This window comes from Ranitomeya variabilis, chromosome 4, assembly GCF_051348905.1.
Source record: "Ranitomeya variabilis isolate aRanVar5 chromosome 4, aRanVar5.hap1, whole genome shotgun sequence".
Classification (NCBI taxonomy): Eukaryota; Metazoa; Chordata; class Amphibia; order Anura; family Dendrobatidae; genus Ranitomeya; species Ranitomeya variabilis.
Genome location: NC_135235.1, coordinates 626,712,773 through 626,784,861, shown reverse-complemented (window position 1 = coordinate 626,784,861; position 72,089 = coordinate 626,712,773). Strand labels below are relative to the sequence as shown.

General features: G+C 45.9%; 1 long non-coding RNA gene across 1 annotated transcript; it reads left to right on the top strand.

Annotated features, from left to right (window-relative positions):
* The first annotated feature begins 39,947 nt into the window (after positions 1-39,947).
* LOC143769270 (uncharacterized) lies at positions 39,948-64,441 on the top strand. Its single transcript, XR_013214317.1, has 3 exons — positions 39,948-39,961; positions 40,062-40,211; positions 64,382-64,441. It is a non-coding gene; the product is annotated as an uncharacterized LOC143769270 (long non-coding RNA).
* Positions 64,442-72,089: the final 7,648 nt, after the last annotated feature.

The window sequence follows — 72,089 nt, the reverse complement described above, 5'->3', positions numbered from 1 at the left end:
TCCTTTGACAGCTCTTTGGTCTTCACCATAGTGGAGTTTGGAGTCAGACTGTTTGAGGGTGTGCACAGGTGTTTTTTTATACTGATAACAAGTTTAAACAGGTGCCATTACTACAGGTAATGAGTGGAGGAAAGAGGAGACTCTTAAAGAAGAAGTTACAGGTCTGTGAGAGCCAGAAATCTTGATTGTTTGTTTCTGACCAAATACTTATTTTCCACCATAATATGCAAATAAAATGATAAAAAAACAGACAATGTGATTTTCTGTATTTTTTTTTCTCAGTTTGTCTCCCATAGTTGAGGTCTACCTATGATGTAAATTACAGACGCCTCTCATCTTTTTAAGTGGTGGAACTTGCACTATTGCTGACTGACTAAATACTTTTTTGCCCCACTGTATACACTAGATTCCTTGATAGGGCGTTGATCCAGGGAACTAGTCTGATTGCCGTATGTGGAGTCGGGAAGGAAATTTTTTTCCCCAATGTGGAGTTACTCTTTGCCACATGGGTTTTTTTTTGCCTTCCTCTGGATCAACATGTTAGGGCATGTTAGGTTAGGCTATGGGCTGAACTAGATGGACTTAAAGTCTTCCTTCAACCTTAATAACTATGTAAGGGATAACATTCAGTGATGGAAATATCTTTATTAACTGCAGCAATCATTCGATGATGTAGTTTAACCCTCATTCCCACAATGAGGATTTAATGACTTTTTGTTTATGCTAATTTTCTGCACCAATTAGATAAATTAGGTTGCTTGTTTTTTTTTTACGTGTTTTTTTTTTCACTTTTGTTTTCGTTGCTACATATTTCCTAAAAATTGAACAAAAATAGAACAAAGTCGGAGAAAATGGCGACACAAACCACATGTTTTAAAGTTTTAATTGTTTTAAAAGCAGCAAAATATAAAGAAAACACAATGGCCGCCAATTTATTAAAGCAAGAATATTGGCATCATTCGTTTTGAAAAGGAATTGCACAATTCCGAGTTTTTGGAGTTTTCACTCCAGTTTCTTCTAGCTCCTATCTAGTCGTCTTGTAGAAAATAAGCCCTGATAAGTGAGGCCGTACTGGGCCACAGGCCATAAAAGGGAGGACCACATGACAGGGTTGAGGGTGATTGAAGAAGCTGAAGTTATGGCAGCAGGGAAGTACTGTATGGGTTAATTTATGATAGTGAATGGCCCGGGCCTAGCTTAGGGCGTAGGGCGAGGTCCGAGGTGGGGTTATGGCTAGTAATATAAATAAGGGGAGCCATCTTAGTGGGGCAAACATTTTAGGTTCCCCTTCACATTAACAAGAATCTCCGGGGTCTGTGTAGGGTACCTGTCAGGATGGATGTCGAGTCCATGATTCAAATGCTGAGGGATGCCGTGGGTTCATGGGGCAGAGGTTGGCTGCAAGCTTTGGTTCAGGGCTTGCTTCAAGGGGTGGTGGCACAGCCCCCTCAGGCTCAGGAAGGACGTCGGCCACAGAGATCCAGGCCTCTGGTTCGCCTCAGTCCGGAGGCCATCCCCCGGGTCCGGCGCCGTATCAGGAGCCCCTCTAGGGCCATCTGGCTCAAGGCACGAGCTGCAGGCCAGGAGCTCGTGGGCCAAGAGCTGAGAGAAATCCAGCCAGGTGGCGGGGCCTAGAACATGGGGAGAAGTCGACCTCCCACTCTACAGCAGCGACGATGGGGACGCAGGATCCAGGCACAGGTATGGCGGATGTCCACCCCTGAACGGGCCCCACTCGCCGTGGTCAGGGAGAGGCAGCAGGCTGACGGGGGCCCGATGCAGGCTTCGCTACGGAGAAAGAACAGCGAACGGAGGGGAAGTAGCTCCGCCCACCGACCGGAGGTACAGAGGAGTCCATGGAATAGGAGCGGTGGGTGGCCGGATCATTTCTCTACCTGCTCGGCGGCATGGAGGAGGGGTGAGCCAACAGGGGCCTGCGGTGCAGGTGTCTCTGCAGAGAGCGCTTGGTGAGCAGCGGCAGGATAGCTCCGCCCATTCACAGGACATGTTAGGGAGCTATAGTGATGGCGGGCAGCATTCAGCTGGCCTGGGGTCAGGGAGGGACGTTTACAACAGCGCAGGTACAAGCGAAGGAGGATTACAGCACTGCAGGCAGCTACCAGCTGGCCTGGAAATAAGAACTGATGACGCAAGGATGTCAACACAAAGGGGCATGGTGCAGTTGGCCAACACAGGGGTTGGTAGTGGCCAGCTGTGCAGTGCCTTGGAGACCCCATGTCACGAGAACGTGTAGGAGTCAAGCGTCGACGGGTCGCAACAGGATTCCGGATCTTCGGCTGCTGGGATCGCAGCACCAAGGCAGCCAGATGAGACTGATGATTTCTTCCTTATTAACCCTTCAATAATTTCTTTTGAGGGTAGGGGTAGGAATGTGTTTTCTGGAGCGGTTAGTGGAGGGATGGGGTTATTATTACATGGTCTTTGTGATTTGGTTAGATTGTGGGATTCTGGGAATTCTCAGGGTGAGGTATCACCTTCGGCAGCATGGCTTATCGGGCTCAGACTCAGGGGTATTTACGGGCCTTTCATCAAATAACTCGGGGGTACTGGTTGAAGAAGGGGGGTTAACTGGTCCAGGAGCATCATCCATTGATGGGGGGATAAGGAGAAGGAAGATCCAGTGCACTTGGATGATTCTGCCAAGAGTGAGGTATACGTTTGTTTTGAGGGGCCCTAGGGGGCACATTTAAAACAGGATGTTAGGGAAAGGATTTGGAAAGGGGAGTATGTTGAGCTATTTTCTCTGCTTCCTTTGGAGCGCTTCAATTTAGATAGAGGAAGGAGGGATGATTCCAAGAAGGAAGACGAGGAGAGGAGGAGGTTTCGTTTGATACCTAGAACCTTTGCAAATTGGTTGCAGGCGTTTGCTATTCTAGTCAGCGTGATAGGTGAGAATGCCCCAGAGAATTGTTCAGGCCTGTTTAGTTACATGGATGCAATTGGGGAAGTATACAGAGTTTATGGGGGCAGGGGTGGCTTAGATATGATGAGCAGTTCCGGCAGAGAAAGACAGTGCGGCCAAACATTCATTGGGAACATAAAGATATAGCTCTATGGAAGGGCATAACTGCTCCAGGTAGATTGGGACAAGGTAATCAGTTGTTTCCACGGGGCACCGGGGGATCAGGACAGTCAGGACACTCGGTGGCAATGCAGAAAGGGCTGTGTTTCTCCTTCAATGAGGGTTCCTGCTGATTTTGGGGTAAATGTAAATTCAAGCGCGAGTGTTCATCATGCGGAGGTAGTCATGGGGCCACAAGATGTTTTAAGGGAGGAAAGCAAAAGGGGTCAAATGGTTTTGAAAAAAGGAATGACACCTGTGTGGTTAATAGAGATGGATCGCTTTCTAAATAAGTATACCAACAGGACAGCAGCAACATTACTGAGGGAAGGTTTTAGGGATGGGTTTAAAATTCCTTTTGTTGACGATAAGGTGGGGCTATCAACTAAGAATCTAAAGTCAACACTACAGTTTCCAGTGGTTACTGAAAAATTGAATAAAGAGGTTGCGTTGGCCAGGATGGCAGGGCCTTTTGAGTCAGCTCCCATTGGTAAATTGAGGGTGTCACCACTGGGTGTAGTGCCAAAGAAGGAGCTTAATACATTTAGGCTGATTCATCACCTTTCGTTTCCAAAAGGTCTGTCGGTGAATGACAGGATTGATCCGCAGCTTTGTTCGGTGATATACACTTCTTTTGATGCTGCCATGGATTGGGTACGTTTGTGTGGAAGAGGGGCTTTGTTGGCAAAAACGGACATCGAGGCGGCATTCCGTCTATTACCTGTTCATCCAGATAGTATGCATTTGTTGCGATGTTTTTGGGACGGGGTTTTTACGTTGATCATTGCCTACCCATGGGGTGTTCACTGTCATGCGCGTATTTTGAGACGTTCAGTACATTCTTGGCATGTACTGTTAAGGAGGTGTTCGGTTTGAATTCTTGTATTTATTATTTTGATAACTTTTTGTTCATTGGTCCAGCTCAAAGTAATGATTGCTCCTTGTTGTTGCGTACAATGGAAAGTGTAGGCATGAAATTTGGTATACCGTTAGCAGCTGAAAAGACTGTAGGCCCAGTCATCTCGCTGAGTTTTTTGGGCATTGAAATTGATTCCATCGCAATGGAATGCAGGTTACCGGTGGACATGAGGACAAAAGTTAATCGGGTTACCGGATTGAAAAAGGTGACGTTACAAGAAGTTCAGTCTTTGTTAGGTAAATTGAATTTTGCATGTCGTATTATGCCTATGGGCAGGGCATTTTGCAGGCGGTTGTCATTGGCAACGGTGGGAATCAAGTCTCCCTGGCATTTTATCAGGCTTAAGAAAGATTTATGTGACAATTAGTGTTGAGCATTCCGATACTGCAAGTATCGGGTATCGGCCGATATTTGCTGTATCGGAATTTCCGATACCGAGATTCGATACTTTTGTGGTATCGGGTATCGGGTATCGCAACAACATTAATGTAATAATGTGTAAAAGAGAGAATTAAAATAAAAAATATTGCTATACTCACCTCTCCGACGCAGCCTGGACCTCAGCGAGGGAACCGGCAGCGTTGTTTGTTTAAATTTCGCGCTTTTACTTGGTTACGTGAAGTCCCGGCTTGTGATTGGTCAGGGTGGCCATGTTGCCGGGACGCGGACCAATCACAGCAAGCCGTGACGAAATTACGTCACGGCTTGCTGTGATTGGTCCGCGTCCCGGCAACATGGCCGCCATTAACCAATCACAAGCCGTGACGTCACGGGAGGCTGGACATGCGCGTATTTTAAAAAGCGCGCGTGTCCAGCCTCCAGTGACGTCCCGGCTTATGATTGGTCACGGCGCCATGTTGCCGGGACGCGGACCAATCACAGCAAGCCGTGACGAAATTACATCACGGCTTGCTGTGATTGGTCCGCGTCCCGGCAACATGGCCGCCATTAACCAATCACAAGCCGTGACGTCACGGGAGGCTGGACATGCGCGTATTTTAAAAAGCGCGCGTGTCCAGCCTCCAGTGACGTCCCGGCTTATGATTGGTCACGGCGCCATGTTGCCGGGACGCGGACCAATCACAGCAAGCCGTGACGAAATTACGTCACGGCTTGCTGTGATTGGTCCGCGTCCCGGCAACATGGCCGCCATTAACCAATCACAAGCCGTGACGTCACGGGAGGCTGGACATGCACGTATTTTAAAAAGCGCGCGTGTCCAGCCTCCCGTGACGTCACGGCTTGTGATTGGTTAATGGCGGCCATGTTGCCGGGACGCGGACCAATCACAGCAAGCCGTGACGTAATTTCGTCACGGCTTGCTGTGATTGGTCCGCGTCCCGGCAACATGGCCGCCCTGACCAATCACAAGCCGGGACTTCACGTAACCAAGTAAAAGCGCGAATTTTAAACAAACAACGCTGCCGGTTCCCTCGCTGAGGTCCAGGCTGCGTCGGACAGGTGAGTATAGCAATATTTTTTATTTTAATTCTTTATTTTACACATTTATATGGATCCCAGGGTCTGAAGGAGAGTTTCCTCTCCTTCAGACCCTGGGAACCATCAGGAATACCGTCCGATACTTGAGTCCCATTGACTTGTATTGGTATCGGGTATCGGTATCGGATTGGATCCGATACTTTGCCGGTATCGGCCGATACTTTCCGATACCGATACTTTCAAGTATCGGACGGTATCGCTCAACACTAGTGACAATTTGAAGGTACGGACAGTTTTCTTGGATTCATACAACAGCAGATCTATTTGGATTGCTCCGGTGGTAGCGGCAGAGGATTTGAGCCTCTTGGTTGGTCTAGTTGGTTCGCACGGTTTCTGTTTATTTTTTCTAGGAGAATGGTTACTGGGGTTGTGGCCTCAAGTTTGCAAAAAAAATGGCTTGGTAGCTAATCAAGCTATACGGGAGGTGTTTCCCACAATTGTGACATTGTCTTTGTGGGGCGGGAAAGTGCAGAACAGGAAGATTTGTTTTTCTTGAGAGTCAGGGATGGTGGTGAGGGCCATAAACTCATTATCTTCACCTGATTATGCTGTATTGAGAGTTCTACAACAATTAGTTTGGATAGGTTTAAGTTACAACTTGTGAATCGTGGCGGAGGTGAGGTCTGATATGAATTACCCCTTTCTCCAAACTTTTTCTTGTTCTCAGTGGGATTGCCTTCGGGAGTTGGCACCTCCAAGCAGATTCAACAGGCTGGCATGTCCAGTGGAGTTATGGAACCTTCCTTTGGGGTGGTAAGGGAATGATTATCCAGGTCATTGGTGTCAGGAACCTGGGCACATTACAAGAAAGCATGGAACGTTTGGGAGGATGGAAAGCGCTGTTAGGTGAGGAGGTGGATGATGAAAGTAAGTTGCTAATGTTGGTCGGTCATTATTTGGAATTGGGATGGTCAGTCCCAAAATTAAATAATTTGATGGCGGGTTTAGCCTTCAACTTTAAGTTTAGGGTGATTTAACACAGTCCTTTTTTGGTCCTTCAAGCTATGAAGGGCTGTAAAAAGGGATGGAGAGTGTCGCATGGAAAGCGCCCGGTATCTTATGAGGTTTTGCTGGTTTTGAGCAATCAATTAATGGATATTTGTTCTTCTCACTGGGAATTAGCTCTTTTTAAGTTAGCCTTTTCGTTGGCTTTTTTTGGGGCTTTCCGTTTGGGGGAATTAGTCAGTCCATCCAAGTTTAAAAAAGGTGGGCTTATGAGACAGGACGTAGATGTTCGTGAGGACAGAGTTGTGATATTTATATGTGCTTCAAAAACAGATGTGGAGGGTAAGGGTTGAAAGATACTACTATTTAAGGTGCAAGGTTCTCCGGTGTGTCTGGTAAAGTGTATGAAGGAATTTTGGAGGAACAGGGGACTGGTGGATTTCCCACTGCTGGTTCATGAAGACGGGTCCTTTCTATCCCATTTTCAGTTCATGGCTATATTTAAAAAATGCTTAGAGAGGGCATTCCAGCCAAAAATTATTGTGGCCATTCTTTTAGGATCGGGGCAGCTTCGGAAGCAGCAAAGAGAGGTCTAGGGGAGGATGTGATTCGGAGGATTGGCTGTTGGGAGTCAGTAAGATTTCATTCCTATGTTCGCCCGGCTTTAGTTTAAGTAGTAATTTCAATGATGCTATAGAGGTTTTTATTTGGTTGTTGTAATTTGTTCTTTGTTTCAGAACACAGACAACTGCTCGGTTGGATCATGGGTCACTCATTTGTCTTTTGTGGGGCATTGAGGGCAGCGGTTCGTACAGAAGGGAGACAATTAGGTGTGCCACCGACGAGGTAGTCTTGAGTTGGATAGGAAAGCGGGGTATAGTATGGAAACAATTGCTTCCTGAGTTTCATAGATTCGTTAGATTGGATCAGGCTCCGGAAGTGTTGTTGATTCATCTGGGAGGTAATGATTTGGGGAAGCGTCCATGCCGGGAGCTGATTAATGATATAAAGTTTGATATGTTACGGTTGTGGTCCATGTTCCCAAAAGTGATGGTGGTCTGGTCGGAAATTATTCTGAGAAAAGTTTGGAATGGTGCCAGATTAGTGCAAGGGGTGAATAGGGCGAGGATCAAGGTGAACAGGGCAGTGTCTCGTTTTATGACGAGGAACGGAGCGATTGTTGTGCGCCACATGGACTTGGAATCGGGGGAAGGGGGATTTTGTAGGAAGGATGGAATTTATCTGAATGCGGTGGGGTTGGACATGTGGTGTTTGGCGGTGCAGGAGGGCGTTGAAAAAGGTTTGAAGGTGTGGAGGGACATAAATATTTGAGGGGGTCAGAACATTTATGTTGGTGGTCCTCGAAGTTGGTGAGGCTGGCGGCTCTGTGGGGGGGGGGGGGATCGCACGAGGTCCTGGACTCCCCGGGGTGGATTCATGTGGACTGGTATTTAGTTATCCTGCGGAAGGTATTAAAGGGGACCCGGTTTCAATGGTAAGTGATGCTGGCCAGGCGGGTTGTTTTGGTGTCTCTGAGCTGGTGCTTAGCGGCTGGAGGCAAGGCTCGGCCTGGGGCCAAGCTGGGTGTTTATTTATACTAATGGGTTCTGGTTGGGGCTTCACCCCTCCAGGGTTGGTATTAAAAATTGAAATGTTTTGTTATGTGTTAAATAAACGTCTGCTGTGGCCAATTTATCCAAACGTGTGGAATGTCTTTATTTGGGTCACAGTACGAACAAGGGTTGGGGATCAAGAAAGAGGGGGTTAATTGTTTAAAATGGAAGGAAAGGTAGAAGCGCTGACGAATCTCGGATACCCCGTTGTCATGTCTATGTTAATGTAAGGGCGCATTCAGACACCAGTGCAAATCAGTCTGAGAGAGAAAGAGGAGGAAGAGGGAGAGAAAGAAGAGAGAAAGAAAGAAAAAAGAGAGAAAAAGAAAGGAGAGATGAAGAGAGAAGTAAGAAAGAAAGGGAAGAAAAAGAGAGATAAGAAAAAGATATAAAAGAGAAGAAGAAAGAAAGAAGAAAAAGAGAGAGAGGAGAGAAAGAATTTTAAAAAAAGTGAGAGAGATGAGAATGAAGACAGGAAAAAGAGAGCAGAGAATGAAGAAGAAAGAGAGAGAGAAGAAAGACAGAAAAAGTAAAAAAACAAGAAAAAGATAGAGAAAAAAGAAATAGAAGAAAAGAGAGAAAGAAAAGAGAGAACGTAAGAAGAAAAAAGAGAGAATAAAGAAAGTGAGTGAGAAGAGAAAGAGGAGAGAGGAAAAAGAGAGAAATAATGAAACAAAGAGAAAGAAAGAAAAAGAAAGAGAAGAAAAAGAGAGAGAAAAAAAATGAGAGAAAAGAGAGAATAGAGAATGTGAGTGAGAAGAGAAAGAGGAGAGAAGAAAAAGATAGAGAGAGAAGAGAAATACGAGAGATGAGAAAGAGAAGAGAAAGGAGAGAGAAGTGAAAGAGAGAAGAGAGGAAGAGAAAAAAAAAGAAAGAAGAGAGAGAAGAAAGAAAGAGAAGAGAAGAAATAAAGGAGAGAAGAAAGAAAATAACAAAAGAGAAAATAACAAAGAAAGAAAAGAGATAAAGAGATTTAAGAATGAGAGAAGAGAGAAAGAAGAGATAGAGAAATATGAAGCTGTCACGCTGAGGGACAAACGGCCAGTACGTGCATTGCAGTCAGATCTTGGGTTGATTTGCACCGATCTCTGAATGCTTCCTATGGTATAAAAAAGTGATGGTTCTTGTAAGGCCACATTCACATGTTCAGTATTTGGTCAGTATTTTACCTCAGTATTTATAAGCCAAAACCAGAAAGGAACAATCAGAGGGAAAGTATAATAGAAACAGGTCACCACTTCTGCATTTATCACCAACTCCTGGTTTTGGCTTACAAATACTGAGGCAAAATACTGACCAAATACTGACCGTGTGAATGAGGCCTAAAAAGGAGAATCAAAAAACTGAAGCACTCGCACTGTAGCGGCTTCCAGGACAAGGTCTGGACTGGTTTTCATCTTGTCACTGACAGCATGCAGAGGTCTTGAAATGTAACTGTGGAAACTGAATCAAAATATATTAGAAGGTTATAAAATGTTTCCGAAATATGACATTTTAATCCTCCAGATCTCATTACCCCCCGGCTACTTTTATGGTAAGAGATGAATTGTCGGACTGGGAGGTGATAAGAAAGCCCTCCGGTTACACAAGCTGCTGGTGTTGAATTGTATCCCCGGTCACACTCTGATAACTGTGTAGCGGGCACAAAGGGACAATTTAGGAGCAGTAGAAAGCGATCCCTGGTGGGCACGGAGCGGGACGTAATTATAACTTTTTCACTCTGTCCGGGTCACACGCTCAGGTTCCAGCATCAGAGCGCTACAACACCTGTTACCTAAGCTTAGTACCTCAGAAGGCCAAGGGACACGGGCCGGACGGGCATTGTTGGTCTGTAAGCACTTGGCACAGACCTGGGAACATCTGGGAGATAGCGGGCACATGAATTAGTAAATGAAGGAAACGGGAGATGCCAGGGAGCTTGAACTAATAGTATAAAAGAGCGGTCATACAATATGCTCCAAGCAGGGGATGAGAACACCATTTTTTTTTTAATCCTACTGGAAAATAAATGTTAAAGAACTACTCAAAAATGAAAGGTTATCATTTACTATTCTACTATGTGCGACCACATTGGGCACACAGCCACACTGAGACAGCTGCTTTCTCTGCAGTCACATTCATATCTGTAGTCACATGACACAAGTCTGCCGATTGTTCCCTCCCCCGAGGAGCACCTCTGTAACCGTCTCCCACTCGCTGCCAATGCTTTAAGGCGCATCTACTAAAACTTCTAATTTTTCACTTTCTTATTGTAAACTGATTCTCAGTTAGAGAGGTGTATTCAAAATTTTTCAGGCTTCAGAGCAAAAATCACCAACCTTTATTCTTCAGTGTTTGCACACATCTTGCTCTGGCGGTGTGTTTTTTATATTGACTTTTGGGATTGCTACTTCCAAAAGGTGGCGCTGGAGTTCTTATCAACTTCTTCTCTGAAGAAGCTACAGTATTCTTCTTTTATAAAGTGGTATCTTCACCATAGGTCAGGGGTCAGCAACCAGCAGTACTCCACCTATTGTGATATTTCCAGTCCGAGTTGTAGTTTCATAACAACTGTTCCGTAAATTGCTGATTCCACACTAGGTGCTGTACTGTCTTATCATGAAAGAAGAACTAACTGCCCCTTTATTATAAAGGTGTTTTTTGTCAACAAGCTTGCTGACTGTTTCCATGAACAACCAGTATAAGGCTGTGTGCACACGTTCCGGATTTTTCACTGTTTTTTCGCGATAAAACTGCGAAAAAAGCACTCATTTTAAGCATCCTATTAATAGAATGAAATCCGCATTTTGCATGCACATGCTGCGCTTTTTTCCGGAGCGGAGAGGCATTCCGGAAAAAACGCAGCATGTTCATTAATTTGCGGAATCGGGGGATTCCGCACACATAGGAATGCATTGATCCACTTACTTCCCGCATGGGGTTGTGCCCAACATATGGGAAGTAAGCGGATCATGTGCGGATGGTACCCAGGGTGGAGGAGGGGAGACTCTCCTCCACGGACTGGGCACCATATACTTGTTAAAAAAAAATAATTAAAATAAAAAATAGTGATATACTCACCTTCTGATGGCCCCTGGAGTCCTCCTGCCTCTCAGCGGTGCACGCGACGGCTTCCGTTCCCAGGGATGCTTTCTGCGAAGGGCCTGGGATGATGTATATATCACCTTCTGATGGCCCCCGGAGTCCTCCTGCCTCTCAGCGGTGCACGCGGTGGCTTCCGTTCCCTTGGATGCTTTCTGCAAAGGACCTGGGATGACGTCACGGTGACCGTGCACCGCTGAGGAGATCGGAGGCCGTCGGAAGGTGAGAATAACCATTTTTTTTATAATTTTTAACATTAGATTTTTTTACTATTGATGCTGCAAAGGCAGCATCAATAGTAAAAAGTTGGTCACACTTGTCAAACACTATGTTTGACAAGTGTGACCAACCTCTCAATCAGTTTTCCAAGAGATGCTACAGATCGCTTGGAAAACGCTAGCATTCTGCAAGCTAATTACGCTTGCAAAATACTAGTGTTTAGCGGGAATATGCATGCCAATTCCGCATGCAATATACCTGCAGCAGGAGTTGCGGAATTGCCGCGAAAATTTCCGCGGCAATTCTGCAACGTGTGAACTTAGCCTAAATTGTCCAACTTTATTTATTAGTCATAGTGAAGAGAAGCTGCAAATAATGTCTCTTGTTCTAGTACATCTATACGCCACTGACATAAAGTTTGACTGGTGTGTGTGTGGGAGACATCATACCGTGTGTGTGTGACTATGGGGTATCATACTGTGTTTAATGAGCACTGTGAGGGCACAATAATGTGTGATGGTTACTGTAGGGGTAATAAAGCATGTGTGGGCATTATGGGGGTAGACTGTAGAGGCATTATATGGTGCAAGAAGCCTGCGAGAGCATTATGCTGTGTGAGGGAACTGTGGTGGTATCATACTGTGTGGGAGGCTATGGATCATCGTACGCTGTGTGGGGGGGGACTGTGGAGCATGATACTGTGTGGGAGAACTATGGGGCACCATGCTGTGTAGAAGGACTATGGGACATTATACTGTCATGACTCTAGACGGGATGATCCAGCTTCCATCCTGGTCAGTTCAGGGTTAAGGCTAGTTGCCTCTCTCTGGTTCTGGGGAGGCTATTTAAAGCTGGTGGTTCCTGCGTCTGGTGTTGGTGATACTTCCGTGTACTCCGTTAGTGTTTGCTGACCCAGGTTACTCATCTGTAATCCTTGTGCCTCTGTGCGTGTGAGCTTTGTTGTTTATGACCCGGTTTTGTCCCCTAACTTCTGCCTCTGTTTTCTGCTCAGTACTTATCTGTCCTTCCTCGTTCTCTGACCCCTTGGCTCGTCTCGGTTTATTCTTCTGTCTTGTCCCTGGTACTTCGCTCTCATCTGGCTTTTGACCCCTGTCTCCCGCTGACGTTATTGTTCTCACCCCATGTGTCGGTGCTCTCAGCTTATTCCCTATCCTCTAGCGCGGTGGCTCTACCCCTCTGCGGTCACGTGACTGTGTAGTGTCAGGTCCTGTGTATACTGCGTGCCATGTTCCTTATACTCCCGGCTCTCGGTCCCATACCCCCTTTTTGCGCCATCTAGGCTTTCCACAGTTACCCTGTCAGTGTCATTACATTATCACCGACCTTTACATTTTTGGGTGGTCTTGTGACTCATTGTGTGTTATGGACCCGCTGCGTGCGCTGTCAGATCAGGTGGCTAACCTGACCAAGATGATGCAGAACTTGTCTGTTGAGCAAAAAGCGTTGGTCGTGTGGCGCCCCAGGGTCCTGGTCATCACAGTAGTATTGCTTTCCTCACGGGGAGAGTGATGTTAAGTTTGGAGGTAAGAAAGGATAACTGTCACCAGGTAAACACAAGCATGCAACACATTCACACTCCAGGCCACCAGGGGGAGCTTTTGATCCTATTTACTAGGTGACTCCCCATATATATGGTAGTTTGTAGGGAAAGTTAGACAGTTCTTGCCAGGAAACAGACTGGAGCAGTCTGAGGCAGAAGAAGGTGTACGGAGCTGTGTAGCCGCAGTGCTGCAGCTCCTGGAAAGAGACATACAGAAAGCCGAATATATTGCAGTGAGCGTATAGGAGAGCGAAGCACAGGAGAGGAACACCAGTGGGAGACCAGCCACGAGAAGGCTGCCTCCTTCTGAGGCGCAGAGGCCGGTAGCTGGAACACCAAGGTTGTAAGGGCCTCTACGACTTACATCAGAGACTGGTAGGACAGCTGAATTCCAAGTTACCTGTCCGCCTTAATACCCAGGAGGCACGGTGACACCCATAGAGCCTGGGGCATGCTAGAGTTTCTATAAACAGGCTCAAGTCACCAGTCATGGGGGTTATGTCCTATCCTTCATGGGGGACAGAGAGAACATCTGTGAGGACCTTATCTGAAGCCATAGGCAGTAAGGGACTACAACACCACAGCGCTAGAGGAAGGCTTTGATTTCCACCTGGATAAGGGGACTCCTAACTTGCCTCCAAGCTGGCCGGACCCTGCTTGCCCTGTGATCTGGCGACTGTGGCTGCCTGAATTCTTCAGTAAACAAGGTAAAGAGACTGCAAACCTGTGTCCTCATTCCTTACTGCTCCATTTACAATCTTCCATGTACACATCGGGAGCCCTGGGGATATATTTCACCTGTGGGAAGTTATAACATCTAGCTACCATAACATCACCCCAGGGTACCCCTTAACCCCTTTCTGACATCAGACGTACTATCCCGTCGAGGTGGGGTGGGCCCGTATGACCACCGACGGGATAGTACGTCATACGCGATCGGCCGCGCTCACGGGGGGAGCGCGGCCGATTGCTGCCGGGTGTCAGCTGCATATCGCAGCTGACATCTGGCACTATGTGCCAGGAGCGGTCACGGACCGCCCCCGGCACATTAACCCCCGGCACACCGCGATCAAACATGATCGCGGTGTACCGGCGGTATAGGGAAGCATCGCGCAGGGAGGGGGCTCCCTGCGGGCTTCCCTGAGACCCCCGGAGCAACGCGATGTGATCGCGTTGCTCCGAGGGTCTCCTACCTCCCTCCTCGCCGCAGGTCCCGGATCCAAGATGGCCGCGGCATCCGGGTCCTGCAGGGAGGGAGGTGGCTTACCGAGTGTCTGCTCAGAGCAGACACTTGGTAAGCCTGCAGCCCTGCACAGCAGATCGTCGATCTGACAGAGTGCTGTGCACACTGTCAGATCAATGATCTGTAATGTCCCCCCCTGGGACAAAGTAAAAAAGTTTAAAAAAAATTCCCCACATGTGTGTATAAAAAAAAAAATATATATATATCCTAAATAAAGAAAAAAAAAAATATTATTCCCATAAATACATTTCTTTAGCTAAATAAAATTAAAAAACAATAAAAGTACACATATTTAGTATCGCCGCGTCCGTAACGACCCAACCTATAAAACTGCCCCACTAGTTAACCCCTTCAGTAAACACCGTAAGAAAAAAAAAAAAAAAACGAGGCAAAAAACAACGCTTTATTATCATACCGCCGAACAAAAAGTGGAATAACACGCGATCAAAAAGACGGATATAAATAACCATGGTACCGCTGAAAACGTCATCTTGTCCCGCAAAAAACGAGCTGCCATCCAGCATAATCAGCAAAAAAATAAAAAAGTTATAGTCCTGAGAATAAAGCGATACCAAAATAATTATTTTTTCTATAAAATAGTTTTTATCGTATAAAAGCGCCAAAACATAAAAAAATGATATAAATGAGATATCGCTGTAATCGTACTGACCCGACGAATAAAACTGCTTTATCAATTTTACCAAACGCGGAACGGTATAAACGCCTCCCCCAAAAGAAATTCATGAATAGCTGGTTTTTGATCACTCTGCCTCACAAAAATCGGAATAAAAAGCGATCAAAAAATGTCACGTGTCCGAAAATGTTACCAATAAAAACGTCAACTCGTCCCACAAAAAACAAGATCTCACATGACTCTGTGGACTCAAATATGGAAAAATTACAGCTCTCAAAATGTGGTAACGCAAAAAATATTTTTTGCAATGAAAAGCGTCTTTCAGTGTGTGACGGCTGCCAATCATAAAAATCCGCTAAAAAACCCGCTATAAAAGTAAATCAAACCCCCCTTCATCACCCCCTTAGTTAGGGAAAAATAAAAAAATTAAAAAATGTATTTATTTCCATTTTCCCATTAGGGTTAGGGTTAGGGTTAGGGCTAGAGTTAGGGTTAGGGCTAGAGTTAGGACTAGAGTTAGGGCTAGGGTTAGGGTTAGGGCAAGGGTTAGGGCAAGGGTTAGGGCTAGGGTTAGGGCTAGGGTTAGGGCTAGGGTTGGGGCTAGGGTTAGGGTTAGGGCTAGGGTTAGGGCTAGGGTTAGGGCTAGGGTTAGGGCTAGGGTTGGGGCTAGGGTTAGGGTTAGGGCTAGGGTTGGGGCTAGGGTTAGGGCTAGGGTTAAGGCTAGGGTTACGGCTAGTGTTAGGGCTAGTGATAGGGCTAGGGTTATTGCTAGGGTTAGGGCTAGGGTTAGGGCTAGGGTTGGGGCTAGGGTTGGGGCTACAGTTAGGGTTGGGGCTAAAGATAGGGTTAGGGTTTGGATTACATTTACGGTTAGGAATAGGGTTGGGTGTGTCTGGGTTAGAGGAGTGGTTAGGGTTACTGTTGGGATTAGGGTAAGGGGTGTGTTTGGATTAGGGTTTCAGTTATAATTGGGGGGTTTCCACTGTTTAGGCACATCAGGGGCTCTCCAAACGGGACATGGCATCCGATCTGAATTCCAGCCAATTCTGCGTTGAAAAAGTAAAACAGTGCTCCTTCCCTTCAGAGCTCTCCCGTGTACCCAAACAGGGGTTTACCCCAACATATGGGGTATCAGCGTACTCAGGACAAATTGGACATCATCTTTTGGGGTCCAATTTCTCCTGCTACCCTTGGGAAAATACAAAACTGGGGGCCAAAAAATAAGTTTTGTGGGAAAATAAAGATTTTTTATTTTCACGGCTCTGCGTTGTAAACTGTAGTGAAACACTTGGGGGTTCAAAGTTCTCACAACACATCTAGATAAGTTCCTTGGGGGGTCTAGTTTCCGATATGGGGTCACTTGTGGGGGGTTTGTACTGTTTGGGTACATCAGGGGCTCTGCAAATGCAACGTGACGCCTGCAGACCAATCCATTTAAGTCTGCATTCCAAATGGCGCTCCTTCCCTTCCGAGCTCTGTCATGCGCCCAAACAGTGGTTCCCCCCCACATATGGGGTATCAGCGTACTCAGGACAAATTGGACAACAACGTTTGGGGTCCAATTTATCCTGATACCCTTGTGAAAATACAAAACTGGGGGCTAAAAAATCATTTTTGTGGGAAAAAAAAAGAATTTTTATTTTCACGGCTCTGCGTTATAAACTGTAGTGAAACACTTGGGGGTTCAAAGCTCTCAAAACACATCTAGATAAGTTCCTTAGGGGGTCTACTTTCCAAAATGGTGTCACTTGTGGGGTTTTTTAATGTTTAGGCACATCAGGGGCTCTCCAAACGCAACATGGCATCCCATCTTAATTCCATTCAATTTTGCATTGAAAAGTAAAATAGCGCTCCTTCCCTTCCGAGCTCTGCTATGCGCCCAAACAGTGGTTTACCCCCACATATGGGGTATCGTCGTACTCAGGACAAATTGCACAACAACTTTTGTGGTCTAATTTCTTCTCTTACCCTTGGGGAAATAAAAAAATGGGGGTGAAAAGATCATTTTTGTGAAAAAATATGATTTTTTATTTTTACGGCTCTGCATTATAAACTTTTGTGAAGCACTTGTTGGGTCAAAGTGCTCAACACACATCTAGATAAGTTCCTTAGGGGGTCTACTTTCCAAAATGGTGTCACTTGTGGGGGGTTTCAATGTTTAGGCACATCAGGGGCTCTCCAAATGCAACATGGCGTTCCATCTCAATTCCAGTCAATTTTGCATTGAAAAGTCAAATGGCACTCCTTCCCTTCCGAGCTCTTCCCTGCGCCCAAACAATGGTTTACACCCACATATGGGGTATCAGCGTACTCAAGACAAATTGCACAACAATTTTTGGGGTCCAATTTCTTCTCTTACCCTTGGGAAAATAAAAAATTGATTGGGGGCGAAAAGATCATTTTTGTGAAAAAATATGATTTTTTATTTTTACGGCTCTGCATTATAAACTTCTGTGAAGCACTTGTTGGGTCAAAGTGCTCACCACACATCTAGATAAGATCCTTAGGGGGTCTACTTTCCAAAATGGTGTTACTTGTGGGGGGTTTCAATGTTCAGACACATCAGGGTCTCTCCAAATGCAACATGGCGTCCTGTTGTGAACTGTGTTTCTGGGCTCCCTCTGGTGGTCACTAACGGTATTGTATTAGGCATGTCTTGTTGCAGGCCTGAGCTCCAGCTGTGTCGTTAAGCAGCGGGTGTTCCCTATTTAAGTCTCCTCCGGACTCAGTCTCTTGCCTGGCATCGTTGTATCCAGACCTACAGGTCCTTCTCAAAAAATTAGCATGTAGTGTTAAATTTCATTATTTACCATAATGTAATGATTACAATTAAACTTTCATATATTATAGATTCATTATCCACCAACTGAAATTTGTCAGGTCTTTTATTGTTTTAATACTGATGATTTTGGCATACAACTCCTGATAACCCAAAAAACCTGTCTCAATAAATTAGCATATCAAGAAAAGGTTCTCTAAACGACCTATTACCCTAATCTTCTGAATCAACTAATTAACTCTAAACACATGCAAAAGATACCTGAGGCTTTTAAAAACTCCCTGGCTGGTTCATTACTCAAAACCCCCATCATGGGTAAGACTAGCGACCTGACAGATGTCAAGAAGGCCATCATTGACACCCTCAAGCAAGAGGGTAAGACCCAGAAAGAAATTTCTCAACAAATCGGCTGTTCCCAGAGTGCTGTATCAAGGCACCTCAATGGTAAGTCTGTTGGAAGGAAACAATGTGGCAGAAAACGCTGTACAACGAGAAGAGGTGACCGGACCCTGAGGAAGATTGTGGACTGAGTCTGGTGTGGAAACATCCAGAGCCACCGTGCACAGGTGTGTGCAGGAAATGGGCTACAGGTGCCGCATTCCCCAGGTAAAGCCACTTTTGAACCATAAACAGCGGCAGAAGCGCCTGACCTGGGCTACAGAGAAGCAGCACTGGACTGTTGCTAAGTGGTCCCAAGTACTTTTTTCTGATGAAAGCAAATTTTGCATGTCATTCGGAAATCAAGGTGCCAGAGTCTGGAGGAAGACTGGGGAGAAGGAAATGCCAAAATGCCTGAAGTCCAGTGTCAAGTACCCACAGTCAGTGATGGTGTGGGGTGCCATGTCAGCTGCTGGTGTTGGTCCACTGTGTTTCATCAAGGGCAGGGTCAATGCAGCTAGCTATCAGGAGATTTTGGAGCACTTCATGCTTCCATCGGCTGAAATGCTTTATGGAGATGAAGATTTCATTTTTCAGTACGACCTGGCACCTGCTCACAGTGCCAAAACCACTGGTAAATGGTTTACTGACCATGGTATTACTGTGCTCAATTGGCCTGCCAACTCTCCTGACCTGAACCCCATAGAGAATCTGTGGGATATTGTGAAGAGAAAGTTGAGAGACGCAAGACCCAACACTCTGGATGAGCTTAAGGCCGCTATTGAAGCATCCTGGGCCTCCATAACATCTCAGCAGTGTCACAGGCTGATTGCCTCCATGCCACACCGCATTGAAGCAGTCATTTCTGCCAAAGGATTCCCGACCAAGTATTGAGTGCATAACTGAACATTATTATTTGATGGTTTTTTTGTTTGTTATTAAAAAACACTTTTATTTGATTGGACGGGTGAAATATGCTAATTTATTGAGACAGGTTTTTTGGGTTATCAGGAGTTGTATGCCAAAATCATCAGTATTAAAACAATAAAAGACCTGACAAATTTCAGTTGGTGGATAATGAATCTATAATATATGAAAGTTTAATTGTAATCATTACATTATGGTAAATAATGAAATTTAACACTATATGCTAATTTTTTGAGAAGGACCTGTATATGGTCTCCTCCAGATTCCTTTCAGTCTGTCTCATGCAAGAAAAGCTAAGTCCGTTTTGTATAATTTGGATCGTTTGCATTTTTCAGTGTCTTTGTCCAGCTTGCTTAATATTTGATTTTCTGGCTCGCTGGAAGCTCTAGGGGGCTGATATTCTCCCTCCACACCGTCAGTCGGTGTGGGGGTTCTTGAATGTTCAGCATGGATGTTTTTGTAGGGTTTTCTGCTGACCGCATAGTCCACTATCTATTTTCTGTCTATCTAGACTAGTGGGCCTCACTTTGCTGAATCTAGTTCATCTCTACGTTTGTGTTTTCCTCTTGCCTCACCGTTATTATTTGTTGGGGGCTTTCTATATCTTTGGGGTTCAATTTCTCTGGAGACAAGTGAGGTCTTATTTTCCCTCTAGGGGTAGTCAGTTCTCCGGCTGGCTCGAGACGTCTAGAACCAACATAGGCACGTTCACCGGCTGCTTCTAGTTGTGTGTGTTAGGATCAGGTATGCGGTTAGCCCAGTTTCCAACTCCCTAGAGCAGTATTTATGTTTTTGCTATCTTGCCGGAATATCAGAGATCCTCTACCACTGGGATCATAACAGTATGCCAGGCCGAAAGAAAATGTTTATTGCATCGCAGAAGCGGGATTAAAAAGAAGTTCTGAGTTTTTTGGGTTTTTTTGTTGCTGCAGTTTGCCTAGCTTCTTCCATCCCCTTTTTCTCTGAGTGGCTGGAACTCTGCTGCAGATATGAATGTCCAGACTCTGACTTCTAGTGTGGATCAGCTTACTGCTAGGGTGCAAAGCATTCAGGATTTTGTTATCCATAGCCCTATGTCTGAACCAAAAATACCTATTCCTGAGCCGTTTTTTGGAGATAGATCTAAGTTCCTGAATTTTAGGAATGATTGCAAATTGTTTCTGTCTCTGAAACCTCGTTCCTCTGGTGATTCCGCTCAGCAAGTTAAGATTGTTATTTCCTTCTTGCGCGGCGACCCTCAAGATTGGGCCTTCTCTCTGGCGCCAGGAGATCCTGCATTGGTGAATGTTGATGCGTTTTTCCTGACACTTGGTTTGCTTTATGAGGAGCCTAATCTTGAAAATCAGGCTGAAAAGATGTTGCTGGCTATCTCTCAGGGTCAGGACGAAGCTGAGGTATATTGTCAAAAATTTCGGAAATGGTCCGTGCTTACTCAATGGAATGAGTGTGCACTGGCCGCAAATTTCAGAAATGGTCTTTCTGAAGCCATTAAAGATGTGATGGTGGGGTTTCCTATCCCTACAGGTCTGAATGATTCAATGGCTCTGGCCATTCAAATTGATCGACGTTTGCGGGAGCGCAAATCTGTTAATCCTTCGGCGGTGCTGTCTGAACGGTCACCTGATTCTATGCAATGTGACAGAATTCTGACCAGAGTCGAGCGACAAAATCATAGACGTCAAAATGGGTTGTGTTTCTACTGTGGTGATTCAACACATGTTATCTCAGCATGCTCTAAACGCTTAAAAAAAATTGTTAATCCTGTCGCCATTGGTACTTTTCAGCCTAAGTTTATTTTGTCTGTGACTTTAATTTGTTCATTATCTTCTTACTCAGTTATGGCTTTTGTGGATTCTGGTGATGCTTTAAGTCTGATGGATTTGTCGTTTGCCAAGCGCTGCGGTTTTGTCCTGAAGCCTTTGGAAAATCCTATTCCTCTTAGAGGAATTGATTCTACGCCATTGGCAGAGAATAAACCTCAGTATTGGACGCAAGTGACCATGTGCATGACTCCTGTACATCAGGAGGTGATTCGTTTTCTGGTACTGCATAAAATGCATGATGTTGTCGTTTTGGGTCTGCCATGGTTACAGGCCCATAATCCAGTTTTAGATTGGAAAGCTATGACTGTGTCTAGTTGGGGGTGTCAGGGGATTCATGGCGATTCTCCATTGGTGTCTATTGCTTCTTCTACTCCTTCTGAGATCCCTGAGTTTTTGTCAGACTTTCAGGATGTATTTAATGAGCCCAGGTCCAGTGCCCTTCCTCCTCATAGGGACTGTGATTGTGCTATAGATTTGATTCCTGGTAGTAAGTTTCCTAAGGGACGACTCTTTAATTTATCTGTGCCAGAGCATGCCGCGATGCGGAGTTATATAAAGGAGTCTTTGGAGAAGGGACATATTCGCCCATCCTCTTCTCCTCTTGGTGCAGAATTCTTTTTTGTGGGCAAGAAAGACGGGTCTTTGAGACCTTGTATAGATTATCGTCTTCTGAATAAGATCACGGTTAAATTTCAGTATCCTTTGCCATTGTTGTCTGATTTGTTTGCTCGGATTAAGGGATCCAGTTGGTTCACCAAGATAGATCTTCGTGGTGCGTATAACCTTGTGTGCATAAAGCAGGGAGATGAATGGAAAACGGCATTTAATACGCCTGAGGGTCATTTTGAGTACCTGGTGATGCCTTTTGGATTATCGAATGCCCCTTCTGTGTTTCAGTCCTTCATGCATGACATCTTCCGGAAATATCTGGATAAATTTATGATTATTTATCTGGATGATATTTTGTTTTTTTCTGATGATTGGGAGTCCCATGTGAACCAGGTCAGGATGGTGTTTCAGGTTCTGCGGGAGAATGCTCTATTTGTGAAGGGCTCAAAATGTATCTTTGGGGTACAGAAGGTTTCCTTTTTGGGTTTTATTTTTTCCCCTTCTACTGTGGAGATGGACCCAGTCAAGGTCCGTGCCATTCATGACTGGACTCAGCCCACGTCTGTTAAGAGCCTGCAGAAGTTCTTGGGCTTTGCTAATTTTTACCGTCGTTTTATCGCTAATTTTTCCAGCGTGGTTAAACCTTTGACGGATATGACCAAGAAGGGTTCTGATGTTGCTAATTGGTCTCCTGCGGCCGTGGAGGCCTTTCGGGAGCTGAAGCATCGGTTTACTTCAGCGCCAGTCTTGTGCCAGCCGGATGTCTCTCTTCCCTTCCAGGTTGAAGTTGATGCTTCTGAGATTGGTGCAGGGGCTGTTTTGTCGCAAAAAAGTTCTGATGGCTCCGTGATGAAGCCATGTGCCTTCTTTTCAAGAAAATTTTCGCCTGCTGAGTGGAACTATGATGTTGGTAATCGGGAGTTGTTGGCTATGAAGTGGGCATTTGAGGAGTGGCGACATTGGCTCGAGGGAGCTAGACATCGTGTGGTGGTCTTGACTGATCATAAAAATCTGATTTACCTCGAGTCTGCCAAGCGCCTGAATCCTAGACAGGCTCGTTGGTCGTTATTTTTCTCCCGTTTTGACTTAGTGATCTCGTACCTGCCTGGTTTGAAGAACGTGAAGGCTGATGCACTTTCTAGGAGTTTTGTGCCTGACTCTCCGGGAGTCTCGGAGCCGGCTGGTATTCTCAGAGAGGGAGTGATTTTGTCTGCCATTTCCCCAGATTTGCGACGAGTGCTGCAGAAATTTCAGGCTGATAGGCCTGATCGTTGCCCACCAGAGAGACTGTTTGTCCCTGACAGATGGACCAGCAGAGTTATTTCTGAGTTTCATTCTTCAGTGTTGGCGGGACATCCTGGGATTTTCGGTACCAGAGATTTGGTGGCTAGGTCCTTTTGGTGGCCTTCCTTGTCGCGGGATGTGCGTTCTTTTGTGCAGTCCTGTGGGATTTGTGCTCGGGCTAAGCCTTGCTGTTCTCGTGCCAGCGGGTTGCTTTTGCCCTTGCCTATCCCGAAGAGGCCTTGGACGCACATTTCCATGGATTTCATTTCGGATCTTCCGGTATCTCGGAAGATGTCTGTCATCTGGGTGGTGTGCGATCGTTTTTCTAAAATGGTCCATTTGGTGCCCTTGCCTAAGTTGCCTTCCTCCTCTGATTTGGTCCCTTTGTTCTTTCAGAATGTGGTTCGTTTGCACGGCATCCCTGAGAATATTGTGTCTGACAGAGGATCCCAGTTTGTGTCCAGATTCTGGCGATCCTTTTGTGCTAAGATGGGCATTGATTTGTCTTTTTCGTCGGCTTTTCATCCTCAGACTAATGGCCAGACCGAGCGAACTAATCAGACGTTGGAGACTTATTTGAGATGTTTTGTTTCTGCTGATCAGGACGACTGGGTTACCTTTTTGCCACTGGCTGAGTTTGCCCTTAATAATCGGGCTAGTTCTGCCACTTTGGTTTCACCCTTTTTCTGCAACTCTGGTTTTCATCCTCGTTTCTCCTCGGGCCAGGTTGAACCTTCTGACTGTCCTGGGGTTGATTCTGTGGTGGATAGGTTGCAGCGGATTTGGAACCATGTGGTGGACAATTTGAAATTGTCACAAGACAAGGCCCATCGTTTTGCCAACCGCCGCCGCGGTGTGGGTCCCCGACTTCGTGTTGGGGATTTGGTTTGGTTGTCTTCTCGGCATGTTCCTTTGAAAGTCTCCTCTCCTAAGTTCAAGCCTCGCTTTATCGGTCCTTATAAGATTTTGGAAATCCTTAACCCAGTGTCTTTTCGCTTGGACCTTCCAGCGTCATTTGCTATTCATAATGTGTTCCATAGGTCCTTGTTGCGGCGGTACGTGGTGCCTATGGTTCCTGCTGTTGAGCCTCCTGCCCCGGTTTTGGTTGAGGGCGAGTTGGAGTACGTGGTGGAGAAGATTCTGGATTCTCGTATCTCTAGACGGAAACTCCAGTATTTAGTTAAGTGGAAAGGCTATGGTCAGGAGGATAATTCCTGGGTTGTCGCCTCTGATGTTCATGCGGCTGATTTGGTTCATGCCTTTCACGCTGCTCATCCTGATCGCCCTGGGGGTCTTGGTGAGGGTTCGGTGACCCCTCCTCAAGGGGGGGGTACTGTTGTGAACTGTGTTTCTGGGCTCCCTCTGGTGGTCACTAACGGTATTGTGTTAGGCATGTCTTGTTGCAGGCCTGAGCTCCAGCTGTGTCGTTAAGCAGCGGGTGTTCCCTATTTAAGTCTCCTCCGGACTCAGTCTCTTGCCTGGCATCGTTGTATCCAGACCTATATGGTCTCCTCCGGATTCCTTTCAGTCTGTCTCATGCAAGAAAAGCTAAGTCCGTTTTGTATAATTTGGATCGTTTGCATTTTTCAGTGTCTTTGTCCAGCTTGCTTAATATTTGATTTTCTGGCTCGCTGGAAGCTCTAGGGGGCTGATATTCTCCCTCCGCACCGTCAGTCGGTGTGGGGGTTCTTGAATGTTCAGCGTGGATGTTTTTGTAGGGTTTTCTGCTGACCGCATAGTCCACTATCTATTTTCTGTCTATCTAGACTAGTGGGCCTCACTTTGCTGAATCTAGTTCATCTCTACGTTTGTGTTTTCCTCTTGCCTCACCGTTATTATTTGTTGGGGGCTTTCTATATCTTTGGGGTTCAATTTCTCTGGAGGCAAGTGAGGTCTTATTTTCCCTCTAGGGGTAGTCAGTTCTCCGGCTGGCTCGAGACGTCTAGAACCAACGTAGGCACGTTCACCGGCTGCTTCTAGTTGTGTGTGTTAGGATCAGGTATGCGGTTAGCCCAGTTTCCACCTCCCTAGAGCAGTATTTATGTTTTTGCTATCTTGCCGGAATATCAGAGATCCTCTACTACTGGGATCATAACAGCGTCCCATCTCAATTCCAGTCAATTTTGCATTGAAAAGTCAAATGGCGCTCCTTTCTTCCGAGCTCTGCCATGCGCCCAAACAGTGGTTTACCCCCACATATGGGGTATCAGCGTACCCAGGACAAATTGTACAACAAATTTTGCAGTCTATTTTCTCCTGTTACCCTTGGTAAAATAAAACAAATTGGAGCTGAAATAAATTTTGTGTGAAAAAAAGTTAAATGTTTATTTTTATTTAAACATTCCAAAAATTCCTGTTAAACACCTGAAGGGTTAATGAACTTCTTGAAAGTGGTTTTGAGTACCTTGAGGGGTGCAGTTTTTAGAATGGTGTCACACTTGGGTATTTTCTATCATATAGACCCCTCAAAATGACTTCAAATGAGATGTGGTCTCTAAAAAAAAATGGTGTTGTAAAAATGAGAAATTGCTGGTCAACTTTTAACCCTTATAACTCCGTCACAAAAAAGAATTTTGGTTCCAAAATTGTGCTGATGTAAAGTAGACATGTGGGAAATGTTACTTATTAAGTATTTTGCGTGACATATGTCTGTGATTTAAGGGCATAAAAATTCAAAGTTGGAAATTTGCGAAATTTTCAAAATTTTCGCCAAATATTCGTTTTTTTCACAAATAAACGCAAGTTATATCGAAGAAATTTTACCACTATCATGAAGTACAATATATCACGAGAAAACAGTGTCAGAATCGCCAAGATCCATTGAAGCGTTCCAGAGTTATAACCTCATAAAGGGACAGTGGTCAGAATTGTAAAAATTGGCCCGGTCATTAACGTGCAAACCACCCTTGGGGGTGAAGGGGTTAAAGCAGCATCGGCCCCCACTGACTGGATACCACAGGTGGCGCCACAAACATAAACTTTATTCCCTTTAAAGACCTTTCCCTTTTACATGGGCGCCAAGGGCCACGGACCGGGTCGCCACCGTAACATCCCCCTGTGGACACCGGACCCGGTACCGGCGGGAGTCTCAGTCGCTTCTCACCAACAGGTACAAAGGGAGTTGGCAGATACGTTAACACTGTTTGGGGTACCTCCTCTCCGTCTGGTAATGTGGAGGGTACTGTGTCTGATATCTTCCTTTCATCTCCTGAACCCTCGGTCAAACTGCCAGATACCTTTTCTGGGGATAAAAAAGAATTCCGGGTGTTTAGGGAGTGTTGCAAATTACTTTTTTCCCTGCGTCCTTGGTCCTCGGGTGATGAGAGTCAAAGGTAGGGATAGCTATTTCCCTGTTACGTGAGTGGTCGCAGTCCTGGGCTTTCTCCCTACCCCCTACCTCCCCTGAGAGATTGTCCGTTGATCAGTTCTTTGAGACCTTGGGTCTGATTTACGATGAACCCGATCAAGTGCGATTGGCTGAGGACACGATTATGGGTCTCACCCAAGGAAAGCCTTCTGCGGAGTGGTACTGTTCCGAGTTTAGGCGATGGACACCTGAAGTATCCTGGAATGACTTGGCTCTCAGAGGGCTGTTCTGAAGGGGTCTCTCTGAACATTTAAAGGATGCCTTGGCCCTGCACCCACCGACAGATTCTCTGGAGGAGGCCATGACCTAGGCCGTCCGCATGGACCACAGGCTGCATATGAGAGGAGTGGTGCAATGTGAGGCTCCTCTGTTGCCAATTAAACCGGATCCTTCTTTATCTGTGGAACCCATGGAGGTGGGGGCTGTCTAAATGAAGGAAAAAGAGAGGAGACATCGTAGAGAGAATAAACTCTGCTTATATTGTGGTGCTCCGGGCCATTGGAAAAAGGACTGTCCCTCCTGTCCCCTGGGTTTTGGGAAATTAGTAGGTCTGGGTAGCTGCCGAGGAGGCTTCCCAGACCCACAGGTACTTTTTTCCTCAGTCTTTAAACTGTTGTTGAAAGTGGAAATTGGTGTGAACAATTGTTTTTTCCCTCTAATGCTTTTGTGGATTGCGGGTCTTCAGTAAATCTGATTGACTCGAGACTAGTAGCCCATCGTGAAATATGGACAGTTAGATTGCGGAAACCCATGAGTGTGGTGGCTATTGACTCAACCCCTTTTTCCAAGGATGGGATCCATTCCATTACTAAAAAATTTGTCCTTATGGCGGGCCCTGTGCATCTCGATCATATAGCCTGTTTCGTTCTGGACAACCTCCCTGCCGGGGTGGTTTTGGGGTTTCCTTGGCTTCAATGTCATAATCCAGTTATTGATTGGGAGGCTCGGGAGATTGTTAAATGGGGACCCAATTGTGAAAACAAATGTCTAAATTCTGCATCTATATCGTTCGTCGGTCTGGAGGGTATCCTGGAGTACCTGAAGGACTTTGAGGATGTGTTCTCCGAAAGTCAGGCCGAGGGGTTACCACCGCACCGCCTTTTTGATTGTGCCATTGACCTGATTCCTGGGGCTAAATTGCCCAAGGCCCGATTGTTTAACCTTTCTGGACCTGATCGGGCCGCAATGAAGGAGTACATATCTGAGAGTCTTCGCAAAGAACACATCCGCCCTTCAGTGTCTCCTGTTGCCGCAGGATTCTTTTTTACAAAAAGAAAAGACGGTGGTCTCTGCCCATGCCTCGACTTTCGGGAGCTTAACAAAATGACTGTAAGAAACACATATCCCCTTCCACTCATTCCCGATTTGTGTAGCCAATTGTCCAGGGTCACATGGTTTTCTAAGTTAGACTTGCGGGGGGGCATATAACCTGATCCGGGTACAGGAGGGGGATGAGTGGAAGTCGGTGTTTCCCACCTCTGAAGGGTTGTTAGAAAACTTAGTTATGCTGTTTGACCAATGCTCATGCGGTCTTTCAAAACTTTATCAATCATGTGTTCTCTGATTTCATTGGACGGTTTGTGGTTATTAGTGTTGAGCATTCCGATACTGCAAATATCGGGTATCGGCCGATATTCGCTGTATCGGAATTCCGATACCGAGTTCCGATATTTTTGTGATATCGGAAATCGGAATCGGAAGTTCCGATAAGTTCCAAGGCGTGTGCGGTGCGTATGGTTCCCAGGGTCTGGAGGAGAGGAGACTCTCCTTCAGGCCCTGGGATCCATATTCATGTAAAAAATAAAGAATAAAAATAAAAAATATGGATATACTCACCCCTCCGACGGACCCTGGACCTCACCGGTGCAAGCGTCTGCCTCCGTTCCTAAGAATGCAGTGAGTGTAGGACCTGCGATGACGTCGCGGTCTTGTGATTGGTCTCGTGACCACTCATGTGACCGCTCACGTGACCACGACGTCATCGAAGGTCCTTCACTCTCTGCATTCTTAGGAATGGAGGCAGACGCTTGCAGCGGTAACAGCCAGGGCTCGTCCGAGGGTGAGTATATCCATATTTTTTATTTTTATTCTTTATTTTTTACATGAATATGGATCCCAGGGCCTGAAGGAGAGTTTCCTCTCCTTCAGACCCTGGGAACCATCAAGGATAGCTTCCGATATTTGTGTCCCATTGACTTGTATTGGTATCGGGTATCGGTATCGGCGATATCCGATATTTTTTGGATATCGGCCGATCCAATCCGATACCGATACTTTCAAATATCGGACGGTATCGCTCAACACTAGTGGTTATATACCTAGATTACATTCTGGTTTATTCATTTGATAAGCAGACCAATGTTGGTAATCTTCGGGCAGTTCTCCAAAGACTCAGGGATAATCAGCTTTACACTAAGTTGGGGAAATGCTCATTTTTTTGTCCAGGAACTGTCTTTCTTGGGGTTTATTTTCTCTAGCGAGGGGTTCCGCATGGATCTAAAGAAGGTTCAGGCCATTGCGGATTGGGTGCAGCCCTGGGACCTTAAAGATCTTCAGCGCTACTTGGGATTCGCCAATTACTACCGGATGTTTATTAAAGGGTTCACACAGGTGGTCAAGCCCCTCAGCAACTTGACACAGAAGGGGGCTGATGTGAAGAACTGTTCTGCCTCAGCGGTAGCAGCGTTTCTGACTCTAAAAAATTGCTTTATGACTGCCCCAGTTCTGGTCCAACCACATCCATCTAAACCTTTTGTGGTGGAGGTGGATGCCTCGGAGGTGGGAGTGGGGGTGGTGTTGTCCCAGGGGCCTGCTACCTTGACCAATCTAAGACCATGCGCCTTTTTCTCCAAGAAGTTCTCTCCGGCAAAAAGAAATTATGACGTGGGTAATCGGGAACTTCTGTCGGTTTAGTTGGCCTTTGAAGAACGGAGGCATTTTTTGGAGGGGGCGTCTCATCCTATTACTGTGATAACTGATCACAAGAATCTGGCGTATATTGAGTCTGCTAAAAGGTTGACCCATAGGCAGGCTAGATGGTCACTTTTTTTTCCCAGTTCCAGTTCTCGATCACTTTTCGTCCGGAATCCAAGAATATGAAGGCCGATGCCTTGTCCCGGAGTCTGGATCTAGTTTCTCCCCCGAGCCTCCATCCTCCATTCTTCAATCTGGGGTGGTGGTGGCATCAGGCTTGGAACGGGAGATTTGGGAAGCTCAGTCTCTGGCTCGACCATCCAAGCCAGCTGATAAATTGTTTGTTCCTGTTCAGTTTCGACTCAGCGTTCTCCAGGAGTTCCATGACTCGGCTCTGAGTGGACATCTGAGGATTTCAGGCTACTCATGGGGTCATCACAAGGGTTTTTTGGTGGTTCTCGCTTAGGGCTGATGTAAAGAAGTTTGTGCCCGCGCTAAGAGCTCTCATAACCAGCCGGCCGGGGAATTGGTACCTTTGCCACTTCCTGATAGACCATGGACACATTTGTCCATGGATTTTATCACCAATCTTCCTCCTTCCAAGGGTAATACTGTCATTTGGGTGGTGGTGGACAGGTTTACAAAGCATAAGGATGAATGACCTCGGGGAGATCAAAACATCCAACACCGCGGAGACACCATTACGTGTTTCTCAACGCAGTGCTCTAGAGCACTGCCCCCATCGTGATAATGTCTCTGCGGTGTTGGATGTTTTGATCTCCCCGAGGTCATTCATCCTTATGTTTATAGTCTTTTCACTAGGCACTGCTCCTAATAGCCAGTTTCCTACTCCACACTGATGAGGGGCAAGTACCCCGAAACAGCTGTCTGTGGATGGATACCATGTTTTGGCATAGGTGGTTTTCCTTTATTGGATGCTGCCCTTCCCAAGGTTTACAAAGCAGGCACACTTTGTACCCTTGGGGGCGTTGCTGTCTGCGGAGACCTTGTCTAGGTTGTTTGTTCAGCATGTGGTTCGATTGCATGGTGTGCCCTTGAGTGTGGTCTCTGACCGTGGAGTGCAGTTCGTGTCCAGGTTTTGGAGGGTGTTTTGTAAGAGGTTGGGTATTGCGTTGTCCTTTTCGTCTGCGTACCATCCAGAGACCAATGGTCAGACCGAATGGACCAACCAGTCCTTGGAGCAAATTTTACGCTGTCTTTCCACTTCCAGTCAGGATGACTGGTCCGATGCCTTGCTTTTAGCAGAGTTTGTGTTCAATAACCGTGTTAACCACTCTACAGGTACCTCCCCTTTCTTTTGTAATTACAGGTTTAATCCACACTTCAGGGAGTTTTCTCGGTTGGACTCCGGTTATCCCGGGGCTGATATAGCTGTACAGCAGTTGGGAAATTTGTGGCGGGAGGTCCAGAAGAATATTAGGGAAGCTCAGAGGAAGTTTAAGGTCTTTATGGACAGGACACTGACTGTGGGACCTACCCTTTGGGTTGGGGATAAAGTGTGGCTGTCTTCTAGGAACATTAAGCTTAGGGTTCCTTTGGAGAAATTGGGGCCTAAGGTTATTGGTCCTTATGACATCACGGAAGTGGTTAACCCAGTTGCATTTTATTTGCATCTTCCATTGTCTTTTAAGATCCCCAATGTGTTCCATAGGGCCCTGCTGAAACCATTGGGGGCTGGGGAAGAAGCGTTGTTGGGTCCCTCACCACCTGTATTGGTAAATAGTCAGGAGGAGTACGAGGTTGAGCGCATCATGGATTCCCGCTTAGTCCAACGTTCCCTCTAGTATCTTGTTCACTGGAAGGGGTATGGTCCGGAGGACCGATCCTGGGTTCCTGCTTGATCGGTTCACGCCGATCGTCTGGTGCGGTCCTTTCATGCCCAATTTCCTGGGAAACCTGGGGGTTCGGTGGCCCTCTGTTGAGAGGGGGGTACTGTCATGACTCTGGATGGGATGATCCATCCTCTGCCCTGGTCAGGTCAGGGTTAAAGCTAGTTGCCTCTCCCTGGTTCTGGGGTGGCTACCGTATTTAATGCTCGTGGTTCCTGGGTCAGGTGTCAGTGATATTTCTGTGTACTCGGTTAGTGGTTGCTGATCCAGGTTACTCATCTCTAATCGTTGAGCCTGTGTGCGTGAGAGCTTTGTTGTTTATGACCCGGTTCTGTCCCCTAACTTCTGCCTTTTCTGCTCGGTACTTATCTGTCCTTCCTGGTTCTCTGACCCCTTGTCTCGTCTCGGTTTTATTCTTCTGTATTGTCCATGGTACCTCGCTCTCGCCTGGCTTTTCACTCCCGGCTCCCCACTGACTACGTTATTGTTCTCTGCCCTGTGCACCACGCACTCAGTTTATTCTCCGTCCTCTCGCACGGTGGCTCCGCCCCTCTGCGGTCACGTGACTGGGTAGTGTCAGGTACTGTGCATACTGCGTGCCTTAGTGTCAGGTCCTGTGCGCACTGCGTGACCTGTTGCTTACACTCCCGGCTCTTAGTCCCATGCCTCCTGCTTGCGCCATCTAGGCTTTCCACAGTGACACTGTCAGTGTAATTACAGTTAATATGTGGGCAGATGCAGTTGCGACATTGTACAGTGTGCTGGGGAGAAATTTGGGGCATCAAACTATGTGGAGGGACTCTGGCCATCATAATGTGTGGTGTGTGGGAAGACTGCGGGCAACATAAAGTATGTGGTGGGGACTGTGCATATCAGAATATGTGTGTAGGTGACTGTGGGTAGCATCATGTTGTGCGTGGGAACACTGGGTAATCATACTGTGAGTGGGGATACGCATACCTCCCAACTTTTGAGAAAGGGAAAGAGGGACAAAGTCAGCGGCGTGCTATGCGCGCCGCGGCAAATTTTAGGCCACACCTCTGACCACACCCATTTCACAACTAGTCACACCCCAACCACACCCATTTAGCACTTCTGATCACAATGTTTCGTAAACAATAATTATTAACAAAAAAATATGGCCACACATGACGCTCCATACTGTATAATGGCCGCACATGATGCCCCATACTGTATAATGGCCGCACATGACGCTCCATACTGTATAATTGCCACACATGACACTCCATACTGTATAATGGCCCCAAATGATGCTGCGAACAGTGTACTGGCCCCACGTGATGCTCCATACAGTATAATGGGCCCACACGATGCTGCATACTGTATAGTGGCCACACATGATGCTCCATACTGTATAATGGCTCCACATGATGCTCCATAATGTATATTGGCCACACAGTGCCCCATACTGTATAATAGCCACACAGTGCTCCATACTGTATAATGGCCACACATGATGCTCCATACTGTATAATGGCCACACATGATGCTCCATACTGTATAATGGCCACACATGATGCCCCATACTGTATAATGGCCACATGATGCTCCATACTGTATAATGGCCACATGATGCTCCATACTGTATAATGGCCACACATGATGCTCCATACTGTATAATGGCCATTGGCCACATTATGCTCCATACTGTATAATAGCCCCACATGATGCCTCGTACTGTATAATGGCCCACATGATGCTGCGTACTGTATAATGGCCACGCATAATGCTCCATACTGTATAATGGCCACACATGATGCTCCTTACTGTATAATGGCTCCATATGATGCTCCATACTGTATAATGGCCACACAGTGCCCCATACTGTATAATGGCCACACATAATGCTCCATACTGTATAATGGCCACATTATGCTCCATACTGTATAATGGCCCCACATGATGCTGAGTACAGTATACTTGCCCCACGTGATGGTCCATACAGTATAATGGCCACACATGATGCTCCTTACTGTATAATGGCTCCATATGATGCTCCATACTGTATAATGGCCACACAGTGCCCCATACTGTATAATGGCCACACATAATGCTCCATACTGTATAATGGCCACATTATGCTCCATACTCTATAATGGCCCCAAATGATGCTGCGAACAGTGTACTGGCCCCACGTGATGCTCCATACAGTATAATGGGCCACATGATGCTGCATACTGTATAGTGGCCACACATGATGCTCCATACTGTATAATGGCTCCACATGATGCTCCATAATGTATATTGGCCACACAGTGCCCCATACTGTATAATAGCCACACAGTGCTCCATACTGTATAATGGCCACACATGATGCTCCATACTGTATAATGGCCACACATGATGCTCCATACTGTATAATGGCCACACATGATGCCCCATACTGTATAATGGCCACATGATGCTCCATACTGTATAATGGCCACATGATGCTCCATACTGTATAATGGCCATTGGCCACATTATGCTCCATACTGTATAATAGCCCCACATGATGCCTCGTACTGTATAATGGCCCACATGATGCTGCGTACTGTATAATGGCCACACATAATGCTCCATACTGTATAATGGCCACACATGATGCTCCTTACTGTATAATGGCTCCATATGATGCTCCATACTGTATAATGGCCACACAGTGCCCCATACTGTATAATGGCCACACATAATGCTCCATACTGTATAATGGCCACATTATGCTCCATACTGTATAATGGCCCCACATGATGCTGAGTACAGTATACTTGCCCCACGTGATGGTCCATACAGTATAATGGCCACACATGATGCTCCTTACTGTATAATGGCTCCATATGATGCTCCATACTGTATAATGGCCACACAGTGCCCCATACTGTATAATGGCCACACATAATGCTCCATACTGTATAATGGCCACATTATGCTCCATACAGTATAATGGCCCTACATGATGCTTTGTACAGTATAATGGCCCCACACGATGCTGGGTACAGTATAATGGCCACACATAATGCTGGGTACAGTATAATGGCCCCTCACGATGCTCCATACAGTATAATGGCCCCACGCAATGCTGGGTGCAGTATAATGGCCACACATGGTTACCCCACCCCCATCATTGCCTTCTCCATCACTACACACACACACCCTTCACCGCGCTCCCTCACAGCAGCCGGTAGCTTCCACTCCCAGGGCGCTGAATGGTGTCATCCAGCTGCGCCGCTGACTGCTCACGTCGCTGCAGCTGTGATACGACACTGATAAAGACCTCCTGTGTCTCCTGTGCCAGTCAGTGTCAGAGCGAGGAGCAATATCTGCTCCGATCCGACACAGCCAGCGTTCGCTCCGTACACCTCGTACACATGCGACTCCGCTCCATACACCTCGTACACACATGACTCCGCTCCATACACCTTGCACATGCGGCTCCGCTCCGTACACCTCGTACACACACGGCTCCGCTCCGTACACCTCATACACACACGGCTCCTCCCCATACACCTCGTACACACACGGCTCCACTCCATACACTTCGTACACACACGGCTCCACTCCATACACCTTATACACACACGGCTCTGCTCCATACACCTCGTACACACACGGCACTGCTCCATACACCTCGTACACACACAGCTCTGCTTCATACACCTCGTACACACACGGCTCTGCTCCATACACCTCGTACACACACGGCTCTGCTCCATACACCTCGTACACACACGGCTCTGCTCCATACACCTCGTACACACATGTCTCCGCTCCATACACATTGCACACGCTGCTCCACTCCGTATACCTTGTACACACATGGCTCTGCTCCGCACACCTCGTACACACGTGGCTCTGCTCTGTACACCTCGTACACACGTGGCTCCGCTCTGTACACGTGTTACACACACGACTCTGCTCCATACACCTTTCACACGCTGCTCCGATCCATACACCTCGTACGCTCTGCTACATCCACACTGTAAACACCTCCTGACCTCACGCATACGCTTACCTTCCTCCAGCGCCATGATAACCAGCAGAGTCCTGTACACGGAGGTCCTCCCGATCATGTGACCCCCTGACTCCTCCCATCCTGTGACTTCATCACAGGTCCTCACGCTGCTCTGCGGGTGCAGGGGCTCAGGGAGCTGACCGGGTGATATACACACCTCCCAACCAGTGCGGGACAACTAATGTCCCGCCCGGGATCGCGGGGCTGACTGTCAAAACCGGGACAGTCCCTCTGGATCCGGGATGGTTGGGAGGTATTGTGTCATGAAACTGTGTGTGGTGACAATGGGACATAATACTGTATGAGGGAACACTGGAACATCATACTATGTAAAAGAATCAAACTGTGTGTGGGGACGCTGGTTCATCTTACTGTGTGGGGACACTGGTTCATCCTACTGTGTCTGGGGACACTGGGGCATCCTACTGTGTCTGGGGACACTGGGGCATGATACTGTGTGTGGGGACACCGGTGCTTCATACTGTGTGAGAACACTGAGGCATCATACGAGGCATGTATGAGGACATTGGGACATCATGCTGTGTGTGGGGACACTGGGGCATCATACTAAGTGTGATGGGCACTGTGGAAATATCAGACAGTGTGAGGAGACTGTGGTGGCATTACAATGGGGGGATGGAGGCTAGAGCCGAATAGCATGGCTCAGCGCAGCAAGTAATTCTATTTAGGCTCTTGCTTTTTGCCACATCTCCTTAGATTATTGGACCTTTAAAGTGTGCATAATGCAAGCATGCTAGACTAATGGAATACAGGTACTGTATTTACATTCTGTGTCTATTATAGCCCATGTAAGAGTTCTGCCGCTGACTAAATCTGACTAAATCTGCGACTCTCTCGCATTCTGGCTCCAAAGGTTAAATGAATCGCCTTTTCCCTGAATAATGAATGCTCGGAGTCTGCATTCAGCCGCCATCGATCAGATCTCCTTTAGGCACATCATTGTAATATATATGTATAATTTACAACACAAATACAAATGAGGAGACCCAACACCGAATTGCAAGTTGTGACACATACGAATTAGCGTGATTTATATGCAAATGTGTCATGCTACGCGCAGGCGACGGGGTTACGGAGAGGGAACCGAATGCTGACTTATAACATTAGGCATAATCACGTTTCGGCTTAAACTGTAAAGCGGCCGGGATGACAGATAAAATAGTATGATTTATGCAAGGCGAGCACCATAGGCTGCGTCTGATGAACGGGCACCGACGGCCTTGGCTCTGTAATGTAACTGACCCCTTTTAGCACCACGGGGTTTTGAAATCTGCCCTGGTGTTACATTTTTCATAGGTGATAATATTTCTCCATCATTACCAAACATTGCTCACATCAGACCTTTCCATGACTCTCATAAGCAAATGTAATATTCCTGCAAAAAAAACTGATTCTCGAGTCACAATCCAAAGATTAATTTATTCATTTGTTACAAAGATGGCTGAAATTCACTCTGACACTCACGTACAAAGGATCAAACCTCAGAGTGATATTATAGATTACTTTAAAAAATAGTCTTACATACAACTTCTTGTACATAGGAGCACTATTATAGTAGTTATATTCTTGTACATAGGGCAGTATTATAGTAGTTATATTCTTGTACATAGGAGCAGTATTATAGTAGTTATATTCTTGTACATAGGGGCAGCATTATAATAGTTATATTCTTGTACACAGGAGCAGTATTATAGTAGTTATATTCTTGTACATAGGGCAGTATTATAGTAGTTATATTCTTGTACATAGGGGCAGTATTATAGTAGTTATATTCTTGTACACAGGGGCAGTATTATAGTAGTTATATTCTTGTACATAGAGGCAATATTATAATAGTTATATTCTTGTAGCTAGAGGCAGTATTATAGTAGTTATTTTATTGTACATAGGGAGCAGTATTATAGTAGTTATATTCTTGTACATAGGGGCAGTATTATAGTAGTTATATTATTGTACATAGGGAGCAGTATTATAGTAGCTATATTCTTGTACATAGGGGCAGTATTATAGTAGTTATATTGTTGTACATAGGGGCAGTATTATAGTAGTTATTTTCTTGTACATAGAGGCAGTATTATAGTAGTTATATTCTTGTACATAGGGAGCAGTATTATAGTAGTTATATTCTTGTACATAGAGGCAGTATTATAGGAGTTATATTCTTGTATATAGAGGGCAGTATTATAGTAATAGTATAAAAATGGAACAGCACAAATCCTTTACTTATCTTCGGGTGCAAGGCTCCCAAACAACCCGTCCCCTGGTTGTTCTTAGTCCATAAACTTCACAAAAATAGGCAGCACTCCATATTCTTTAAGACAATGTGCAGGAATTTATTTAACCCACATCTCCATGCAACGTTTCGGCTCTGAATGAGCCTTTCTCAAGCCTTGAGAAAGGCTCATTCAGAGCCGAAACGTTGCATGGAGATGTGGGTTAAATAAATTCCTGCACATTGTCTTAAAGCAGTATTATAGTAGCTATATTCTTGTATATAGGGGGCAGTATTATAGCAGTTATATTCTTGTACATAGGGGCAGTATTATAGTAGTTATATTCTTGTACATAGGGCAGTATTATAGTAGTTATAGTCTTGTACATAGGGGCGGTAGTATAGTAGTTATATTCTTGTACATAGAGCAGTGTAATAGTAGTTATAAACGTGTATATAGGGGCAGTGTTATAGTAGTTATATTCTTGTACATAGGGGCAGTATTATAGTAGTTATAGTCTTGTTCATAGAGGGCATGATGTTGGGGCAGAAACCCTGATTCAGGGATGTGTCACTGGGCTGTAGTTTTTATAAAATCACTGTTTGATCAGCAGGAGATTATCACTAGAGGACTAGTAAAACTGCTGCCATATAGTCTCCATATTAGTGAGCTCTGGATAACCCCGCCCCATCAGTGATTGGCAGCTTTCTGCCTATGCACAGTTTACACAGAAATCTGACAATCGGTCTGTTATACAGAGCTCAGCATTCAGGGAGACCTGGTAAATTTACAGCAGAAAAACAGTGATTTCATAAAAATTGCAGCAAGCAGATCTAGAGCTGAAGCCAGAAGTTTGGTTCAGGGGGAGCAAAACTTCTGAGTGGGCCCCTAACCAGGTAACCTTGATTACAACTGGATGACGCACCCTAATAGTGGAGGAGAACCTTAGCAGATGACCGCGCTGTTGCTGAAAATAATCTCTATACAATGACCAATATTGATATTACCGCCATATGGTCAGTGGTAGATACCTGCAGAATATATAATAGATTACAGCACAGTTATATATAGTGACTTACAGGTGCCGTTTTTTCTGAAGAAATCTTTCACTTTTCCCATCTTTTCCATCTGGCCCAGACCGACATGACAATTTCTCCAGTCAGGACTCAGATGCAGAGATTACAACAATGACAAATTTCAAGTCTCATTTTCGGCACTGTCCCCATCTATTCCCAACCTGTACAGACTCCTTATCCTGCTAATACCCCAATACTGAGCCGCTGCTGCCGTATGTGTCCCTATTACTGCACCTGCTGTGTAGTACTGTGTGCCCTCTAAATTCTAAAGTAACTCTGTACTGTATAATATAGTGATGCCGGGTGCAAGTGCCCTAAAAAACAGTGCCCACATTTTGGCCCCTAGAAACCTAGAAAGTAATAATGCCCTGTGTGCCCCTATGATAGTTACAGTAACCTGAGTTCCCCTACAACAATAAGTGCCCACTCTACATTTAATAATGTCCTGAGTCTCCCCCCTGTACAGCTCCCCTATACACACCAGTATGATGCTCTCTTATACACAGTATAATGCCCCCTCACTGTATAGTACTACCCACACAGTATACTGACTCCTTAGTAGCCCCCTAACTGTTGGATGGCTCCAACACGGTATGATGGCCCCCTCACTGTAATCTCCCACACTGTATGATGGCCCCCTAGATAGCCTCCATAAAGTATAATACACCAGATAGTCCTCAATATAGTATAAAGCACTCCCCATAGGCCTCCATATAGTATAATGCTTTCCCCATAGGCAGACTCTATATTGTATAATGCATCCCCCATAGGCAGACTCTATACTGTATAATGCACCCCCATAGGCAGACTCTATATTCTGTAATGCACTTCCCATAGGCAGACTCTATATAGTAAAATGCCTTCCCCATAGACAGACTCTATATAGTGTAATGCACCCCCATAGGCAGACTCTATATGGTATAATACACCCTCATAGGCAGATTCTATATTGTATAATGCACCTCCATAGTCAGACTCAATATAATGTAATGCATCCCCATAGCCAGACTCTTTATAGTATAATGCACTCCACATAGGCAGAATCTGTATTATAGAATTCAGGAGAAAAGCATAGGAGTAACTCGAATCACAATATATAAAAAGAGTATAAATTTTATTTAAACAAATATTTTTTAAAAAACACATACATGATATGATAAGATTCAGGATATACAGTTTACAGTACTGTGCACACAGCAAGCCAGAGAAAAGGTAACAAAACTCTTATTGCTGTAATAGTTATATATTAATATAGTTATAAATGTGACTCTGGCTCGTATTAAGCAGTAAGGGCAATGCTGCAGTAATAGTATGTAGAGTAGATGTTAATATAATAATTGTAGTTATAGCTACAACCCGCAAAAGACAATAGGAGTAGCAGATGACGTCTAGCACATAGCTAGATGCAGCCCTAGTGGGCGTAGAATAAACATATATTAATATAACAGAACACTGAAGCAGTGTCTGCAGCTTAACCACTATATGCGCAATAGCTACAATCCATAATGGGCGGTAAGGGCAAAAGGTGAAATCTAGCACATAGCTAGATATAGCCCTAGTGGGCGTAAAGTAAGCACATATTATGCTATGTTGCAAGGCCCTTTAGAATTAGCTATATATGCGGAGAAGAAGAATACTGGAGCAATGGCCGCAAAGCTTACCGCTGTGCACACGGAAGACCCTCGCTGAATGGTGACAACCCGACGCGCGTTTCGTGTCCACGCTGGGCACTTCTTCAAAGGGTATACTGTGTTAGTATGGACAAGTACCTTTAATAGTCATGGAGACACCCGGTGGGCAATCCTCCTCGGATCAGTCTGACAAACGAGTGACTACTAGACAATCTGCTAAAACTAAAAACAAAGACGTCGGAGGGAAATCTGCCTCTGGTGGAGCCCGGGGTGGACTCCAGGTACTAAATCTATCCACTCATACTCTTACTAATATACAGCTACAAGTACTGGAGAAAGGTCTCACTTTTTCCCCCACTAATTCTTTTGATTACTTTTCAGTGTTAAAAGATCTTAATTTATTTTCTCGTAAGCTGTTACTGAAAAAACGACATAATAAGAACCAAACAACGGAACCACTGAACGAGATTGAAAGAGAGGTACTTCATAATCTGGAGGCTCTTCTTGACGAACAGGCTTCTCCTGACAGAGGTAGGTTTCCACCTATGATTCGTCCTAGGTCGACAAGGTTCCCTCCCTTGTCTCTAAGTCCAGCAATAGAAATATTTATCAAGCTAGTCAGTGATGATTTTAAAAAAATATCCTCCAGACGTAGGTTTGATAACCTTACTTCGGCACAACGCCGAGCTATTGCTGAACTACAAGCACTTCCCGATGTGATCTTCAAAAGGGCAGACAAGGGAGGGAACATTGTTATATGGCCGACCATATTATATGAAAAAGAAGCATTTCGTCAATTAACCCCTTCATGACCCAGCCTATTTTGGCCTTAATGACCTTGCCGTTTTTTGCAATTCTGACCAGTGTCCCTTTATGAGGTAATAACTCAGGAACGCTTCAACGGATCCTAGCGATTCTGAGACTGTTTTTTCGTGACATATTGGGCTTCATGTTAGTGGTAAATTTAGGTCGATAATTTCTGAGTTTATTTGTGAAAAAAACGGAAATTTGGCGAAAATTTCGCAATTTTCACATTTTGAATTTTTATTCTGTTAAACCAGAGAGTTATGTGACACAAAATAGTTAATAAATAACATTTCCCACATGTCTACTTTACATCAGCACAATTTTGGAAACAAATTTTTTTTTTGCTAGGAAGTTATAAGGGTTAAAATTTGACCAGTGATTTCTCATTTTTACAACAAAATTTACAAAACCATTTTTTTAGGGACCACCTCACATTTGAAGTCAGTTTGAGGGTTCTATATGGCTGAAAATACCCAAAAGTGACACCATTCTAAAAACTGCACCCCTCAAGGTGCTCAAAACCACATTCAAGAAGTTTATTAACCCTTCAGGTGTTTCACAGCAGCAGAAGCAACATGGAAGTAAAAAATGAACATTTAACTTTTTAGTCACAAAAATTATCTTTTAGCAACAATTTTTTTATTTTCCCAAGGGTAAAAGGAGAAACTGGACCACGAACGTTGTTGTCCAATTTGTCCTGAGTACGCTGATACCTCTGTTGTGAACTCTGTTTTTCGGCTCCCTCTTGTGGTCACAAGTGATACTGTGTGAGTGCTATCTTTGGGCTCCCTCTGGTGGCTCTTTTTGTCATTCTGCAGGTCTGTGGCTGGGATCAGCTGTCTCTTTATCTGCTGGTTGGTTTCCTATTTAGCTCTCCTGGACTTTCAGTTGTTGCCTGCTGTCAATGTATTCAGTGCTATTTTGATCTCTCCTGACTACCTTCGTTATCAGTCTCTCCAAGAGAAGCTAAGTTTCTGTTTGTTCATTTTTTGATCATCTGTGTTCAATATGTTTCTTGGTTTATTATCAGTCCTTGTCCAGCTTGCTAATATGTGATTTCCTCGCTTGCTGGTAGCTCTAGGGGGCTGAGTTTCTCCCCTCACACCGTTAGTTGGTGTGGGGGTTCTTGAATTCTCAGCGTGGATATTTTGTATAGGGTTTTCTACTGACCGCACAGTTTCCTATCTGTCTTCTGCTATCTAGTATTAGCGGGCCTCATTTGCTGAATCTGTTTCATTTCTACGTTTGTATTTTCCCCTTACCTCACCGTTATTATTTATTGGGGGCTTTCTATATCTTTGGGGTTATTTCTCTGAGGCAAGTGAGGTCTTACTTTCTATCTCTAGGGGTAGCTAGTTTCTCAGGCTGCGTCGTGACGTCTAGGAATTCAGGCACGTTCACCGGCTACCTTTAGTGTGTTCGTTTAGGATCAGTATTGCGGTCAGTCCAGTTACCACCTCCCTAGAGCTCGTTCTATGTTCAGTAACTTAGCTAGTCAGTTCTGTGATCCTCAGCCACTAAGGATCATAACAGTACAGCAGGCCAAAAAGTGTTTAATGCATCGCAGAAGTGGGATAAGAGAAGTCCTGAGTGCAATTTATTTTTTTTTTCTCCCTTTGCTGCAGTCTGTCCAGCTTCTCTCATCCCCTTAATCTCTGGGTGGCTTTGAGTTCAGCTGCAGACATGGATATTCAGAGTCTGACTTCTAGTGTGGATCATCTTGCTGCAAGGGTGCAAAGCATTCAGGATTTTGTTGTTCACAGTCCTATGTCAGAGCCAAAAATACCTATTCCTGAGTTGTTTTCTGGAGATAGATCTAGGTTTCTGAATTTTAAGAATAATTGTAAATTATTTCTTTCCTTGAGACCTCGTTCCTCTGGTGATTCCGCTCAGCAAGTTAAAATTGTTATCTCCTTGTTACGTGGCGACCCTCAAGATTGGGCTTTCTCCCTGGTGCCAGGAGATCCTGCATTGCTGAATGTGGATGCGTTTTTTCTGGCGCTTGGACTGCTTTATGAGGAACCTAATCTTGAGAACCAGGCAGAAAAGGCTTTGCTGGCCCTCTGTCAGGGACAGGATGAAGCAGAGGTGTATTGTCAAAAATTTAGGAAATGGTCGGTGCTTACTCAGTGGAATGAGTGTGCCCTGGCTGCAAATTTCAGTGAAGGTCTTTCTGAAGCCATTAAGAATGTTATGGTGGGGTTCCCCACGCCTGAGTCTGAATGACTCAATGGCTTTGGCCATTCAGATTGATCGGCGTTTGCGGGAGCGCAAATCTGCGCACCATCTGGCGGTGTTTTCTGAACAGAGACCTGAGTCTATGCAATGTGACAGAATTCTGACCAGAATTGAGCGGCAAAGTCATAGACGTCAAAATGGGTTGTGCTTTTACTGTGGTGATTCTACTCATGTTATCTCAGCATGCTCTAAGCGCTTAAAAAAAATCGCTAAACCTGTCACCGTTGGTACTATACAGCCTAAATTCATTTTGTCTGTTACTTTAATTTGTTCTTTGTCATCCTACTCGGTTATGGCTTTTGTTGTGGATTCAGGTGCTGCCCTGAATCTGATGGATTTGTTGTTTGCCAGGCGCTGTGGTTTGGTCCTGGAGCCTTTAAGATTCCCTATTCCACTGAGGGGAATTGATGCTACACCATTGGCTGAGAATAAGCCTCAGTATTGGACTCAAATGACCATGTGCATGACTCCTGTACGTCAGGAGGTGATTCGCTTTCTTGTGCTGCATAATTTGCATGATGTTGTCGTTTTGGGTCTGCCATCGCTGCAGGCCCATAATCCAGTTCTGGATTGGAAAGCTATGTCTGTGTCAAGTTGGGGTTGCCAGGGGATTCATGGCGATGCTCCTTTGGTGTCAATTGCTTCTTCCACTCCTTCTGAGGTCCCTGAGTTTTTGTCGGACTACCAGGATGTATTTGATGAGCCCATATCCGGTGCCCTACCTCCTCATAGGGATTGTGATTGTGCTATAAATTTGATTCCTGGTAGTAAGTTCCCTAAGGGACGACTTTTTAATTTGTCTGTACCAGAACATGCCGCTATGCGGAGTTATATAAAGGAGTCTTTGGAGAAGGGACATATTCGGCCGTCCTCATCCCCTCTTGGTGCAGGATTCTTTTTTGTGGCCAAGAAGGATGGTTCTCTGAGACCTTGTATAGATTATCGTCTTCTAAATAAAATCACGGTCAAATTTCAGTATCCTTTGCCATTATTGTCTGATCTGTTTGCTCGGATTAAGGGGTCCAGTTGGTTCACCAAGATAGATCTTCGTGGTGCGTATAACCTTGTGCGTATTAAGCAGGGGGATGAATGGAAAACAGCATTTAATACGCCCGAAGGCCATTTTGAGTACTTGGTGATGCCTTTTGGACTCTCTAATGCTCCTTCTGTGTTTCAGTCCTTCATGCATGACATCTTCCGAGAATTTCTGGATAAATTTATGATTGTGTATCTGGATGACATTTTGGTCTTTTCTGAGGATTGGGAGTCCCATGTGAAGCAGGTCAGGATGGTATTTCAGGTCCTGCGTGCTAATGCCTTATTTGTGAAGGGCTCAAAATGTCTCTTCGGAGTACAGAAAGTTTCCTTTTTGGGTTTTATTTTTTCTCCTTCTACTATTGAGATGGACCCAGTCAAGGTCCAGGCTATTCATGACTGGACTCGGCCTGCATCTGTTAAGAGTCTTCAGAAGTTCTTGGGTTTTGCTAATTTTTACCGTCGCTTCATTGCTAATTTTTCTGGCGTGGTTAAACCCTTGACGGATTTGACCAAGAAGGGTTCTGATGTGACTAATTGGTCTCCTGTGGCCGTGGAAGCCTTTAAGGAGCTGAAGCGCCGGTTTTCTTCGGCTCCAGTTTTATGTCAGCCTGATATCTCTCTTCCTTTTCAGGTCGAGGTTGATGCTTCTGAGATTGGAGCAGGGGCTGTTTTGTCGCAGAGAAGCTCTGATTGCTCTGTGATGAAGCCTTGTGCTTTCTTTTGAAGAAAGTTTTTGCCTGCCGAGCGGAACTATGATGTTGGTAATCGGGAGTTGTTGGCTATGAAGTGGGCATTTGAGGAGTGGCGACATTGGCTCGAGGGAGCTAAGCATCGTGTGGTGGTCTTGACTGATCACAAAAATCTGATTTATCTCGAGTCTGCCAAGCGGCTGAATCCTAGACAGGCTCGTTGGTCGTTGTTTTTCTCCCATTTCGATTTCGTGGTCTCGTACCTGCCTGGTTCGAAGAACGTGAAGGCTGATGCTCTTTCTAGGAGTTTTGTGCCTGACTCTCCGGGAGTTTCAGAGCCGGCTGGTATCCTCAGAGAGGGAGTGATTTTGTCTGCCATTTCCCCAGATTTGCGACGAGTGCTGCAGGAATTTCAGGCGGATAGACCTGACCGTTGTCCACCAGAGAGACTGTTTGTCCCAGATAGATGGACCAGCAGAGTTATTTCCGAGGTTCATTCTTCGGTGTTGGCAGGTCATCCTGGGATTTTTGGTACCAGAGATTTGGTGGCTAGATCCTTCTGGTGGCCTTCCTTGTCACGGGATGTGCGTTCCTTTGTGCAGTCCTGTGGGATTTGTGCTCGGGCTAAGCCTTGCTGTTCTCGTGCCAGCGGTTTGCTTTTGCCTTTGCCTGTCCCGAAGAGGCCTTGGACGCACATTTCCATGGATCTTATTTCGGATCTTCCAGTCTCTCAGAGAATGTCTGTCATCTGGGTGGTGTGTGATCGTTTTTCTAAAATGGTCCATTTGGTGCCCTTGCCTAAGTTGCCTTCCTCCTCCGATTTGGTTCCTCTATTTTTTCAGAATGTGGTTCGCTTGCACGGCATCCCTGAAAATATTGTGTCTGATAGAGGATCCCAGTTTGTGTCCAGATTTTGGCGGATCTTTTGTGCTAAGATGGGCATTGACTTATCTTTTTCGTCTGCCTTCCATCCTCAGACGAATGGCCAAACCGAGCGAACTTATCAGACCTTGGAAACTTATTTAAGATGTTTTGTTTCTGCTGATCAGGATGATTGGGTTACTTTTTTGCCATTGGCCGAGTTTGCCCTTAATAATCGGGCTAGTTCTGCTACTTTGGTTTCGCCTTTTTTTTGTAATTCTGGCTTTCATCCTCGTATTTCCTCGGGTCAGGTGGAGCCGTCTGACTGTCCTGGGGTGGATTCTGTGGTGGATAGGTTGCAGCAGATTTGGAACCATGTGGTGGACAATTTGAAGTTGTCACAGGAGAAGGCTCACCGCTTTGCCAACCGCCGTCGCGGTGTGGGTCCCTGACTTCGTGTTGGGGATTTGGTATGGCTGTCTTCTCGGTATGTTCCTATGAAGGTCTCCTCTACTAAGTTCAAGCCTCGCTTTATCGGTCCTTATAAGGTTTTGGAGATCCTTAACCCTGTGTCATTTCGTTTGGACCTCCCAGCGTCGTTTGCCATTCATAATGTGTTCCATAGGTCTTTGTTGCGGAGGTATGTGGTGCCTGTGGTTCCTTCTGTTGAGCCCCCTGCTGCGGTGCTGGTTGAGGGCGAATTGGAGTACGTGGTGGAGAAGATCTTGGATTCTCGTATTTCTAGACGGAGGCTTCAGTATTTGGTTAAGTGGAAGGGCTATGGTCAGGAGGATAATTCCTGGGTTGTCGCCTCTGATGTTCATGCGGCCGATTTGGTTCATGCCTTCCATGTTGCTCATCCTGATCGCCCTGGGGGTTTTGATGAGGGTTCGGTGACCCCTCCTCAAGGGGGGGGTACTGTTGTGAACTCTGTTTTTGGGCTCCCTCTTGTGGTCACAAGTGGTACTGTGTGAGTGCTATCTTTGGGCTCCCTCTGGTGGCTCTTTTTGTCATTTTGCAGATCTGTGGCTGGGATCAGCTGTCTCGTTATCTGCTGGTTGGTTTCCTATTTAGCTCTCCTGGACTTTCAGTTGTTGCCTGCTGTCAATGTATTCAGTGCTATTTTGATCTCTCCTGACTACCTTCGTTGTTGTGAATTTGGTTTCTGGGCTCCCCCGGTGGTCACTGGTGGTACTGAACTTGTGTGCTTCATCGCCTCTGTTCACCTGTTTCCATCAGGATGTGGGAGTTGTCTATTTAGCCTTGCTCCTCAGTCATTTCTATGCCGGCCAACAATGTTACCAGAAGCCTTTCTGTTGCATGTTCCTGCTCCTAGATTACTATCAGCTAAGTTGGACTTGTAGTCCTAAGTTTGTTTTGCATTTTTGTTCCAGTTCTCTGTGTTTGAATATTTCTGAGGCTGGAAGCTCTTGTGAGCTGAAATTGCCACTCTGGTGTCATGAGTTGATATTAGAGTCTTAAAGTAATTTCAGGATGGTGTTTTGAAAGGGTTTTCAGCTGACTGTGTAGTTCCCTTTTCTGTCTTCCTACTATCTAGTAAGCGGACCTCAATTTGCTAAACCTATCTTCATACTTCGTATGTCAATTTCCTCTAAAATCACCGACATTATATGTGGGGGCTACTGTCTGCCTTTTGGGGAAAATTTCTCTAGAGGTAAGCCAGGTCTGTATTTTCCTCTGCTAGGGTCAGTCAGTTCTCCGGCTGGCGCTGGGCGTCTAGGGATAAAACGTAGGCACGCTACCCGGCCACTGTTAGTTGTGCGGTAGGTTTAGCTCACAGTCAGCTCGAGTTCCCATCTTCCAAGAGCTAGTCCTTTTGTATGCTTTACTACGGTCTCTTGCCATTGAGAACCATGACACTTCGTTATCAGTCTCTCCAAGAGAAGCTAAGTTTCTGTTTGTTCATTTTTTGATCATCTGTGTTCAATATGTTTCTTGGTTTATTATCAGTCCTTGTCCAGCTTGCTAATATGTGATTTCCTCGCTTGCTGGTAGCTCTAGGGGGCTGAGTTTCTCCCCTCACACCGTTAGTTGGTGTGGGGGTTCTTGAATTCTCAGCGTGGATATTTTGTATAGGGTTTTCTACTGACCGCACAGTTTCCTATCTGTCTTCTGCTATCTAGTATTAGCGGGCCTCATTTGCTGAATCTGTTTCATTTCTACGTTTGTATTTTCCCCTTACCTCACCGTTATTATTTGTTGGGGGCTTTCTATATCTTTGGGGTTATTTCTCTGAGGCAAGTGAGGTCTTACTTTCTTCTCTCTAGGGGTAGCTAGTTTCTCAGGCTGCGTCGAGACATCTAGGAATTCAGGCACGTTCACCGGCTACCTTTAGTGTGTTCATTTAGGATCAGTATTGCGGTCAGTCCAGTTACCACCTCCCTAGAGCTCGTTCTATGTTCAGTAACTTAGCTAGTCAGTTCTGTGATCCTCAGCCACTAAGGATCATAACATACCTCATATGTGGGGGTAAACCACTGTTTGGGTGCACTGCAGGGCTCGGAAGGGAAGGAGCGCCATTTGACTTTTTGAATGAAAAATTGGCTCCACTCTTTAGCGGACACCATGTCGCGTTTGGAGAGCCCCCGTGTGCCTAAACATTGGAGCTCCCCCACAAGTGACCCCAATTTGGAAACTAGACCCCCCAAGGAACTTATCTAGAAGCATAGTGAGCACTTTAAACCCTCAGGTGCTTCACAAATTGATCCGTAACAATGAAAAAGTACTTTTATTTCACACAAAATTTCTTTTAGCCTCAATTTTTTCATTTTCACATGGGCAACAGGATAAAATGGATCCGAAAATTTGTTGGGCAATTTCTCCTGAGTACGCCGATACCTCATATGTGGGGGTAAACCACTGTTTGGGTGCACAGCAAGGCTCGGAAGGGGAGGCGTGCCATTTGACTTTTTGAATGGAAAATTAGCTCCAATCGTTAGCGGACACCATGTCGCGTTTGGAGAGCCCCTGTGTGCCTAAACATTGGAGCTCCCCTACAAGTGACCCCATTTTGGAAACTAGACCCCCCAAGGAACTTATCTAGATGCATAGAGAGCACTTATAACCCCCAGGTGCTTCACAGAAGTTTATAACGCAGAGCCGTGAAAATAAAAAATAATTTTTCTTTCCTCAAAAATGATTTTTAGCCCAGAATTTTTTATTTTCCCAAGGGTAATAGGAGAAATTGGACCCCAAATGTTGTTGTCCAGTTTGTCCTGAGTACGATGATACCCGATATGTGGGGGCAAACCACTGTTTGGGCGCACGGCAGGGCTCGGAAGGGAAGGCATGCCATTTGGCTTTTTGAATGGAAAATTAGCTCCAATCATTAGCGGACACCATGTCGCGTTTGAAGAGCCCCTGTGTGCCTAAACATTGGAGCTCCTGCACAAGTGACCCCATTTTGGAAACTAGACCTCCCAAGGAACTAATCTAGATGTGTGGTGAGCACTTTGAACCGCCAAGTGCTTCACAGAAGTTTATAACGCAGAGCCATGAAAATAAAAAATAATTTTTCTTTTCTCAAAAATGATTTTTTAGCCCACAATTTTTTATTTTCCCAAGGGTAACAGGAAAAATTGAACCAAAAAAGTTGTTGTACAGTTTCTCCTGAGTACGCTGATACCCCATATGTGGGGGTAAACCACTGTTTGGGCACATGCCGGGGTTCGGAAGGGAAGTAGTGACGTTTTGAAATGCAGACTTTGATGGAATGCTCTGCGGGCGTCAGGTTGCGTTTGCAGAGCCCCTGATGTGCCTAAACAGTAGGAACTCCCCACAAGTGACCCCATTTTGGAAACTAGACCCCCAAGGGAACTTATCTAGATGTGTGATGAGCACTTTGAACCCCCAAGTGCTTCACAGAAGTTTATAACGCAGAGCCGTGAAAATAATAAATGTGTTTCCTTTCCTCAAACATATTTTTTTAGCCCAGAATTTTTTATTTTTGCAAGGGTAACAGGAGAAATTTGACCCCAAAAGTTGTTGTCCAGTTTCTCATGAGTACGCTGATACCCTTTATGTGGGGGTAAACCACTGTTTGGGCACATGCCGGGGCTCGGAAGGGAAGTAGTGACGTTTTGGAATGCAGACTTTGATGGAATGGTCTGCGGGCATCATGTTACGTTTGCAGAACCCCTGATATGCCTAAACAGTAGAAACCCCCCACAAGTGACCCCATTTTGGAAACTAGACCCCCCAAGGAACTTATCTAGATGTGTGGTGAGCACGTTCAACGCCCAAGTGCTTCACAGAAGTTTACAACGCAGAGCCGTGAAAATAAAAAATCATTTTTCTTGCCTCAAAAAAGATGTTTTAGCAAGCAATTTATTATTTTCTCAAGGGTAACAGGAGAAAGTGGACCCCAATATTTGTTTCCCAGTTTGTTGTGAGTACGCTGATACCCCATATGTGGGGGTAAACCACTGTTTGGGCACACGTCAGGGCTCGGAAGGGAAGTAGTGACATTTGAAATGCAGACTTTGATGGAATGGTCTGCGGGCGTCACATTGCATTTGCAGAGCTCCTGATGTGCCTAAACAGTAGAAACACCCCACAAGTGATCCCATTTTGGAAACTAGACCCCCCAAGGAACTTATCTAGATGTGTGATGAGCACGTTCAACCCCTAAGTGCTTAACAGAAGTTTATAACGCAGAGTCGTGAAAATAAAAAATCATTTTTCTTTCCTCAAAAAAGATGTTTTAGCAAGCAATTTTTTATTTTCACAAGGGTAACAAGAGAAATTAGACCCCAATATTTGTTGCCCAGTTTGTTGTGAGTATGCTGGTACCCCATATGTGGGGGTAAACCACTGTTTGGCCGCACGTCAGGGCTCGGAAGGGAAGTAGTGACATTTGAAATGCAGACTTTGATGGAATGGTCTGCGGGCATCACGTTGCATTTGCAGAGCCCCTGATGTGCCTAAACAGTAGAAACACCCCACAAGTGACTCCATTTTGGAAACTAGACCCCCCAAGGAACTTATCTAGATGTGTGGTGAGCACTTTCAACCCCCAAGTGCTTCACAGAAGTTTATAACGCAGAGCCGTGAAAATAAAAAATAATTGTTCTTTCCTCAAAAAATTATGTTTTAGCAAGTAATTTTTTATTTTTGCAAGGGTAACAGGAGAAATTGGACCCCAACAGTTGTTACCCAGTTTGTCCTGAGTACGCTGGTACCCCATATGTGGGGGTAAACCACTGTTTGGGCGCACGTTGGGGCTTGGAAGGGAGGGAGCACCATTTGACTTTTTGAACGCAAGATTGGCTGGAATCAATGGTGGCGCCATGTTGCGTTTGGAGACCCCTGATGTGCCTAAACAGTGGAAACCCCTCAATTCTAACTTCAACACTAACCCCAACACACCCCTAATCCTAATCCCAACTGTAGCCATAACCCTAATCACAACCCTAACCCCAACACACCCCTAACCACAACCCTAACCCCATCACACCCGTAACCCTAATTCCAACCCTAACCCTAATCCTAACCCTAATCCCAACCCTAACCCTAATCCCAACCCTAACCACAACTGTAACCCCAACACACCCCTAACCCTATCCGTAACCCTAACCACAAGCCTAATCTTAACACTATTTCCAACCCTAGCCCTAATTCCAACCCTAACTCTAATTCCAACCCTAACCCTAAGGCTATGTGCCCACGTTGCGGATTCGTGTGAGACTTTTCCGCACGATTTTTTAAAAATCTGCAGGTAAAAGGCACTGCGTTTTACCTGCGGATTTACAGCGGATTTCCAGTGTTTTTTTGTGCGGATTTTACCTGCGGATTCCTATTGAGGAACAGGTGTAAAACGCTGCGGAATCCGCACAAAGAATTGACATGCTGCGGAAAATACAACGCAGCATTTCTGCACGGAATTTTCCGCACCATGGGCACAGCGGATTTGGTTTTCCATAGGTGTACATGGTACTGTAAACCTGATGGAAAACTGCTACGAATTCGCAGCGGCCAATCCGCTGCAGATCCGCGGCTAATCCGCTGCGGATCCGCGGCCAATCCGCTGCGGATCCGCCGCAGATCCGCAGCCAAATCCGCACTGTGTGCACATGCCATAACCCTAACCCTACCCCTAACCCTACCCCTAACCCTACCCCTAACCCTAACCCTACCCCTAGTTCTAACCCTAGTTCTAACCCTAACCCTAGTGGAAAAAGAAAAAAAAATATTTTCTTTATTTTATTATTGTCCCTACCTATGGGGGTGATAAAGGGGGGGTTATTTTTTATTTTTTTATTTTGATCGCTGTGATAGAACCTATCACAGCGATCAAAATGTACTTGTAACGAATCTGCCGGCCGGCAGATTCGGCGGGCGCACTGCGCATGCGCCCGCCATTTTGGAAGATGGCGGCGCCCATGGAGAAGATGGATGCACACCGGGAGCCTCGGTAAGTATAAGGGGGGGGGAGATCGGGGCACAGGGGGGGCGTCGGAGGACGGGGGGGTGGCATAGGTGCACGGGGGGAGCGGACAGGAGGACGTGGGAGCGGAGCACAAGATGGAGGGGAGCGGAGCACAGATCGGTGGCTTGGGGGGGCGATCGGTGGGGTGGGGGGGTCACATAAGTGTTTCCAGCCATGGCCGATGATATTGCAGCATCGGCCATGGCTGGATTGTAATATTTCACCAGTTTTTTAGGTGAAATATTACAAATCGCTCTGATTGGCTGTTTCACTTTCAACAGCCAATCAGAGCGATCGTAGCCACGTGAGGGTGAAGCCACCCCCCCCTGGGCTGAAGTACCACTCCCCCTGTCCCTGCAGATCGGGTGAAATTGGAGTTAACCCTTTCACCCGATCTGCAGGGACGCGATCATTCCATGACGCCACATAGGCGTCACAGGTCGGATTGGCACCGACTTTCATAACGCCTACGTGGCGTCAAAGGTCGGGAAGGGGTTAAGGGATTCCCAGACATATGGTAGATTATCATATAACCCTACTACCTCCTTTTCTCTCGAACTTCAGCATATCTTGGTTTCCGCATTAGATAAGAATATAATTACAAAGGAAGTGTTTGAGGGTCTAATGGTGAGATCTCCTAAAACACCTACCTTCTATCTTCTTCCAAAAGTTCACAAGGATGCCCTCAACCCCCCGGGGCGTCCTATCGTGTCGGGAATTGAGGGTCTTTGTGACCCAATCTGCAAATTCACAGACTTCTACCTTAAACCACTTGTAGAACTTTTACCATCATTTATCTGCGACACGACGGACGTCCTGGCACGGGTTGATGGCATCCTTGTGGACGAAAAAACACTGCTGGTCACTGCTCTACTTTTCAATCATTTCAAATACGACAACGCATATCATGTAGTAGCACCAACGTAATATACTACTCTACATGTGGGTGCTCCATGATATACGTTGGCCTCACTTCAAGAGAGCTACGTGTTAGAGTACGTGAGCATGTGCGGGACACTTGCACGGCCAAGACAGTGGCCGATTTTGCAGAACTTAAATCTATCCCTCGTCACTTTAAGGTTCACCACAATTGTGATCCAACTACATTCAAAGTGAGAGGGATTGAGGCTATCCATCTTGGGATTCGTGGCGGAAACTATAAAAAGATACTGGCCCAAAAAGAATCCAGATGGATTGTAATACTTGATACCATGACCACAAAAGGTTTAATACGAGCCAGAGTCACATTTATAACTATATTAATATATAACTATTACAGCAATAAGAGTTTTGTTACCTTTTCTCTGGCTTGCTGTGTGCACAGTACTGTATACTGTATATCCTGAATCTTATCATATCATGTATGTGTTTTTAAAAAAAATTTGTTTAAATAAAATTTATACTCTTTTTATATATTGTGATTCGAGTTACTCCTATGCTTTTCTCCTGAATTCTATATTACTTATGGAGTTTGAATCGTTCTGCATATGTCGGGTTACTACTTAGTACCCCCATCTAATAGCATCTATCATGCACCTGGGTTTGTTTGTATGCATATAGACTCTGTATTATAATGCACTCCCCATAGGCAGACTCTATGGTATAATACATTCCCCATAGGCATACTCTATTTAGTATAATGCACCCCCATAGGCATACTCTATATTGTATAATGCACCCCCATAGGCAGACACTATATGGTATAATGCACCCCCAAAGGCAGACTCTATATAGTAAAATGCATTCCCCATAGACAGACTCTATATAGTGTAATGCACCCCCCATAGGGAGACTATATGGTATATACACCCTCATAGGCAGACTCTATATTGTATAATGTACCTCCATAGTCAGACTCTATATAATGTAATGCATCCCCATAGACAGACTCTATATGGTATAATGCACTCCACAGAAGCAGACTATGTAATATAATGCACTCCCCATAAGCAGACAGACTCTATATTGTATAATGCACTTCTATAGGCAGACTCTATAGTGTATAATGCACTTCCATAGGCAGACTCTATATTGTATAATGCACCCCCCATACGCAGACTTTATATTGTGTAATTCACCACCATAGGCAGATTCTATAGTATACTGGACTCCCCATAGGCAGACTCTATAGTATAATGCAGCACCCATAGGCCGAGTCTATAGTATAATGCACCCCCATAGGCAGACTCTATAAAGTATAATGCACTCCCCATAGGCAGACTCTATTGTATAATGCACTCCCCATAGGCAGACTCTATAGTATAATGCACCCCATAAAAAAACAATAAATATAATACTCACCTCGGTTCCTCATTCCTCCGCTGCTCCGAGCACCAGCACGCCTCCAGACAGTGGGCACCAGGTAATGGCGTTATTGTTCCCGCTGTTAGTGTCTGCGTCAGAGACGTCTGACACTCAGAGGGGGATGGTGGGAGACGGAGTGTAACGCCCCCACTCTCATCAAAGCGGTCAACTGTATCGGTATCTAGTATTTAGTAGCATCTTAATGGATGCACGCTTGTGGGGTCAGGCACGCGCATCCCTGCAGCAAAGCATCAAGCAGCTAAGCATAGAGACCCCGCAGTTATTTCAACGGCAGTTAGTCACGGCAGGAGTCAGGACCCCACTCTATGTATCTGTCTCTTCTGGGTATGTCTGCTGAATAAGCACTTCTTGTGACGTTCTAGCCGAACGGAGAGAGAGTGGACCCTCAAGGTCACGGTGCAGACGGGCCCAAGGACGAGCGACCCCGGGGAGGAGCTACCCCTATACAGGGATAGTGGGGAACAGGCCCAAGGGGGTCAGCACCGCAACAGCTGGTACAAGAGGGACGGCTCAGAAAGGGACGGAGGAGAGGGTAATAAATCAAGGCTGAAAAGAGAGAGGTAGGGAGACGAGGTACGGAACGAAAGAGACTGGACTGAAACAAAGGGACACGGAGGGAAACCAAAGGGACACGGAGGAGCAAACAGGGAATAGCCAAAAAAGACAATTCACAGAAGTAAGGCGAGAGCAGGCAGGAAGGGAACAAGACCTAACACCGAGCACAAAAGCACAACAGTAATCAGGCGCCGCCATTATGGAGAGGACGCCAGATAAAGGTAAAGGAATCACCTGATTGGTGGAGGTTGAACAGGCAAGGACGCGGAAGGGGTTAAGTATGAGGAAGAGCGCGCGCCCGCGACCTTAGGCGCATGTGCGGTGCAGGCGCCGGCCGGAGGAAGGAGGAAGCACGGACGCCATGCAGAAGGCCCCCAGCAGCAGCAAGAGAGCCCGGAGTAGCGGCGCGATGCCCAGGGCGGGGAGCAGGACCGCGGCGGGAGGAGCCGATGGAGGAAGCGGCCGCAGCGTCAGGAGCGGCAGGTATAACAGTACCCCCCCTTCTAAGACCCCCTCTACCAAGGCTAGTCAAGAATCTCTTTAGAATTCGAGGAGCATTAATGTTCTCTCTAGGTTCCCAAGATCTCTCCTCAGGACCAAATCCCTTCCAATCAATGAGATAGAAGACTCTTCCTCTAACCCTCTTCATAGCCAGAATATCCCTTACTTCATAGTCATTATTGATGCCAAAAGGTTGAGGGGAGTCCAGTGGCGCTGGGCAAAATCGATTAAGGACAAGAGGTTTCAAAAGCGAGACATGGAAGACGTTAGGGACTCGGAGCGAAGCCGGCAACCTCAATCTATAAGCCACGTTGTTAATTCGACCCAAGACCTCGAAGGGACCGATGTATCGAGGGCCCAACTTGTAAGAGGGAATCTTCAAGCGAATATGCTTGGTTGATAGCCAGACCTTGTCACCGGGATGATATGGCGGAAGATCCTTCCTTCTCTTGTCCGCATGTCTCTTCATCAGAGCTGCAGCTCGTACGAGGGACTCCTTGGTCTCCCTCCAAACTTGGGAAAATTCAGAAGAAAGGGCATCTGCAGCAGGAACACCAGAAGGAGAAGACATTGGAAGAGGTACTCCCGGATTCAGACCAGAAACCACAAAGAACGGAGATTTGGAAGTGGCCTCGCTGACATGATTGTTATGGGCAAACTCAGCCCAAGGAAGAAGGGTCACCCAATCATCGTGGTGGGCGTTGGTAAAGTTACGTAGGTAGGAGGTCAAAACTTGATTTATCCGTTCTACTTGCCCATTGGTCTGAGGATGGTATGCGGAAGAAAAATCCAAAGAAATGCCCAAGAGCTTACAGAGAGCTCTCCAGAATCTGGAAGTAAACTGGACTCCTCGATCGGACACGATTCGTTGAGGAAGGCCATGTAATCTGAAAATCTGATGAATGAAGATTCTTGCCAATTCCGGAGCTGAGGGTAATCCGGGCAAGGGAACGAAGTGGGCCATCTTGGAGAACCGGTCTGCCACCACCAAGATGGTCGTGCATCCAGAGGAACGAGGCAGATCCGTAATGAAATCCATGGCGATTTGCTGCCAAGGAGCCTCGGGTATGGGTAAAGGGTGCAAGAGACCTGAAGGCAACTCTCTTGGTACCTTGTTCCTGGCACAAGTCATGCAAGAGGCTACAAAATCTGAAGTGTCTTGTCGAAGAGATGGCCACCAGTAGTACCGGGAAAGAAGAGTAAGGGTCTTCTTGGTACCGACATGTCCGGCAATCTTGGAAGAATGCCCCCAACGCAAAACCTCAGTTCGTTTGTCACACGGGACGAAGGTCTTGCCTGGTGGCACCGAGAGGAGATTCGAAGGGGCCACCACAAGTCTGGCGGGATCAATGATATGTGAAGGATCCTCTTCCATCTCAGGAGATTGCAAAGACCGGGAAAGGGCGTCTGCTTTAGTATTCTTAGCTCCGGGCCGAAAATGAAGTTTAAAATCAAAACGAGAAAAGAACAAAGACCATCTGGCCTGCCTGGAGTTGAGTCTCTGAGCGGACTGGATGTAGGCCAAGTTCTTGTGGTCAGTGAAAACCGTAAAGGGATGAATGGCCCCCTCCAAGAGATGACGCCACTCCTGTAGAGCCAACTTAAGAGCCAGCAACTCCCGGTCCCCAACTGAGTAATTGCATTCAGCGGGAGAAAAAGACTTAGAAAAGAATCCACAAGGAACCAGACGTCCGGAAGGGGTTTTCTGGGAGAGTACCGCTCCAGCTCCAGTAGAGGAGGCATCCACCTCAAGGGAGAAGGGTCTGCTGGCCACAGGTCGATGAAGAACTGGAGCCGAAGCAAAGGCCTGTTTCAAGGCAAGAAAGGCGTCTTCCGCCTCTGGAGGCCAAACATGAAGCTTCGCTCCTTTCCGGGTTAGGGCGACTAGAGGCTTGGTCACGGAGGAGAAATGCGGCACGAATTGTCTGTAATAGTTTGCGAAGCCCAAAAAACGTTGAATGGGCTTAACTCCAACGGGACGGGGCCACTTGAGTACTGCAGACAACTTCTCGGGATCCATCTTCAACCCCACGTCAGAAATAATATATCCCAAGAAGGGCAAGGAAGTCTGTTCAAACAAACACTTCTCGATCTTGGCGTAAAGACGATTCTCCCGGAGTCGTTGCAAGACCAAACGGACGCTTCTCCTGTGGGAGGACAGGTCGGGTGAAAAAATAAGGATGTCGTCAAGGTATACCACCACGCAGGAATACAATAGGTCACGGAAGATTTCGTTTACGAACTCCTGGAAGACTGCTGGAGCGTTACAGAGACCAAAGGGCATGACAAGGTATTCGTAATGACCATCGCGAGTGTTAAAGGCGGTCTTCCACTCGTCTCCCGCGCGGATACGAACCAAATTATAGGCCCCTCTCAGATCAAGTTTGGAAAAGATTCGGGCTCCTCTCAGTCGGTCGAAGAGTTCAGGGATGAGCGGGAGAGGATATCGATTCTTGACCGTGATGGCATTCAGACCTCGGTAGTCAATACAAGGACGAAGGGTCCCATCCTTCTTCCGAACGAAGAAAAACCCAGCTCCAGCCGGGGATGAGGACTTCCGGATGAATCCCTTAGCCAAATTCTCTTTGATGTACTCAGACATCGCTAAAGTCTCCGCCGGAGACAAAGGATATGTTCTACCCTTGGGAAGGGATACTCCGGGAATTAGCTCGATGGGACAGTCATAAATTCGATGCGGTGGAAGGGACTCTGCTTCCTTCTTATCAAAGACATCGGCAAATGAGTGATAGGCCGCAGGAAGGCTGGAAGGTTTGGCGATCGCTTGAAAAGAACCTGGAGGAAAGACGGGCTGTAGACAATGTTCATGACAACCATGACCCCAGCGGAGTACCTCTCCAGAGCGCCAATCAAGAACTGGCTCGTGCGATCTGAGCCAGGGCAGACCCAAAAGCAGGGCATGAGACAGATTGGGCAATACGTAGAAGGCAATCTTCTCCCGGTGTAGGGCTCCAATCTGCATCTCCAACTCGAGAGTAACCATGGTGATAGGATCTGGTAAGAGTTTGCCGTCTACAGCAGAAATAACACGCGGAGTCTTCAAGGTAACTACTGGTATCTGAAGCTTGCACACCTCCTCTTCACGAATGAAGTTACCAGCCGCACCCGAGTCCACATACGCCTCCACAGATCTACGCTCAAGACCTAAAGAAATCAAAGCTGAAATAGTTAAGGGTAGAGAGGAATTTGAGTCACCTAGGGAAGCCTCCCTTACCTGGCCTAGGTGGAGGAGTTTCCCGGTCTCTCTGGACAGGAGCGCAAAAAATGATTAACCCCTCCGCAGTAGAGGCACAAACCCTGTGCTAACCTCTCTTTACGTCGCTGCTCAGATAACTTAACTCTGTCTACCTGCATAGGTTCAGGTATGGAAGAAACGGAGGACTTGCTAGGAGAAGGACCAGGTGCCCAGTTTGACCTGACGGGCCTTCTCTCCCTGACCAATTCCCGAGAACGCTCCTGGAAGCGTAAGTCTATACGCGTGGCCAGGGATATGAGATCCTCCAAGGTGGTAGGAGTATCGCGGCCAGCGAGCTCATCCTTAATCTTGGACGAAAGCCCTCTCCAAAAAGCCCCTACCAAAGCCTCATTATTCCACCCGAGCTCAGAGGATAGTGTCCGAAAACGGATGGCGTACTGACCAACAGTAAGGTTCCCCTGTTGGAGGCTAAAGAGGGACTCGGTAGTAGAGGCCAGCCGTCCGGGCTCGTCAAAGACTCTACGGAAGGTGTCCAAAAAAATCTGAATACTGGCAACTACCGGGTCGTCCCGCTCCCACAAAGGGTTTACCCAGGATAAGGCCTCCCCCTCAAGATGAGACACAATAAAGGCCACCTTAGCGCGATCGGAAGGGTACTGCTGGGGCAGAAGTTCGAAGTGAAGGCGGCACTGGTTCAAAAAACCCCGACACAATTTAGGATCTCCGCTATATCTAGGGGGTTTCCCCAAACGAGGAGGAGGAAGAGATACCGGATCTCTATGTGAGACTGAAGCAGCGGCCGAAGACTGCAGAGAATGTAAACGGTCGTCTACGGATGCCATATAGGTTAGAATATGGGACTGTGTATCACGCTGCTGTGCGAGCTCCTGCTGGAGTCCCGCCAGCAAAGGAGCGTTAGCAGGATCGGAAGTCTGAAGGGCAGTTAATCGAGAATCCATGGATTTCATGACAGACATGATCCGGGTCTGGTTCTCCCGTAAGAATAACAACTCCTTCTGTGTAGCTGCAGAAGTACCAGCGGGGTCCATGGCCTGATTACACTGTGACGTTCTAGCCGAACGGAGAGAGAGTGGACCCTCAAGGTCACGGTGCAGACGGGCCCAAGGACGAGCGACCCCGGGGAGGAGCTACCCCTATACAGGGATAGTGGGGAACAGGCCCAAGGGGGTCAGCACCGCAACAGCTGGTACAAGAGGGACGGCTCAGAAAGGGACGGAGGAGAGGGTAATAAATCAAGGCTGAAAAGAGAGAGGTAGGGAGACGAGGTACGGAACGAAAGAGACTGGACTGAAACAAAGGGACACGGAGGGAAACCAAAGGGACACGGAGGAGCAAACAGGGAATAGCCAAAAAAGACAATTCACAGAAGTAAGGCGAGAGCAGGCAGGAAGGGAACAAGACCTAACACCGAGCACAAAAGCACAACAGTAATCAGGCGCCGCCATTATGGAGAGGACGCCAGATAAAGGTAAAGGAATCACCTGATTGGTGGAGGTTGAACAGGCAAGGACGCGGAAGGGGTTAAGTATGAGGAAGAGCGCGCGCCCGCGACCTTAGGCGCATGTGCGGTGCAGGCGCCGGCCGGAGGAAGGAGGAAGCACGGACGCCATGCAGAAGGCCCCCAGCAGCAGCAAGAGAGCCCGGAGTAGCGGCGCGATGCCCAGGGCGGGGAGCAGGACCGCGGCGGGAGGAGCCGATGGAGGAAGCGGCCGCAGCGTCAGGAGCGGCAGGTATAACACTTCTAATTACTTGAATCTAGCTTTTCTATTAACCCATCTCACTCCATCATGTTTATATATGCCCTTAGTGTTTGCTCCACTAATCCTCTCTCTCCTTCGCTATCCACAAACCCCAGCACCCTCTAACCAAATAATCAACTCCACTGCACTCTTACCTCCCCACCTGTGCTCATCTGCTGACCTGCTCCTCAACCTCAAATCTGTCCTAATAAAACATAAAATAAGCCGCCCACTCTCTTTCTCCCACCTGCTCTCCCTTTCTCTGCTTCTCCTCAATGCTGGCGACATATCTCCCAACCCTGTACCCCCACAGCTCATACCTACCATGACTACCCCCTCCTATCGCTCCCTATCTAATATGAACTACCGCAATCTTTCCAACATAAAACCCGTGCCCCTGATGCCCACCCCCCTGCTCCCTCTCTGGAGCACTCTGGAATTCCTGCTCAATCTGCAATAAGCTTCATGTGATTCATGACCTTTTTCTCTCTCACAAGCTTGCCTTCCTTGGCCTCACAGAAACATGGCTAACACCTTCTGACACCGCCTCCCATGCTGCGCTGTGTTACGGCAGCCTCCACTTCACCCACACCCCTCGTCCCGACAACAGATATGGTGGAGGAGTGGGTCTTCTCCTTTGCTCTAACTGGACCTTTAACCCAATCCCACCTCTACACTCCCTTATCCCCCCCTCTTTTGAAGTCCTCTGTGTCCGCATCTACTCTCCCTCCAACCTCCAAGTGGCCGTCATATACCGACCTCCGGGCTCGGCCACTGCCTTTATTGACCAATTCTCCACCTGGCTTCTTCACTTTCTCTCTATTGACATTCCCATCATCATCATGGCTTCAACCTCCCCACTGATACCCCTCAGTCAACAGCCTCCAAATCTCTGTCCCTTACTTCATCTTTTGGACTTACTCAGTGGTCCTACTCAGCCACCCACACAGACGGACATACACTAGACCTGGTCTTCATCCGTCTCTGCTCTCTATCTAACTTCACCACCTCCCCTCTCCCTCTATCTGACCACCATTTGCTCACTTTCTCATCCCTGTCCTCCTCACCGGTCACCCATGTCCAGCAACATGCGCACCCCCACAGAAACCTTGCACACCTAGACTCCCACACGCTCTCTGACTCTATCCTACCACTGGCATCCATATCCTCACTCCATGACACGGACAGTGCTACTGCTTTCTACAATGCCACTCTCGCATCAGCTATTGACACAGTCTCCCCTTTCGTTCATGGCAGAGTGCGACGTATCAATAGACAACCCTGGCACTAGAACACCACTAAAAAGCTCCGGCAAGTGTCCAGGGTTGCAGAGCGGCATTGGAAGAAAACACATTCGCAAGACGACTTCACTGCATTCAAACAGGCAACACTCGCTTTTAAATCTGCTCTCATCTCTGCTAAACAGGCCTACTTCACAACCCTCCTATCTTCCCTATCCTACAACCCCAAACAGTTATTCAAAACTTTTAACTCTCTCCTCCGCCCCCCACTGCCCCACCCATCCTCCCTCATCTCAGCTGAGGACTTTGCCACAAACTTTAAAAATAAGATCGACCAAACAAGGCAAGTCTTCATTGTTCAACCACAACCCCTTTGTATACCAGACCAATGCCCAAACCCCATAACCTCCCTCTCCAAGATCACAGAAGGGGGGCTTAATTGTCTCCTCTCCAAATTGCACCTCACCACCTGTGCGCTTGACCCCATCGCATCCCACCTCCTCCCCAATCTCACCACCACACTTATCCCATCCCTAACCCACCTCTTCAACCTATCACTAACTTCTGGCACCTTCCCTTCTGCTTTCAAACATGCCACAATCACGCCTATCCTTAAAAAGCCAACCCTTGACCCAACAGCTATGTCCAGCTATTGCCCAATATCACTGCTTCCATTCGCTTCCAAAATCCTTGAGCAGCACGTCCATGCTGAACTTTCCTCCCACCTCTCATCTAACTTGCTCTTTGACAATCTACAATCTGGTTTCCACCCCCATCACTCAACTGAGACAGCCCTGACCAAAATCACTAATGACCTACTTACAGCCAAAGCTAACGACCAATACTCTGTACTCCTCCTTCTAGACCTGTCCTCTGCTTTCGACACAGTTGACCACTGCCTCCTACTACAGATCCTCTCCTCCTTTGGCATCAAAGACCTTGCCCTATCCTGGATCTCCTCATGCCTTTCCAACCACACATTCAGCGTCTCCCACTCCCACACTACCTCCTCATCCCACCCTCTCTCTGTTGGAGTCCCCCAAGGCTCTGTTCTAGGAACCCTACTCTTCTCAATCTATTCACTTGGCCTGGGACAACTCATAAACTCCTATGGATTCCAGTACCACCTTTATGCTGAGGACACTCAGATCTACCTTTCTGGCCCAGACGGCATCTCTCCGCTGTCCAGAATCCCGGAGTGTCAAGCCATATCCTCCTTCTTTTCCTCTCGCTTCCTCAAACTCAATGTGGACAAATCTGAACTCATCATCTTTCCTCCATCTCATACATCTTCCATACCTGTCCTATCGCAATTAATGACATCACGCTTTCCCCCATGCCGGAAGTCCACTGCCTCGGAGTAACCCTTGACTCTGCCCTGTCCTTCAAACCGCACATCCAAGCTCTTTTTACCTCCTGTCGCCTCCAGCTCAAAAATATCTCCAGAATCCGTCCTTTCCTCAACCGATAAATCTACTAAAATACTTGTGCATGCCCTCATCATCTCCCACCTTGACTACTGCAACATCCTTTTCTGTGGCCTCCCTGCTAACACCCTTGCACCTCTCCAGTCCATCCTTAACTGTGCTGCCCGAGTAATTAATCTCTCTCCTCGCTACTCCTCCGCTTCCCCCCTCTGAAAATCTCTTCACTGGCTCCCATTCTCTCAGCGTATCCAGTTCAAATCACTAATAATGACCTACAAAGCCATCCATAACATGTCTCCTCCATATATCTCTGAACTAATCTCCCGATATCTTCCCTCACGTAAACTCCGGTCCTCCCAAGATCTCCTTTTCTCCTCCACACTTATTGGCTCCTCACCTAACCGCCTCCAAGACTTCTCCAGAATATCCCCCATCCTCTGGAATTCATTGCCCCAACACATTCGACTATCAACCACATTCGAATCCTTCAGAGGGAACCTGAAAACCCACCTCTTCAGGAAAGCCTACAGCCTGCACTGACCCTGTTGCCTCCTCACCACTACCGAAGCTACCACCTCACCAACACCGGAGCGCCTACAACCCTCAACCTATTGTCTCCTTCCCCACCATCCTGTAGAATGTAAGCCGGCAAGGGCAGGGTCCTCTCCTCTGTATCAATCTGTAATTGATAGTTTGCTTACAGTAAGTGATATCTGTAATTTATATGTAACCCCTTCTCATGTACAGCACCATGGAATCAATGGTGCTATATAAATAAATAATAATAATAATAATTCCCTGTGATGATGGGCAGGGGGCCCATTGCTTTCACTGGGCCCCCCACCTGTTCAGGGACCCCATAGCGGCCGGCTGGCAGAGCAGTGAGATTGATTCTCCCTGTTCTGCAGCAGTGTTTAACCGTATGGGCCCGCTGTGCATGCCGATACAGTTACAGTAGGGTGGTTCCGAGTGTGCTCCCTCAGAGCACCCCCTCCCCAGTAGCTATGTTACTGAGCTGATCAGTAAGTGACACATGGCTGCAATCAGGGTCTCTGCCCTTACATCATGCTGCGCTCAGATGGGGTAGCAAAACTTGGTAACAGATTCCCTTTTGTTATTCAATACAATTTTTTTAGTTGTCCAATACATTTTTCAAAAGCTTTTTATGAAATATTTTTAATGCAATAAAGCAATTAATACAGTAGAAAATGTGATGTATAAATGGGAGAAATTAAAGAAAATCCACAATTCTTCAGGCAGCAGTGTGCTGTCCTCCTTACCCCCTGTTGTTCTCCTCTTGGATTGCCTTATATGCCATCTGATCTCCAGAGAGCGCCGCTCTTTTATCAGAGCAAGATTTTAATAAGGACAAGAGGCTCAATATACGTGATTTAATTTCCATCTGAGAGCGACCTCAGGGCACTGCAGAGACATCGGGCAAATGGGGAAAGTAGCTGGATATTTTATGTGCGGAATTCCTAACCATATGCAAGGTTTAATATTTCAGATCCAAGCTGGACGCTTGATGGAATGGTTTCTTCAGTTTAAGGTGAACATTATATTAGATTGACATCAAATGGTGTTAATCCATTTTTAGCTTATCTCTCCAGACTCGGGGGCAGCGGAAAAAGTGGTCAGCGGCCAATGTGGTTAGTCCTGGAGCGTAATACAGTGAGCTCTCTAATGAACAGTGCTGGCCAGATGTTGCACATGGCACTGACGTGCAGGCGATCCGCGGTCACACGGAGGAGTTCCAGTTGTGGGTTTAAGTAAGTTCATGTGTTGTAACTATTTCATGAACTGATCCCAAAAGTGATCCACTGGATTGTATACAATATACTGATGCCTGGGGGCTTGACGACATAGGAGCTCTGAATAGGGATCTGATGTTTGTAATTTTGGGATTGGGTGTCCCACTGCTTGGAAGAATTTTCTTCCTGTTCCTGTAGTTCCATGCACAATCACAGAAAGCATAGAAAATAATACATATTGCTCACTTGGTATTGACATGGGCTACAAATAATAGATAAATATGATCTAGATAGATAAATAGATATGAGATAGATAGATCGATAGATAGATAGATAAGAGATAGATAATAGATAGCTATATAAAAGATAGATATGGGATAGATAATAGATAGATATGGGATAGATAGATAGATAGATAGAGAGAGAGATAGATATGGGATAGATAGATAAATAGATAGATATGGGATAGATAGATAGATAGATAGATAGATAGATAGATAGATAGATAGATAGATAGATAGATAGATATGGGATAGATAGATAGATATGGGATAGATAAATAGATAGATAGATAGATAGATATAGATATGGGATAGATAGATTAATAGATAGATAGTTATGGGATAGATAGATAGATAGATAGATAGATAGATAGATAGATAGATAGATAGATAGATAGATAGACCCTTCACTGAACTCTTTTGTGCCCCACGGCATGAACCAATGCTTATATCAGGCCTACCAAGACACACATCAGTGTCTTGGTATTAGGACTTTCTAGTTACTCCGGTGTTCTGTCTGCAACCTCTTCCTGGTCTTACAGGACATCTGCTATCTGTTTCTAGTCTTCCACGACCTCTGCTACATGTCCGCCTGCAGCTTCCAGGATGTCTGCTACCTGTTCCTGGTATTTCAGGACCTCTGCTACCTGTTCCTTGTCTCCCATGACCTCTGCTACCTGTTCCTAGTCTTCCACAACCTCTGCTACATAAATCATAATAATGCGTTTACACAACATTGGACATCCAGCTATAGGTCCATTGACCACGCCGCCGCTCACAAAAGCTGTCATGTGCAGAGCAATACAGCAATCAGGCCCCCCGAAGAAGGAAGGTCCGAAACGCGAGTCGGGACGGACGCGCTGGGCGCTGGACCATAATCTATAACCCCATAACCGCTGGTAAATATTGTGAACCCTTGCTAATGCCGTTTACTTTTCTAAGTTAGGATACAAATGTTGGATTGCTCTACTACTCGCGGATTGTGTATGCATTGAGCTACTCACTATTAGTGAGGCGTCACTTTAATTGTGATATAGCGACACCTAGCTGAGTAGTAATGATTGTGGGTATATTGGCATTAGGATTTGCCGCTATTGGGAGGTTTTTTTTAGAAGGGAGGAATATCTGTTACAACTTATAATAATTATTGATATCCCTATCTTATGGTACCAGGTCCCCGCGTGGCTAATTCTTATTACATTTCCATATGTGTGATCAACTATGTGTATTTACCTTTCCGTATCCCTAGACACTATATTTTAATAATAAAAGTTTTTGTATTTTTCTAAAAAAAAGACCTCCGTATCATCTTTGTGCAGTATTTCAGCAACGGAGGCTGCAGAGGAAGTCTGTCCTCCTGACTCCTGACTCCTATGACTCCTGCTTTTGTCTTGGGCGCAATGATAGCAGTATAGTGGTCTGGAGGGAGACTATGTGGGCATCACCATAAAGAGACCTTCACAGGGGGGAACATGAGACTACTCCTGGGATTATGGTGTGGGGTGCTATAATGTACAGTAGCTGGTCCCCTCTAGTTTTTATTCCACGTGTACTAAACAGCTCGGCATTAATCAGACTGGGGTATAAATTGGACCAAGATTGGAAAACAGTGCTCAGACTGGCTGGAGGCTCATCTGGCTTGAACATGACAGCTATATAGAAATACATGAATTTGTCACACTTGGTGTCGGGAGAACCGCCAGCCAGTCTGTGCACTGCATTTCGATCTCTGTGCGATTTATACTACTGTATGACTGTGCCCTTAGATTGATTTGGTCTTGGCACCAGTGTTATGACCATTTTGTCAAAGTGTCCATTGAGCTATTTTCCAACATCACAACGCCAGGCCGCATGTTGCTCGTGCTAGCTTGAGCAGCCTGCGTGGCCGAAATGTGGTACCATGGCCTGCAGCATCTCCGGACTTGTCTCCGATCGAACATATCTGGGACATTACTTGTCAGCAATCGCAAAGGGAGCTGCCAGCAGCGGATCTTAATAATTTTCCCAAGTGCATTCAGCGCAGCAGAATATTCCTCAGGCAACCATTAATATCCTCACTGATAGCAGCCGAGGCTGTAAGTGCTGGGATTTCGGTACGTGGCATCATACTCCATACCAAATATATCGAGATGTTTTGAACATTTAGTTTCCATTTCTTCATCATTTGCAGATCAGTAACATGTCTCCATCCCATGATTTCCATAATTCCACAACTTTTATTCTTTATGCTCAGTGTTGAGGTGTGTAAAATAATTATTCTTTTACAGTCTTTGGGTTATTCATCCAATAGTAAAAAGTAAAGTAAAGGTAAAATATTACCATTGTACTTTGCTGATTTGGATCATTGCATAATCAGATTGTATCTCATGCCATCATATAGCGTCGCTCTCTAATCGGATTGTGTCCTTTCCACTGCTATTTGTGTGGTCATACATGTAGTCTCAGCCCTCCCCTCTGTGGTACTCAGAACCTAAATAATTTGGGCATAGCTCTTCTCTCGATCAATGAAGCCCACCTAGGGAGAGGCTCCATTGTCTCAGCCCCTGCCTCTTTACAGATGTGAATGCCTCTTACAAGGAAACAAGGCCGTAACCAAATGTCTGACATCTGCTGGGACACGGCTTCCATTTACATTCGAATAATCAGCCGGTTCCTCAATGATACACAGATCGGTGAGTGAGAAAAGGATTTGGGGAGGTGCGGGTTGCCAAGTCGGCAGATGTTCTGTCACCGAGTACAATGGCAGCATCTTCCTTCTCGTAAAGCTCTGGCCAAAGGGTGGGACGAGTGATCTGTTGGGTTTGACCTTTTAAGGATCGCACTGTGCTCCTCTGCACTTTCCTTTATGTAATGCTATTCCCCAGTCACATGTTCTTTATCGGGGACAGTTGTAATTTTTTTTTTCAGCGATTGATTGGGGAAAAACTGAGGCGAGTCACCTAGCTAATCCATAAGAAACCAACATGGCAGCCCTCCGATATGGGACAGGAGGTTATCTGCTCCTACCCGAAATGATTGGCAGGTTTTGACAAAGCGTTACTTGCGCTAGGGAAATACTTGAAGAAGCAATGCTCTATGGAAAAAATATGTAAATTAGTTCTCATCAAAAAGAAGAAGAAGTGATCTTATACTAGTCAGACCAGAGACCCTGCCTTCGGAAGCGCAGCCAATACTCATCTTTGTAACTCCCGTGCCTATCGGAAGTCGTGCTGGTGGGGGGAAATAGAGAAGGGTGCCCCAATCTAGTGATCGGTCAATCACCGACCTAGTATTCATGAAAATGCAATTCCAAGATTAAAACACCTCAATAAGTTACATCTGGTTTGGGGGAAATCCAGGAAACCTACAATATGGCTGCTATTATTGGGGCAAATTGTAGAAATAAACCGATATATGCAGTCACAAGAGATCTCAGGATGGTGACTGTAAATAAGCAAATTTAAGGGGAAGCTCAGTGACCACCGCATGGAACATTTTAGTAGTAGCTGCCATATTGTTTTTTTAACCTATTTTTTTCTATAAACAGATCTTAAACATAACATTAGAAGGGGCCAAAATGCAACTAATCGATCACCCATCAGACTGTTCTTATCAATCACCCCATAACCAATGCAATTCCCTGGTTATTTTTGCAGATCGATGATCTCAGCCTTAAAACGTGGCTCAGAAATTGCCAGTGGGGACAGTACGGATGCCGCACATGGATGTCACCTCTCCATTGATTTTCTACTGAACTGCCGGAGATAGCCAGGCTTTGCTAGAGCAACTTCAGAGCCCCACTCTCGGGATCCAAAATGTATCAGCTATGGTTCAGATTGGTGATAAATTTTAATGCTGGATATGAGTTTTTAAAGGGGTTGTCCAGCAGATCAAATTCTTATAAAAGGAGCTTAAGCCAAGTTTAAGAAAAAAATTAAAAAATGGGTGATCCCCAATGATCCCTGACAGATCCTATTCTAAAACTTACCCGCACCCTACTGTCATCTACTTCCTGTTCCAGAGTGACCCTCAGGAAATGACAGGAAGCGCCCTTTTAGCCAATCACTGATAGAGGCCAATCACTGCGGCTAGTGATTGGCTGATCAGCATTTCTTGGATGCAGGTAGGATTTGTAATGAAAGATACAGGGAATAACTTACAGCTTCTTTTATTTTATTTTTGAGCCTGTCTGAGCCCTTTGATGGCTCTCATTCTGCATTTCTTCATTTTGCAGTCCATATGAGGCAGCATCTAATGCTATATCTCCGGTGAGATTTGCTGAGTATCCTACATTTTCCTCAATGCGTAAAGGAAAAGCTTGGGCTGAGTCAGCGCAGTCCCTCCTGGCCATTAACAGTGTAATGACAAGGTATGTGGGAGACCCCGTCTGACCAGATTGTCAAAAAATACTCTCCCATGTCTGTGCCAATATCTGCCTACTGGTTCCACCTGTAAAAACAGTCCAGAGTCCTTCCATAAACAGGAGGGCGAATTCTTATCCAAGGTTAAATATAATCCCACCGCTGAAGGCGGCCGTCCATCCTTCACATGTCACTTTCTCTGTAAAAAAGCAACACAAAGAAATGCAAAAATAGTCAATGACATGAGAACTTCCGAGAACAAACACAAGAGACTGCTGGGGGCTCGTGGCTTCATCACTTTGAAGAGGATTGAGCTGCAATACCAGGCATGGCCACAGCTCTATGTATGGTGCTGTGATAGAGTAAAGGGTGTCACAAACCCCCACCAATCAATTGAATAGATAGATATGAGAGATAGATAGATAGATAGATAGATAGATAGATAGATAGATAGATAGATAGATAGATAGATAGATAGATAGAGTAGATAGATATGAGATAGATCTATAGATAGATAGATGGTAGATATGAGAGATAGATAGATAGATAGATAGATAGATAGATAGATAGATAGATAGATAGATAGATAGATAGAAAGATAGATAGATAGATAGATAGATAGATAGATAGATAGATAGATAGATAGATAGACAGATAGATAAGATAGATATAGATAGACAATAGATGATAGATAGTTGATAGATAAATAGATATATAGACAGATAGATAAGATAGATAGATAGATAAATCAATATTAGATAGATATTAGATAGATAGATAGATAGATAGATACAGGATAGACAGATAGATGAGCGATAGAAAGATAGATTGATACGGGATAGATAGATAGATAGATAGATAGATAGATAGATAGATAGATAGATAGATAGATAGATGAGAGAGATAGATAGATAGATAGATAGATAGATAGATAGATAGATAGATAGATGAGAGATAGATAGATATTAGATAGATAGATAGATACGGGATAGATAGAAAGATAGATAGATAGATAGATAGATAGATAGATAGATAGATAGACGAGAGAAAGATAGATATTAGATAGATAGATAGATAGATAGGATAGATAGATACGGGATAGAAAGATAGATCGATACGGGATAGAAAGATAGATCGATAGATAGACCAATATTAGATAGATAGATGAGAGATAGATAGATAAATAGATAGATAGCTAGATAGATACGGGATAGACAGATAGATGAGAGATAGATAGATAGATCGATACGGGATAGATAGATCGATGAGAGATAGATAGATATTAGATAGATAGATAGATAGATAGACAAGAGATAGATAGTGTAGGGGTTTCACTCACTCAGGTGCGACGGCTGACACTTAGGAGGCAGGTTCCAACAAAAGTTCAAAGGTTTATTGCTTCATAAACCAGTTAGCATAAACAGAATACAAATAGCCTTTAACTCAGGCAAAAGGAAAAAAACAACTGTCCATTCCTTCAGGCTCAGACCTGGAGCCTTAACAACCTCTGGAGGCTAGCACCTCCACACATATACACTGTGTTAAGCATTAGCCTGTCTTATATAGAGCTAACCACACCCAGTAACCCATCATATGAATAGCCATGTGGTCTGACATCACCACAGGTCCTGAAAGAGATATATATACATGGTTATGTGCAACAAAGAAATACTCCGGGCTACATTACAGCAACAAGCCACCTATGCGACACATATCTCCCGTCAACTACACACCCTTTAGCCATGCTACATACCTCCCCCCTCTGCCTAAAGCCGTGGGGCTTGGCACTTTCCCCCACTAAACAAGGGATTCTTGATAGGGCATCCGCATTACCGTGCAGCTTTCCGGCCCTATGTTCCACATGGAAACTGAAGTCCTGCAGGGCTAAGAACCAACAGGTGACCCTAGCATTTCTACCTTTTGTTTCCCTCATCCATCTAAGTGGGGCATGGTCAGATATTAGTCTGAATTTACGACCCAGCAGATAGTACCGTAACGTGTCCACCGCCCACTTAATGGCCAAACACTCTTTTTCCACGACTGAGTAGTTCTCAGATGAGGACAGCTTTCTACTCAGATAGAGAACAGGATGCTCTTCCCCATGTAGCTCTTGGGAAAGGACTGCTCCTACCCCAACATCTGAGGCATCTGTCTGAAGAATAAATTCTTTCTTGAAGTCCGGGGCAATCAGAACGGGCTGCTTACATAGAGCCCCTTTCAACTCTTGGAAGGCTGACTCTGTCTCTTCGGACCATTTAACCATCACCGATTTTGTCCCCTTTAGCAGATCAGTCAGAGGCGCAGCCACTGTGGCGAAGTTCGGGATGAACCTCCTGTAATATCCCACGATTCCCAGAAAGGTTTTAACTTGCTTTTTGGAGAGTGGTTTCGGCCATGTTTGGATTGCCTCCACTTTCCTGATTTGGGGCTTTATTTCTCCACGACCCACTATATAGCCTAGGTATTTAGCTTCTTCCTTACCCAAGGCACACTTCTTCGGGTTTATTGTAAACCCCGCCTCTCTTAGAGCATCAAACACTGCTTGGACTTTCTCCAGATGACTCTCCCAGTCCGGGCTAAAGATGACGATATCATCTAGGTACGCAGCAGCATAGGCATATGGGGTGCAAGGACTCTATCCATAGCCCTCTGGAAGGTCGCCGGAGCTCCCTGTAGGCCAAACGGCATCCGGACATACTGGAAGCATCCATCAGGTGTCGAAAAGGCCGTCTTCTCCTTGGCTTCCTGTGCCATGGGGATCTGCCAATACCCCTTTGTCAAATCCAAGGTGGATATATATCTGGCGTGCCCAAGCCTTTCGATGAGCTCATCAACGCGGGGCATGGGATAAGCGTCAAACTTGGAGACCTCATTCAACTTCCGATAGTCGTTGCAAAACCTCCACTCTCCATCAGGTTTTGGGACCAGGACAA